A 70,715-nucleotide genomic window follows, 5' to 3' on the forward strand; every position below is an offset into this window, starting at 1 on the left:
TCGACGGGGAGATATATAATTTGTTTATATGCAGTTAGTTTATTGATTAATCGAGCAATTGATTAATCAAGTAATCAGAATTGATTAATCCAGTAACCAAAAATCTTTATTCTGATTGCTTGATTAATATCTAGAAAAGGCATTCAACGCGTAACAGAACGCGAAGCGCGTCGCGTGTCGCTTTCGTGGCTGAATAGGAGGAAAGGAGAAGGAACATAATACGTCTGTTCGTCTCTAAAGACCTGAAGCAGAGCCGAGCGCGGAGCGCACACGGACACGGCGCGGGCTGGTAGTGGTGCTCCCCCACTCCAACAGCACCGTGGTGCTGGGCTTCAAAACTGCCATCACTGCTCGGGTATAGCCGTAGCGAACGGACGTATCACACTCTATACGGGGCATACGAGTTAGGCTGAGTTTCCACTGAGCGCGTCACGCGTCGCGTCGTCCGTCCGCGTCACGAGTTAACCAATCAAAACATTCTATTTTATTACACTATTTGTGACGCGCCTTCTTGGGTGACGCGTCGGCTAGGTTGCTCTATTTTGGATAAAAGATTCTTCCGCGCATTCACCATGGCGCAGCCCACCGATAAGAGGACGATATTCGTAAGTTCAAAATTATTATCTAAATTAACAAAAGTTTCGCTCGACAAGCAATAGCTAAATAATATCAAACGGCCAATTTCGAGCTAATACCAGATGTTAGAAAAAAATATTTAATACATTCAATAATCGTATACAGACTTGTTTACGTTTCGTGCCTTACTTGGCCTTCTTCAGAACAATAAAAAAATATAAAGAAAAACGCATTACAATATATCGCATTATTCTACGAACAAAACGAATCAATTCGATCCAACGCCACAATTTACATTAATCCGGTCTCACCCAAGTAATTGGACAATTAGTCATATTGAAGTCAGAAGTATGTTGTCAATTAATCGTCAATCTACACGCAGAATCGGTCGTTTCCTTCGCTGCATGACACTTATGCGTCCATGAAACCCGTATAGATGTGAGATCCTTTATCGCCAGACCATCTTAGTGGCAACTATATCAAAGTTAGAACTTACATAGGACCAAAACGAAAATTTGATTAAAAACGAGTTTAGCCTTAAAAACGGACTCACATAAGCGGTCGATGAAACAAGGAACTAGGGTGAATTCCTTCCATCGTCTCACAAAGCGTGTGTTCGTCGCGAAGGATAACAGACGACTGAGACAATACCCGCATCGCAAGGGCACAATAACCAATGATCATTGTTATTAACAGAACGTTTAAGACAACCGATTCAAGATATCAAAATAGGCATCGTTTAGTAGTTCCGTGTCCTTATTTAAATTTATACCATTAGTTTGTTCTTTAATATGTATCATTTCTGCGGTTAATCTCTTTTTGTAATTATGCTCAATTTCTAAGATGCGTGCATTTTCCCAGTCAAATGAATGATTGAATTTTGTGGTATGTTCTGATACAACAGAATGTTTGGACTCGTCTAATCTTATATTGCTTTTATGTTCTTTTAATCTGGTTTGTAATTGCCTCTTAGTCTGACCGACGTAAGAGGCATCACAATTTTTGCACAACAGATTTTGTAAATTACGTCATTCTTGGAAAAATGGGCGTTCTTATCCTTATGGACCTTAATGATGCTACCAAGATTGTTAAGAGTGCGGTATCCCACAGAATTTTCAGATTTATCGACTGCTGAGGCGATGATTTCCGAAGTATGTTTTAAATACGGCATAACAATAAAACTTTTTGTTTGCTGTGCACATTCGGAATCATTACCCGTATTATTATTCTTTATGGACTGAAGTTTCCTCAGTCTTTTATTAATATGCAAGAATATTAGATCGATGGGATATTCATTTCCAAGCAATACATTGATGACAAAATTTAAATTTTTATTATAAAAGCTGGGATGTGATAACCTGATTGATCTGTCCACTAGGCTGTAGATTGTTCCTATTTTGTGTTGAATAGGATGATTCGAAAGGAAGGACAATAGCCTACCAGAAAAAGTTTCTTTGTGGAACCAATCTGTTATAATTGTGTCTCCCCTTACAATCAACATCAAGTCCAGAAAGCTAAGACGGCCATTATTTTCGTACTCTATTGTAAATTTAAGTCTATCATGATAACTGTTAAAGTGATCCAGAACATCCTGAACGTTATCCTTAGGAATCTTCATAATAATATCATCCACATAGCGCTTGTAAAACGATAGATGGATGTCCAATGCGCCCAAAACTCTTTCCTCCAAATCCTCCATAACAATGTCAGCCACTGTCGGGGATAAAGGGGAGCCCATTGGAGATCCAAATGTCTGCTTATAGGTGACACCGTTAAACGTGAAAAAGGTGGAAGCCAGTACAAATTTGACTGCCGTAATACCGTTGTTCTGAAGAAGGCCAAGTAAGGCACGAAACGTAAACAAGTCTGTATACGATTATTGAATGTATTAAATATTTTTTTCTAACATCTGGTATTAGCTCGAAATTGGCCGTTTGATATTATTTAGCTATTGCTTGTCGAGCGAAACTTTTGTTAATTTTAATATACGCTGGCCTTATAATGCGTGCGAATGTCTTTCCGTTTTAGGTTTCATATGTATAATTTTGAATTCATTTTCCAAAATTTTGGCAATCGGGCTTCTTATGCATTGAAGGATTGGATAGATCTAAACTACAAAATTATTAAGAACAAGGCCAAGTTGCAATTTCTATTGCTATGTAGAAACAACAATGTCTTTCCATCGCATCTCACACATATGTTTAAGAATAACTTGCGAGTATCACATTATAAATCCGTGCGAAGAATCGAAAGGTTGGTGCATTTTTTCAAGACGGATTTTTTAAAAATTGAAATTTTTGATTTACATAGATGTTTGGATGACCTTAAGAGGAAGTTGTTGTATAGTTCACGTTTCCTTTATGATTGCTTACCTTTAAATATTTGGCAACCGATTATTTCGCATCACACTAAAGCGTTTGACAACTTTAAATATAAATTAACATCTTTACATAAAAAGAAACTTGATTGGTTGTTGGAATCCAAGAAAATTAATTTCTATAAAAGAATCAAGCCCATAGAGTTTTCGTGTAAAGGTACGGAACTTGGAGGGGAGGAAATCAATAATATTAAATTTGCACATTCTGATTCTGTTTCTGACATTAATGTCTCTATTAAACCACTCCAATTTTTGAACACCAAAAATACTAATCCGCTTGATTACACTAACGACAAATGGTTCTTGAATTTTTCTAACGTTAATATTCCCACCGAAGTTTCATCCTTGTTACAACTCGGAGATAAATTTAGTTTACCGTTCTCTATTAATAAGAAAAAAGCCATACACGAGTTCATTAAAGATCTTGAAAGCAACGGTAGTAAATACACAATTGACAACCAAATCAGAATGCGTAATGTGGCGATCCCTCAATTTTCCAAGTTACTACAAAAAAGACCACTCACCACACCGATTGAACGTAGTCTCATTGCGAGGTACAATTCCGCGTGCCAATTTCAAAGAAACAAACCGGATGTTATTTTTACAAGAGCCGATAAAGGTAATGTCACGGTAGCATTAGACAAAAATGAATATATTCAAAAAATGGAAATGTTACTAAGTGACAAAGATACCTATGAAGTTGTCAAAAGAAATCCATCCGCCAAAATGGAAAGGGAACTAAATGCCTTGATTAAAAAGTGGCTACAGAAGGAATATATTTCTAAGAAACAATATTTTTTCCTACATTCCAGCGATTCTACACTTCCAAAAGCTTATGGTCTTCCAAAGATTCACAAAAAGAACGTTCCTTTTAGAATAATAGTCTCTTCTGTTAACACGGCTCTGTATAATCTTGCAGCTTTTCTGCAAGAAATTTTAGCTGATAGTTTACCAAAACCTAAGAGCCACGTCAACAACAGTTTTGAATTATGTACTGACCTATCGAAAATAAAAGTGCAGAAGTCGGAGATTCTGATCTCACTGGACGCGGTATCATTATTTACGAATGTTCCATCTGAGTTGGTCGTGGAGGGTTTAAAAAAGAGATGGAAGTTTATAAAAACAAAAACAAGGTTATCTCGTGCTGAATTTATTACGGCAGTCAAATTTGTACTGGCTTCCACCTTTTTCACGTTTAACGGTGTCACCTATAAGCAGACATTTGGATCTCCAATGGGCTCCCCTTTATCCCCGACAGTGGCTGACATTGTTATGGAGGATTTGGAGGAAAGAGTTTTGGGCGCATTGGACATCCATCTATCGTTTTACAAGCGCTATGTGGATGATATTATTATGAAGATTCCTAAGGATAACGTTCAGGATGTTCTGGATCACTTTAACAGTTATCATGATAGACTTAAATTTACAATAGAGTACGAAAATAATGGCCGTCTTAGCTTTCTGGACTTGATGTTGATTGTAAGGGGAGACACAATTATAACAGATTGGTTCCACAAAGAAACTTTTTCTGGTAGGCTATTGTCCTTCCTTTCGAATCATCCTATTCAACACAAAATAGGAACAATCTACAGCCTAGTGGACAGATCAATCAGGTTATCACATCCCAGCTTTTATAATAAAAATTTAAATTTTGTCATCAATGTATTGCTTGGAAATGAATATCCCATCGATCTAATATTCTTGCATATTAATAAAAGACTGAGGAAACTTCAGTCCATAAAGAATAATAATACGGGTAATGATTCCGAATGTGCACAGCAAACAAAAAGTTTTATTGTTATGCCGTATTTAAAACATACTTCGGAAATCATCGCCTCAGCAGTCGATAAATCTGAAAATTCTGTGGGATACCGCACTCTTAACAATCTTGGTAGCATCATTAAGGTCCATAAGGATAAGAATGCCCATTTTTCCAAGAATGACGTAATTTACAAAATCTGTTGTGCAAAAATTGTGATGCCTCTTACGTCGGTCAGACTAAGAGGCAATTACAAACCAGATTAAAAGAACATAAAAGCAATATAAGATTAGACGAGTCCAAACATTCTGTTGTATCAGAACATACCACAAAATTCAATCATTCATTTGACTGGGAAAATGCACGCATCTTAGAAATTGAGCATAATTACAAAAACAGATTAACCGCAGAAATGATACATATTAAAGAACAAACTAATGGTATAAATTTAAATAAGGACACGGAACTACTAAACGATGCCTATTTTGATATCTTGAATCGGTTGTCTTAGACGTTCTGTTAATAACAATGATCATTGGTTATTGTGCCCTTGCGATGCGGGTATTGTCTCAGTCGTCTGTTATCCTTCGCGACGAACACACGCTTTGTGAGACGATGGAAGGAATTCACCCTAGTTCCTTGTTTCATCGACCGCTTATGTGAGTCCGTTTTTAAGGCTAAACTCGTTTTTAATCAAATTTTCGTTTTGGTCCTATGTAAGTTCTAACTTTGATATAGTTGCCACTAAGATGGTCTGGCGATAAAGGATCTCACATCTATACGGGTTTCATGGACGCATAAGTGTCATGCAGCGAAGGAAACGACCGATTCTGCGTGTAGATTGACGATTAATTGACAACATACTTCTGACTTCAATATGACTAATTGTCCAATTACTTGGGTGAGACCGGATTAATGTAAATTGTGGCGTTGGATCGAATTGATTCGTTTTGTTCGTAGAATAATGCGATATATTGTAATGCGTTTTTCTTTATATTTTTTTATTGTTCTGAAGAAGGCCAAGTAAGGCACGAAACGTAAACAAGTCTGTATACGATTATTGAATGTATTAAATATTTTTTTCTAACATCTGGTATTAGCTCGAAATTGGCCGTTTGATATTATTTAGCTATTATCTAAATGATATTCCTGTTCTAATTACACAGGACCACAAAAAATTTTTTTTGAAAAGCAACTGGGATCAGAGTAGGTGTTTCTTATAGATTTTGGGTCACTGAATCCGAATTCGTAAACCGTTTTGCTCCATCACGTCTAGATTTTTAGATAATCGAGAAAAATAGCGGAAAATCTGTAAAAATTGAAATAAACATTTAAAGAAAGAGCAAAAGTATAACATCAAAAAAAGAGAAAAAGTATAACATCAAAATGCGGTCGCAGAACTGATTTAAATATATTTTGGTAAGTTAAATAAAGTGCAAAAAAGGAGGATGTTAAAAAAGGGACGAATTTCGCCCAAAAAGGTGTAAGTAAAAGAAATAGTGTTTTTTGTAGATCTTGATCTCCTGAATACGATAAAGCTAATAAAAAGTTCGTGGTGCTTGGGGAACACCTTGAAAATTGAGCATAAACGTGGTGTATTTACAGAAATTCGGATGAGATATATGCTATATCATAAAATGTACTGGTGAAAGATTTGTTGGGGAGAGGGAAAAGGGGGAAGAAAGAGTGTTTTGTGTGCGTGTGTGTGTGCATGTGTGCGTCGCGAGTGCGGGTGTGTGTGCGGGTACGGGTGTGTGCGGGTGTGTGCACACTCGCACACACGCGCGCACACACCCGTACCCGCACACGCACCCTCACCCGCACCCGAACCCGCACCCGCACCCGCACCCGCGCACGCACACACGCACACACACACGCACGCACGCACACACACGCACACACACACGCACCCGCGCACACACACGCGCACGCACACACGCACACACACACACACGCACGCACCCGCGCACATACACACACACACACGCACCCGCGCACACACGCGCACACCCGCACCCGCGCGCGCGCGCACGCACGCACGCGCACACACACACACACACACACACAACACTCTTTCTTCCCCCTTTTCTCTCCCCAACAAATCTTTCACCAGTACATTTTATGATGTAGCATATATCATCCGAATTTCTGTAAATACACCACGTTTATGCTCAATTTTCAAGGTGTTCCCCAAGCACCACGAAATTTTTATTAGCTTTATCGTATTCAGGAGATCAAGATCTACAAAAAAACACTATTTCTTTTACTTACACCTTTTTGGGCGAAATTCGTCCCTTTTTTAACATCCTCCTTTTTTGCACTTTATTTAACTTACCAAAATATATTTAAATCAGTTCTGCAACCGCATTTTGATGTTATACTTTTTCTCTTTCTTTGATGTTATACTTTTGCTCTTTCTTTAAATGTTTATTTCAATTTTCACAGATTTTCCGCTATTTTTCTCGATTATCTAAAAATCTAGACGTGATGGAGCAAAACGGTTTACGAATTCGGATTCAGTGACCCAAAATCTATAAGAAACACCTACTCTGATCCCAGTTGCTTTTCAAAAAAAAATTTTTGTGGTCCTGTGTTATTATTCAAAGACAATTAATGGTATATCCTAACAATTCAGTTCAGATTTTGTGTTATTTTTTTATTGGTTATGTCATGTTCCGTACCGCTTGACATAGAAAATAGTTGTTTTATTCACAATGTATAAAGTATCACAATCAATGCAACTGTATAATGCAAAGCAAATATTATGCAAATGTCTTTGGCAAATGTAAATTTAACTAGAACGATATATTTGGGGTCATTACGAGCAAGTATAAAAACATCGAATGTATTGTTTGTACGAAGTTTAAAGCTTGATCATCCATTATTGCAAACATTAAATGTTACATCCCTCGTTTCAGGTCTGTGATAACTGTTATGCAGTTATAGAAGACAGCGCAGCTGCCAAAACGCATTATTATATCTGTACGATGCGTGACAGCAAAACAGAAGGCTTGCATGCTTCAAGCCAATCAAGTCCTGAAATTCCTGAAAACGATAAAAAAGAACTGCTTGTCACTGAAGTTTTCTGTAGAGAGCCTTTGTGGAATACACTACTGCCGTACACTGAAAGACATTATAAAACAACGTCAGCATTGTGGCATGAAGTTGACGTAGTTTTAGGTAAGCAAAAACTCTTTACAAAGCTTGCGTTTCGATATTCACTTCCAAAAAATTCATAATTTATGTCACGTATACTACAGACTTTCAGTACTGGCAATTAATATCGGAACGCAGTTGAAATAGGCATAGTATACACGCACACACACAAATTTAAGTTTTGTTATATCACTTTCCAGGTGTACAGGATGGATATAGTCAAAAAACATTTAAAACATTAAGAGATCGTTTTGTCAGACTGCTGGGTGAAGAAAGTAAATCCAAGCGCAGTGGCAGTGCTGCAAGCAATACAGTTGAGTGGAAGTACTTCTCGCAGCTGGATTTCCTTCGCCCTAGCGTAGAATATAGACCGTAAGTTTTTTTATTAGCACATACAATACTAGGAAAAAGTACAACTTCAAGTTTGCACATTTCTCTTTCGTAATTCTTTGACTTTACAAAACCTTCATTACACTAAGAAAGTAATCTGAGAAAATTACGATGAATAAGCGATATGTAAGTTTCAACTTGTATCTTTTTGGTGTCAGCTTTTCAGCGATATAGCTGAATATATATAGCTTGACAAAAATTTTCTAGTTGTAGAGTTCTGTAGCCAATATGGAATCTTTATTTCGTCATGTCTGCTTGTCTTTTTTAGACGGTTCAACTTATAAGTAACTTTCAAAAGTGTTGTTTACAGCAGAGTTATACAGGGATGGATAAGTAAAAACGACGATAATAGTTTACATACTCTGTTTAATACGAGAATACTCAACAGCGGTTTTGCAACGACAGACTTTACATCCGATATATAGAAAGGAAACATGGCATACACAAAGACTCAAGATCGATAGATATACGCGATATATCGAATATGTCGATATCCCCAAATGTGTGGCGATTAATGAACTGACTTTATACGCAACACTCCCTCTATCGACACACAACAAAGAAAAATATATACTTTATAATCAATTAGTTAGTTTTAATATGTCCTTGCATTTTGATATTTTATTTTTCAGTAGGGACTTAGTCAACAGATCCGCTGGGTTTTCGTCGCCTGGGATGTACTTTACGATAACTTCTCCTTCCTCCTGAGCTTCTCTCGTAAAGTGGAAACGGATGTCCACATGTTTGCTCCGCTGATGATATATACTGTCTTTGCTGAATTTTATTGCGCTTTGGTTGTCGCAATTTATGCACGTTGGACCGTCCACGTAGGCTCCACCATTCATATGATCAAGGATGCGCCGTGTATATATCACCTCCTTTACTACTTCAGAAAGTGCCACGTATTCAGCCTCCATGGTTGAAAGGGCAAGTGACTTTTGTTGCTTGGACTTCCAGCTGATGGGACCCTCTGCTAGCGTTAGCACAAGGCCGGTACAGGAACGTCGATTGTCAACATTTCCTCCCCAGTCGGAATTAACATAGGCGTGAAGCGGTTTACCAGATTTGGTGTAGGTGATTCCAAGACTAGACGTGCCTATTAGATATCTTAATGCATGTTTCGCTGCTTTCCAATGAATTCTTCCTGGGTTGGCATTAAAACGGCTCAGAGCATTTGCTACAAATGCTAGATCGGGTCTTGTAGTGTTCGCTAGATAGATTAGACTCCCGACAAGTTCTCGGTATGGCATTTGTTTCATCTCATCCTTCTCTTCCTTTGATGTTGCTTCATCTTCGCGAGATAATTTTACACCAGCTTCGATGGGAGTTGAAACCGGATTAGCACATGTCATGCCAAATCTTTCGATGATTCTCCTTACATATGCCTCTTGAGAAACACGTATGCTTCCTGTGGCTCCTTCACGTTCAACGCGCATCCCCAGAACTTCGCTCACTTCTCCTAAGTCTTTCATTTTGAATTATTCACATAGTCTCGATTTTACTATATTTAGTACCTTCAAATTTCGTGATGCTATAAGTAGATCGTCCACATAAACAATCACAATTACAATCTCACCGTCTATTAGTCCTACAAACACACATGGTTCAGTTTTTGTATGATGTAAACCAATATCGTTCAAACGCGTACGTAACTTTTCATGCCATTTTCTGCCGGATTGCTTCAAACCATATAGGGGGCGTAATAACTTTAACACCTTACCCTCCTTTCCGGGAACTCCGTACATGAATTGCTGCTCCATGTAGATCTCCGATGATAGATCACCTTGGACGTAAGCTGTAACAACGTCCATTTGGTGGACATGCAGTTCCTCCTCGACGCTTAAGAGGTCATATCCGTTTCTCAACTTCAAAAAATCGATTTTTTGTTTTGTACATATTTTGGAAGGTACATCCTCTGCAAATATTTTAAGCCTAGAACAAAGTCGATATCTGAATTATTGACGAAGTTATAGCTGTTCGAACGAAACTAGTCAGGCCGCTCCGCGGGACAGATATACAGCCCGTTACCGTTACGGCGCGCGGTCGTTTTCATTGAAATCTGAGAAGGCTGACATCTGCCGCGTAAACATAGTAACAGTTTCTTTTAACCTTCAGCTATACCTGTAGAAGTTAGTTTATCTGTGGAACCATTAAATTCCAGTGTATCGCCTGTTCAGAGTGTTGCCGACTTGCGACTCGTGAACAAGCAGTGCAAAAATGTCAGAACACGTACATGTTGATCGAAAGGGATCGAGAACGGATTACAGAAGAGCTTCTCGATCCATAAAAAGACGGTTTTCGACGAAAGAAGAAATGGAATCCGAAGAAGCTACGACAAGTGCATCGGCGAAAAAGTTAAAAAGGGAGAAATATTGTGAGGTTAACGTGGATTTATCTTTCGGCTACCGAATTTTAAACTTTTTCGCAGTATTTACGGCTATTAGTGCGCGTGTGAAATGCAAAACGTGTGAAGGTGACGTAACATTTAAAGAAGCTGACATTCGAGGCCTTGGATTTAAAATTGTGGTATAGTGTGATAAGTGTGAGCCTACACGTATTCCTTCGTGTCCACAAATCGATAAGGCTTATGAAATAAATAGACGATTTGTTTTTGCAATGAGAGTTCTAGGACTGGGACAATTTGCTATGCGGAAGTTTTGCGGGATGATGGATTTGCCAAAGCCTGTACTACAATCGACGTACGACGCTATTGTACGAATAATTCACACTGCTGTTGAAGCCGTTAGTTCTGTTTTGATGAAAGAAGCTGCTGATGAGGAAAAAACAGCGACTCGAGAAGCAGGAATAATTGAGGATGAAGCAGGAATTGCTGTTTCCGGAGATGGAACCTGGAAAAAGCGAGGCTTCTCTTCTCTTTTCGGCGTCGTTACACTAATCGGAGTTTTGACAGGGAAAGTTGTGGACCTTCTTGTAAAATCATCTTTCTGCAAAGCCTGCGAATATTGGGAAAAAAGAAGTCACACTGCTGAATATGAGGATTGGATAAAAGAACACGAGTGTTCCGCAAATCACACAGGCAGCGCGGGAAAAATGGATGGTGGATGGAATGCAAGAAATGTTTCAACGATCGGTCGAATTGCACGGAGTAAAATATTTGCATTATATCGGGGACGGTGATAGTAAGACGTTTAACGGTATTTTAAAAACAGACCCGTATGATACTCCGGTTATCAAAAAAGAATGCGTAGGTCATGTGCAGAAGAGAATGGGAACGCGTCTTCGTACACTAAAAAAAATACGAAAGGTCTTGGAGGAAGAGGACATCTAACAGGCAAACTTATTGACGAATTGCAGATATATTACGGTCTAGCCATCAGGAGAAATACGAATTCAGCGGAAGAAATGAGGAAAGCAATCTGGGCGACATTTTTTCACAAAATTTCAACGGACAAAAAACCGCAACATCAAAAATGTCCTTCTGGAGAAGATTCGTGGTGCTCCTGGCAACGAGCGTATGCTACCAACACCTTAAAAGACTACAAACATAAGGCTGCTCTTCCTCAAAAAGTCCAAGATGCTATTCGACCCATATACGAAAACTTGAGCAAAGACGATTTGTTGTCAAGGTGTGTTGGCGGCTACACGCAGAACTCGAATGAAAGCCTGAACGCTCTCATCTGGAAGATTGCTCCAAAGGAGACTTATAGCGGCACTGTCATTGTTCAAATAGCCGGGTACGTTGCAGCAGCAATGTTCAATAAAGGCCACATGAGTCTGTTGACAATGCTGCAAACATTGAACGTCTCTATTGGCAATGCAGCCTACTACATGTGCCAGGAAGCTGACGCGCAACGGATTTGCACGGCTGAACTTAGGACGCAGGAAGCGACAAGAGAGGGCCGAATTCGCCGTAGACAAAGTCGATTGCTATCACAGGAAGCTCATACTGCAGAGGAAGGTCAGCTTTATGGTGCAGGCATCGCTGATTAAGGGTAAATTACAAACTTTTTAATTTTATCTGACTTTAACTCTGACAAAACTTTAAACGCGTTTTTCTCGAAACACCACTTTTCAAAACGGTGGGCATGATAACTGCCTCAGCATTCGTCCGATTAACTTCATATTTTTTATACATATGCTTAATGAGATTCTTTATCGCGCTACGAGAGCTTTTATTGATAAGTTCAATCATGTTTTAATAATAATAAAAAATGTAACGACTTTTTCAGAAAAAATCACGATAATTTTTTGAAAGTGTGACCATTTCCGTAATTTTTTGTTTTCGAAAAATCCCCCTTGATACTCGAGAATCACGATCCCAAAAAGTAATAAAAAATCCCAAAATTTTGTTTCAGACCAATCCTACGAGCTGAATCACGCCCACCGTTTGTGCTTGCGCGAAAAAAAACGTCTTACGCCAATGCACGCAGCCGCTACATTTTTTTGTATTTTTTCTTCTTTGTGTATGTTTTCTTTTCTGCAAAAGACACTCTTTACAATAAAAAAAGATTCAACTTAATCGGTCTAATAGTTTTCTGGCAATCCCTCATAATTATTGGACCACTTTTCAGAGCCGAGAAACGGATATGATCCCTTAACGCAAACAAAGTGCGTATGGTTTCCATCCTTGCGACAGGGGCGTAGACTTCATCAAAGTCTATCCCGTAGCGTTGTTCACATCCGCGAGCCACCAACCTCGCCTTGTATCTTTCCATCTTGATTTCTCTCCGTGTGAAACACCCACTTGCAACTTATTGCTTTCTTGCCTGGAGGTAGGTCGGTAAGCTCCCAGGTTCCACACTCCATTAGTGAATTGTACTCACTTTGCATCGCCTCTAGCCATTCGTTTTTGTGAACACTGGACATAGCTTCTTCTACGGTTGTCGGGTCGTTTTCCACTTCTGCGATGTTTGCCATCTGATACTCCTTTTTCGGTCTTCCTGGCTGACCGCCAGGGCCCTTCCTCAAAGCGGTTACATGAGAACCAAATGTTTTAAACTTCCTCACGTCCGGTTTCTTCCCGTTCCATAGCTCCAGCGGTGTCTTTTCTTCCGTAGCTCTCGATGGACATCTATTTCGCAGGAATACTGCTGTATTTACAGCTTCGGCCCATAACGACGTCGGCGCTCCAGATTGCAATAACATGCATCGTGCCATCTCTTCAATTGTTCTGTTTGCTCGTTCGGCCACGCCGTTCTGCTCTGGCGTGTATTCGACTGAGAACTCTCTCTTAATTCCTTCATTCTCGAGGAACTGGTTGAACTCCTTTGAAACGTATTCTTTGGCATTATCAGAGCGCACTGTTATTATTTTTCGACCATGTTCTCTTTCTACTCTTGCTACATATTTCTTAAACGCGACGAAGACATCACTTCTCTTCTTCAGCATGACTACTTCAGTATACCGTGTTCTGTCATCGATAAAAGTAAAAAAGTACCGTGCACCTCCCATCGATGTAACATTCATCGGTCCACATATATCCGTATGGATCAACTCCAGCGTGTTCTTTGCCCTTGTCTCTGAAACTCGGTGTGGCAATGCATGTATCTTCGCTCGGTTGCAAATCTCACATAGAATCTCGATCACTCTTGACGGGATGTTAAGTCCAGTTACCATATTATTTATCTTCAGTTTGCGCAAATCATTGAAGTTCAGATGACCGTATCTCTCGTGCCATAACCTCAAAGTCGCCACTGATCCGCGATCATAACGCTGTGCTGCTGCGTTTTCACAACATACATTCGATCTTTCTTCGCGGCCGTTAATACGATTGAACCGTCTTTTCGCGATACGATTGCATTTTCTTTCCCGAACGTTACCGAATAACCACGATTCGTAATAGCTGATACCGATATCAGATTATTTCGCAAGCCCGGAGCATATAACACGTTTGAAAGAACAATTCGACTCGCGGCATCTCGTGATGGTACATTGAGACTCATTCTCCCGCTTCCGTAGGCCATCACTACAGATTTCCCCGCCGTTCGAATACTACATGGCGGATCGCCGCTTAAACTTTCAAATAACTTTTTGTCTTTGCACATATGCATCGTTGCGCCGCTGTCGATGCACCATTCTTCCTTTTCCACTTCGCATGCCATTGCAGTTGTAGCTAGCAACACGTCTTCATTTTCGCTGTTGCTCTTCTCAGAAGTGTCTGCACAATTTGCTTTATTTTGTGGTAATTTTGTTTTACAGACCGATGCACGGTGGCCAACCTTGCCACACTTGAAGCATTTTCCAAGGAACTTGCCACTATTTGTGCTTTTCGCGTGGATTTCCTTCTTGTTTGTACTCGGAATACGAGAATACAATGCTGTACTATTTTCACCAGCGTTACTTCGTCTTCGAGCATCTTCCTCGATCAGCTTGGCTTTGATGACACCTACCTCAGGAATATCATCACGGGACTCGATCGCGACGCGAAAATTCTCGAACTCTTCTGGGAGACAGCTCAACAGCATAATCGATAGAAGCTCCTGCGGGACAACAACTCCAACGTCGGCAAGCATGTCAGCTCGTTGTTGAAACTCGTTAACAAACTGAGCCATTGATTGGTCAGGCTTTTTCTTCGATTGGTATAACTCTCTATAAAGTACTGCCTTTCTGACCGGTCCTTGCGACTTATGAATTTTCTCTAACTCATCCCATGCTCCCTTGGATGTTGTTTGCTTCCTAATATGGCCAATCTCCGTCTTCGAAACACCGAGCACTATCAACGCAAGCGCCTTTTCGTCTTTGGTTATCCATGCCGTCGCGGCTGCAGCATCTTCCGGTTTGACCAATGTGCCGGAGACATAACCCCACAAGTCGTTGTACACGAGGACACTTTTCATCTGCATCCTCCACACCTCGTAATTATTATCGCATAACTTATCAATATGTTGCGTGCCTGCCGCGTGCATCTTTGTACTTTTTACGTATTCACGTCGTCTCTCTCGGTAGTTACACACACAACAACCGCTCGTGACTCACTGCACGTATTCGCGTCGATACACAGCCCGTTTTTACTTTTCTCGATCTCCCTGGGCCCATAACCTGTTGTTTACAGCAGAGTTATACAGGGATGGATAAGTAAAAATGACGATAATAGTTTACATACTCTGTTTAACACGAGGATACTCAACAGCGGTTTTGCAACGACAGACTTTACATCCGATATATAGAAAGGAAACATGGCATACACAAAGACTCAAGATCGATAGATATACGCGATATATCGAATATGTCGATATCCCCAAATGTGTGGCGATTAATGAACTGACTTTATACGCAACAAAAAGGATATTTGGAATGTATTTACACAATATTTACACAATTTAAATAAACTTTTCAAAACGTACTTAGGAAAGAAGTAAAATAAAGAAGTAATGTACACACTAAATATATTTTCTAATTATAGAACAATAAACAGTCTCTCGAAAAGCAGTCTCTCGAAAAGCAGTCTCTCGAAAAGCAAACGCTCCATAGATATAGAATTGGGGTCAAACAGTTCTGCATCGAATAAAAAAAACAAAAATGTCCAACCTGCAGAATCTGTGAGGGAGGATTTTGAGTCATTTTGTAAAAAAAATATAGATCCTACTGTGCCCGACCGCATTGGGTCTTTCATACTCTACCTGGAGTCGGAAATGAGAGTACTCTCAAACCAGGCGATGAAAAAATTAATACGAAAAATAACGGAATCCTTGATGCAGGTACAGGGTGAGTCAGCTACATAAGGAAAAAAGAAAATATCCAACATTTTCTCGACCAACGACATTAAAAATTAAACCACGTAAAAATTAAACTTATTATTTTAAAATTAAACATTATTTTAAAATTAAACATTATTTTGGTTTAATATTTAAGTATTTTTTATTGCATTATTTGACTGTGTACTGTTAGAGATTTTGTTTATTTTTTTAGTCTACAGACTTAGTACAAAATAGCTTTATTTTATCTCAAAGCCAAAGAATCCTCAAAAACTGAAAAAACTTAATTTTTTAATTTTGTAACATTTGTCTAACAAGGTGTAACGGCCTCACTTTGTTGGTCAAACGCGGACTAACTCGCCGGATCAGGAGTTCGATTGCAAGGCCCAGAGACAACAGTCGGATTACAATGCACACGAAATCGTTTATTCAAGTTAGTATGTACAGAGAGTGACGGCACGCGGCGTTACAATGTGGCGTGGCGGAACACGCTATGGTACAAGCCGCAGTGACGGAGCGCGGTCTTACTTTACGGAGCGGACGCGATACGTACAGCGAGATGCGGTGCATGTGCACTCGGCGCGGTCAGGCGGGGAACGGAAACGCGGTATCCGGAGAAACGCGGTATTACTTTACGGAGCGGGCGCGATATGTACAGTCGAATTATAAGCGGACGCGATATGTACAGCGAGATGCGGTGCATGTGCACTCGGCGCGGTCGGACGGGAGGACGGAAACGCGGTATCCGTAGAAACGCGGTCTGACCTTACGGAGCGGACGCGATACGTACAGTCGGGTTATAATGTGAGTACGCGGGGAGCATCCCGGAGGAGCACGGAGTCCCGGGGCAGCGGCAGTGAGAGTCCTCGTTGCGAAGCCGAGCGTGCTCGACCCCGCGTAACCGTGCCGTCGGGAGTTCGGTGTGCAGGAGTTCGGGGGACACCTGAGAGCACTCAGTCGAGACGCGGAGCTCCGAACCTCGTTTAGGGTGTCGCCCTAGGATTTGCTGGGTAGGCTTCGTCGGGAACAGCGGAATGCTGGCGAGAAGACGAAGTGTTCGCTCTTGCCGGTTTATATACCGGCGCGGCGGGTCTGCTGGGAGGGAGGCCGACCGCCAGGCGAGCCGCGTGGGGGTTCACGCTTACGCGCGCTCGCCTTCGGGGCGAGTCGGCTCCCTCCGGCGCTCGTCGGCGCCGTGCGGGCCGGCACCGGTGCTGCGTTTAGCCCGCGCACACGGTGCTTGTGGAGTGCTTTAAAATAATGTGGGCGCACCGCGCCCTATCCTCGCCCGACGGAAGATCGATCGGGCGGCATCCGGCGGGTGGCGGCCGGGAACCATGCTTCTCAGGGGTGCATCGTTACACCACCCCCCCTCTTAAGGGTGCCTGAACCCAGAGGCACATTGCTCGGTTGGTCGGAGGTATCGGTCGTTCTGTTGGGTGGTCCCTTAGGCTGGTTTTCTCCGGGACTTGTCTTTGATCCACCTTACGGATCCGTCACCGTTGAAACGGACATGCCAGCGGCGGTCTCCAAGCGTGGGCTTGTATTGCCGGGAGACGTGGCATGCGAAATGGGGTATCTCCACTACTACCCCTGGCTCGACCTCGACCGGGATTGGTGGGGGCGGCAGTGGTCCCATGACCCGCGCGGGGTTGAGGGCCGGTCGCGGGCGTCGCGGGGCCTCGGTTAGCGGTCGGGGTCGTCGTGGCGGCGGTGGTGGCGTGGCCAGCAGCCATGCTTGCTTCGCCCGGTTGGCCGCGTCGGACCGTTGAATAACCGTGCCGACCCGCGGTATGTTCCTCGGCGGCGTTGGTCCCGTCGGCGGCGGTGGCGGGGCCGTGTCGGCCCCGGTAGAGGGTGGCCCACCCTTGGCGGATCCCGGGGTTGGCCGGGTCGTATTCCTCGTCGTCTTCGCCGAGGATCTTCGCGATCTCGGCGAGGATGTCGCGATCCTTTGCCGATGCGTCTTCTGCCATCGTTGCGATCGTTCTGAGGATCGGCTCTCGTTCGCTTCGGTACGCCGGGGTCATAGCGCGTGTTTTTGTTTCTCGGTTCCTGGCAACGTTCTTTTCGCCGGAGATCGCGTAACAATGTTTGTCGTCGTTTATGTTTCGTCGCGGGCGTCGTGGCGGTTCGAACGGCGGTGGTGATCGGTGCGAGCGCGTTTCCCCCCTCCCCCCAGGGTCTGGACCAGGTACGTCGGGCGGTGGGTCGGCAGGGGCGCGCTTAAGGTCCTGCACGTGCACGTGTCGGTACCATTTCCCTGCGCGGCTGCGGAGGTCGACAATAACGGGCGATATAAGGCGGCTGACCTCGAGCGGGCCAATAAATTTTGGCGCGAGCTTCGCGTTAAACGCCGCTTCTTTGTTGGAGAGCGGGCGGTCCCGTTTCCATACCCATTCCCCGATACGCGGTCTCCAGTCTTGGCGGCGGTGATTGTAATGTTTCTCCTGGTGCTGGAACGCGCGAGCCAACTGGATCTTGACTAGTTCGTAGGCTTCGGCTAATCGGCGGTGTATGTGGGCCGGCGGTGTCGGGTCGTCGCGCGGCGCATTCTCCCCGGGGCGGCGCAGTTCGCGGCCGTGATTCAAAAACGCGGGCGTGTAACCCGTCGCGTCGTGGGTTGCGGTATTATAGGCGAACTGGAGTTCCGGCAGATGTTCGTCCCAGGCTTTGTGGCGTTTCGCGTATTGCGCGATCATGGTTTTGACTACGCGGTTGGTGCGTTCCACGGGGTTGCAGTGGGGCGCGTATGCCGGCGTAAAGCGATGGCGGATTCCGCAGTCGGCGAGGAGTTTAGCAAGCTGCCGGGCTCTCAATTGCGTGCCATTGTCCGACAGGATCTCGTCCGGGCATCCGTGTCGGAGGATGATGGCGTCGGTTACGTGTTTTACGATGGCCGGCGCGGTGGCCCGTCGTAACGGCCGGAGCTCGACCCACTTCGTGAAGCGGTCCTGGATGTTGAGGAGCCAGATATGGCCGGCGGCGGATCGTGGAAGCGGGCCGACGAGGTCGAGGGTGACCTGTTGCCACGGGTGGCCGAGTGCGGTCGGGTGTAGCTGGCCGGCGGGCTTCTCTTGCGCGACCTTATGGGCGAGGCGGCACTTGCGGACGTAGCGGGCGATGTCGCGGAACATCCCGGGACAATAGTATCGGTGTGCGATCCTCGCGATTGTTTTTGTTATGCCGAGGTGGCCGGCGGTCGGGGCGTCGTGGTACTGTTCGAAGAGCGGTCCTCGTTGGTCCTTCGGTACGCATTCTTTCCACTGTTCGGCGGCCGGGGTGTCTTTAAAATCGAGGCTGTGGAGCACGTGCTTCCACAGCCGGCCTTGGTCGATCCTGAGATCGGGCACCTCGCGGGGCGTAGTTTCGGCCGCGTGCCACATGCGCGCATACCATGGGCACTTCGCTTTCGTGACGCCGAGGATTTCGGGTTGTCGGGATAACGCGTCGACTACCTTGTTGAGCGCCCCTTTTCGGTATTTGATCTCGAAGTCGTATTGTTGTAATTCAAACGACCATCGTCCCAACCGGCCGGACGGCGACTCTAGCTTCTGTAGCCATTTCAGTGGCTGGTGATCGGTGATCACCGTGAATCGGTACCCCTCGAGGTAGCCGCGCATCCGTCGGATTCCCCAGACTACTGCCAGGCACTCCAGCTCGGTCGCGCTATAGTTCCGCTCGGCGTTATTTAGCGTGCGGCTGGCGTAAGCGATGACGCGCTCGCCCTCGGGGAAGTATTGCGTCAGCACGGCCCCCAGGCCGGTGTGGCTGGCGTCGGTCTGCAGGTGGAACTGCCGCGAGAAATCCGGGCATGCGAGGACGGGCGCGGTCGTCAGAACGGTTTTTAGGGCCGCGAACGCGTGTTGCTCGGCTTCCCCCAATTCCACCGGGCTTGCTTCCGGGTCAGGGCGGTGAGCGGTGCGGCGAGGGTCGCGAAGCCCCTGATAAAGCGGCGGTACCACGACGCGATCCCTAGAAATTGCCGGACTTGGCGAACGTTCTGTGGTCCGGGCCAGTTCGAAATGGCATTGACTTTGTCCGGATCGGTTCGTATACCGTCGCGGTCGACGATATGGCTGAGATATTTGATTTGGTCGGTGCAGAATCGGCACTTTTCGGGGTTGATCCGGAGGTTCGCTTCGCGAAGTCGGCGGAACACTTCGCGCATGATTCTGAGGTGTTCCTCGAACGTCTCTGTGATGATGACTATATCATCCAAGTGTACGAATACGGACGGTTCCAGCTCGGGGCCGAGGACGGTGTCGAGCAGGCGTTGGAAGGTGGCCGGTGCCGAATGCAACCCGAAGGGCATGACTTTAAACTGCATCAGCCCTTTGCCGGGAACGGTAAACGCGGTCACGGGTCGGCTGGCCGGCGCGAGTGGCACCTGCCAATACCCGCTTTTCAGGTCGAGGGTGGTCAAATATCGGGCCCCCCGTAACTTGTCCAGCGTCGCGGTAATCTGGGGCAGCGGGTAGGCGTCCTTCTCGGTCACGCCGTTGACGAGGCGGAAGTCTATACAAAATCGCGGTTTGCCGTCTTTCTTCCGCACGATGACGACCGGCGAGCTCCAGGCGCTATGCGACGGTTCTATGACCCCTTCCTGGAGCATTTTCTCGACTTCGGCGTCGATAATCGCCTGCATGGCCGGGTTTCGCGGTCGGTAGCGTTGTTTGATCGGCCGGTCGGTTTTAACGCGGATGACGTGTTCGGCGCGGTCGGTGGGGCCCTGCACGTTTTCGAACTTTGCGAGCTCGTCGGCCAGAAAGCGGCGGAGACGTTCCTCTTCCGGTAGCGTGGCCCCCTCGGGCGGGGGCTCCACGGTGGCGGTCCGAGTTCCGGCGTCAGGCGGAGGCGGGGGCGGTATGGCGAAATCTAACTTCGCCCACAGGTCTACGCCGATCAGTATGTCGTAGTCGAGCATCGGCATAATTTGAAAGCGGTGCCAAAACATGCGGCCCTGCACGGTGACCGGAATCGTGATTAGGCCCGGGATGGCGGTGCTCGACCCATCGGCGAAGTGTACTTGTCCGCTGACCGGCTGGATCGGAAAGTCGCGGGCGAGCCGGTCGGCGGTGTGCGCGTTCACGAACGAGGCCTCGGATCCGGTATCCAGTAAGGCGTCGAACGGCTGCTTTGATACTATTACGGTTAGGTGCGGGCGCGGTTTATACGTTAGTCGGAGGACCGGGGGGCGGCCGCCTCTTCCCCGGTCCGTGCGGCATTTCCCGGCGGCGGGTGGCAATCTTTCGTAAAGACGCCATCCCGGCCGCATTGGGAGCAAAAACGGCGCGGTGGTCGCCGGCAATCGAAACGCGTATGGCCTCGCTGCTTGCACCGCCAGCAGCATTCGCGGCGGTCGTAGGCCGCGGCGGCGACCGTGGGTTTCGGCGCGGCGGGCTGACGGGCGCGCGTCTGTTCTTCTATCTGTTCGAACTCCTCCGCCAGGCGCAGGATATCGCGGGTACGCGTCACGGTGTCGCGGCGGACGTACAGCTGGTACCGTGGGTGCATATTGTTATACAACGCCTCGACTTGGTCGTCCTCCGCGAATCCGGTGGCCCGTCGCATCATGGTGAGCATTTCGGTCGCGAATTTCCGGTAGGGCTCGTCCGGTCCTTGCAGGCGGGTCTGTATCTCGCGTACTAGTTGGGCGCGGTACCGGCGCGGGAGGTAATAGTCGCGGAAATCGGCGCAGAAGTCCTCCCACCCCTGCCAGTTGGGTCGGTTGTTCCGGCACCAGAGGAGAGCGTCGCCTTTAAGCAGTTCCGGCAATCCCGTCAGTAATTGCGCCCCAGAGTATTGATACGCGTTTTTCAGCTCCTCGAGCCGCTCGAGGAAGGCTACAGGGTCTCTACCGTCAAAGTGGCACCCCCATTTCCGGATCTGGTCCATGACCTGGGCGGGCGTCTCGCTGGGGCGGCTACTCGCGGTTGCAGAGAAATTTGCAAACGGCGTCGTCGTTATCGGCGGCGTATGAAACGATAACGCCGGTGACGGCGGCGGACGCGTATCTAGCGCCGGTACGCGGAGGCTTTCGGTCGGGTGTATGGCAATCGTGGGTGCCGTATGCGTCTGGTTGCCCCCCGCGGCGGTGGATGGCACCGTGTCCGGGTGCTCGCCTATGTACGCGCTCAACCGTTGGCGCAGCTCGTCGATCGAGCTCTTCGCGTTCCAAACCCTATCTCCCTGCTAGAGGTTTCCAGGGAACTCGAACGCTTATACAGAAAAGAAAACTCTTCCCGGATCTCCCGACGGCGTCTCCAGGTCATTTTGGGTTACCCCGACGACCCGTCTGGGTCTATCCCATGAGCATTTAGCTCGGTAATGAGCTCGCTTTTCGACAGTTTGTATAGCCACGATTTAGGCATTTCGCGTCCTGATTGTTGTCTCTCGGATCAGTTTAAACCGGTCCCTGTTCGGGCGCCATGTAACGGCCTCACTTTGTTGGTCAAACGCGGACTAACTCGCCGGATCAGGAGTTCGATTGCAAGGCCCAGAGACAACAGTCGGATTACAATGCACACGAAATCGTTTATTCAAGTTAGTATGTACAGAGAGTGACGGCACGCGGCGTTACAATGTGGCGTGGCGGAACACGCTATGGTACAAGCCGCAGTGACGGAGCGCGGTCTTACTTTACGGAGCGGACGCGATACGTACAGCGAGATGCGGTGCATGTGCACTCGGCGCGGTCAGGCGGGGAACGGAAACGCGGTATCCGGAGAAACGCGGTATTACTTTACGGAGCGGGCGCGATATGTACAGTCGAATTATAAGCGGACGCGATATGTACAGCGAGATGCGGTGCATGTGCACTCGGCGCGGTCGGACGGGAGGACGGAAACGCGGTATCCGTAGAAACGCGGTCTGACCTTACGGAGCGGACGCGATACGTACAGTCGGGTTATAATGTGAGTACGCGGGGAGCATCCCGGAGGAGCACGGAGTCCCGGGGCAGCGGCAGTGAGAGTCCTCGTTGCGAGGCCGAGCGTGCTCGACCCCGCGTAACCGTGCCGTCGGGAGTTCGGTGTGCAGGAGTTCGGGGGACACCTGAGAGCACTCAGTCGAGACGCGGAGCTCCGAACCTCGTTTAGGGTGTCGCCCTAGGATTTGCTGGGTAGGCTTCGTCGGGAACAGCGGAATGCTGGCGAGAAGACGAAGTGTTCGCTCTTGCCGGTTTATATACCGGCGCGGCGGGTCTGCTGGGAGGAAGGCCGACCGCCAGGCGAGCCGCGTGGGGGTTCACGCTTACGCGCGCTCGCCTTCGGGGCGAGTCGGCTCCCTCCGGCGCTCGTCGGCGCCGTGCGGGCCGGCACCGGTGCTGCGTTTAGCCCGCGCACACGGTGCTTGTGGAGTGCTTTAAAATAATGTGGGCGCACCGCGCCCTATCCTCGCCCGACGGAAGATCGGTCGGGCGGCATCCGGCGGGTGGCGGCCGTGAACCATGCTTCTCAGGGGTGCATCGTTACAAAGGGAACGGTCGGGGGTGTCCGAGACCGATTTGGATGCGCTTTGAATATGTTGTTGAGCATCAAAAAACATTAGACACGTGTTTTTTTTTGCGGCGTATCTCGACGTTTAGGGGTTGAAACAACCCCTCGAAAATAACGGATTTTATAGTTTTTAGCGAATATCTTCGAAAATATAAGGCGTATGAAAAAAAGTTTGGTACAAAAGGTTTATGGCTTTTTGTGCTCTTTACAATGGCGTAATCAGATTTTTCAAATTTGTCACATTTTTTAATTTAACCCCACCCCCACCTATTATTTTTGCCAAATATAACAATTTTTCCAACGCAAATTTAAGAGCGTCAAATGCCAAATACATCCATGTGTATTTTTATTATGATACCATTATTAGATTTTTGGCAAGAAGAGATGATATGTGGTATAGGCGTCGCGCTGTAGGTAGGTGTTGCGTTATTTCTGTTCAAGTTGCGCCGTACGCTTAAAAATTTCCATTTCAACTCCGGGATGACCGAAAGCGCTGATGCGAAGGCCAGCGCAAGGCTATTTCGAGAGTCCTGGACTAGCAACGGAATGTCGACTCCGACATTATAAATACCGCCGAATTGTATCGGGCGGGCAGTCGCAAATTGGAAAGAGACGGTATCAAACCTAACAAAGACCACTCCATTAATTATAAAGTGCGTATTTATTTATATAATTAAAGTTCGAGACAAATATTTAATTTTAATATCTTTCAGAATGAAGTTTAATCCATACAATGTAATAATGCTACTTTCTGCAACTTTCACTGCTTTCAACTATTCACCAAGTCCGACAACTTCGGAGGAAGAAGAAGTAAAAGAAAACATTGAACGTATACTGCTTGACATACAAAACCAAGAATTTGACGTAGAAGAGAAAGAAACTTTAGGTTTTTATGATATATATGAGATTCCAGAACCGGAAAGAGTTGATTTATTTGAGGAAGATGATGGTAAAGTATATCTTCCGGAAGAAGTTACTTGCAGCTCTGTTGAGGCAACAATATCAAGTGACTATAAAAGGCAAGCTGTGGAATACTGGAGGAGTGGTAAAACAAGGGAAAAATCGCTTGAAGGAGTTAAACGAAGGTACAAAAAAGTTACATCAATACGACAACTAGCACGATGGGAGAGCCAAATTAGTGAAGGTGGTAGTAGAATGGAAAAATTAGAAAGAATTTCTGCATACACATTAAATTGTTTTAATGAAGCTCTTGAAAGAGGAATTATTATTCATGATATTGACATCGCACGATGGGCTTCTCGGGCACAAGAAGAGGAAAATGCGGCAGGATTCAAAGCTTCAGAAACGTGGGTGAAAAGATTTAAAATTACACATAATATTGTGTCTCGGAAAATAACTAAATTTGTAACAAGAAAATCTTTGCTATCAAAAGAAGATTTGGAAAATAAGTGCGACACATTTATTACTAACGTAAAATATTACATTGATCGATATGGAGTGGAAAATATTTACAATTCGGATCAGAGTGGATTCCAGTTAAAACAACCTTCGTTCGAAAGGCGGATCTAGCTCGCGGCTGGGCTGGGTTCGAAGGAGGTGCGGAGGAACGGACGCGCGGTGAGGTTCGGCAAAATGAAGTGTATCGTGGTTAGCAATTAACGTGACAGAGTTTATTGTATAATGGACGGTCGCGATATTTACAGCGGATTGAGTACACAGTCGCGGTATGCACAACGGTGCGGTAAGCGCAGGACGCAGAGTCGGGGCGCACGCGGTGCGCGCGGAAATGCACGCGGGTGGCGATCGTGACGGGCGACCGGCGTGTGACGGGTGGCGCGAGGCCAGGCGCGGGGCGCACGGGCGCGGATACGGCGGCGAGATCGCTGCAATTCGGTGCGTTCGGTGGCGGGCGTATCCGGTGAGAAGCGCTCGGTGGAGGCAGAGAAGCGCTCTGCTCCCGTTCGGATACTTCGTGCGCGGGGACGCCGGTCGGGTACCGAGAAGCGCTCGGTGAAGATAGAGTACGCCAGAGGCTCTCTACCTTCGTCCTGACTAGCGGGCGCGTGGTGTAGGAGCGCCGGTCGTCTGACGAGAATCACTCGGCGAAGACAGAGAATGCCGGGGGCGCTCTACCTTCGTTCGGACTAGCGGGTGCGCGGTGGAAGGAAGCCGGCCGTCGATCGAGAATCACTCGGCGAAGACAGAGAATGCCGGAGGCGCTCTACCCTCGTTCTGACGTGCGGGCGCGGTGCGGAAGAAAGCTTGTCGTCTTGCGAGAATCGCTCGGCGAAGACAGAGAATGCCGGAGGCGCTCTACCCTCGTTCTGACTTGCTAGAGAGATGCGGGAATTCAGGATCGGTGCGGTCGGTCGGATCGTTGATCGGGAAATCGCATTTAGCGTTAAAAACGCTCGTCTTTTATACCCGCGCGGCGGCGTTCCGCAGTGGCGGGGGTAGCGACGGCGATCGCGAGCGCCGGGATGGTGCGGCGGAACGGTCGGAAAATACGGCGTCCCGACGCCGCGATCGCGTTCGGCGGTCTTCGGTCGCGGTCGGCACCGCTCGGCGCGTCGAGGCGGTTGCCGCGGCAAGTCCGTTCGCGGGCTTCCTAACGCTACGATGAATGCTTTAAAATACGGTGGGCACACCGTGCCCGTTCCTCGCCCGGCGGATGGTCGGCCGGGCGGTCTCGGCGGGATGTTATGCCGGAACGATGCATATTTGGGGGTGCATCGTTACATCACCCCACCCCCCTTGAAAAAGCGCGAATTTAGCGCTCTACGGCTTCGGCTTTATCTCGCGGATGGTTCGGACGGAGCCGGTTGCATTAAAACGTATGTGCCAGCGTTTCCCCCTGGATCGCATCTTGTGCTGGCGCGATACGTGGGCGTGGAAGTGGGGTACCCAGATGGTATGTCCGGGTTCCACTTCCACCGGGAACGGAGGTGGCGGTCGAGACCCTTCTGCCCGCAGGGGTCGTATGTCGGCCGGTGCTGGTCGTGGCGGCGGAGGCGCCGGTTGGTCGGGTCGCGTTGTGGCTGGCTCTGGCAGCGGTGCCGGTGGAACGCTCGGCGAGATCGTTGGCCGCCCCGGTAAGATGGTAAGCCGGAGGTTGGTCTTCTCGACGCTGGTAATCGTGGGCGTCGCGGCCCGTGGCTTCTTCCGGGTCAGTGGTGGTGGCGGGGTAGTGAGCCACTCCAGCTTCCGTCGTTGCTGCTCGTCCGATCGTTGTACCGCGCAGCCGACCGTCGGCACGTTTTTGCGTGACGGCGGTGCGGTTGTGGGCTTGGCGACGGCGGCGATGGCGGCGGCGGCGGCGGCAGTGCCCGGGGCGAAGAGTTTCGTCCAGGTGGTGCCGAATCCTGGGCAGGCCGGGTCGTATTCCACCGGCTCTGCCAGGATCTTGTCTATCTCGGCGAGAATATCGCTCTCGATGCTCGACTTGCTCGGATCGGTCTCCATGGCTCGTCTGTGAGCTCTCTTTTTCGGTATCGGTATTCATTGCCGGTAATTGTTGCCTGTTTCGGGAGTGGGGCAATGTTTCTTATGTTTCGGTGTCGTCGTCGTCCTCCGGTTTTGTTTCGTTATTGTTGTTACCGTCGTCCTCGGTATCGCTATTTTCCTGGGGGTCGATGTCGCTGTTTTCCTCGTTGTCGGCTGGCGGGGGGGCGGCGGGCGCGGGTTTTAAATCCTGCACGTGTATGTGGCGGCTCCACTTGCCGCTTCGGTCGCGTAGGTCGACGATTACCGGCGATATTATCCGGCGCACCTCGAGGGGCCCGCGGAACTTTGGCGCGAGCTTCGCGTTAAACGCGGCGGCTTTGTTGGAGAGTGGGTATTCGCGTTTCCACACCCACTCCCCGACTTTCGGTGCCCATTGACGGCGTCGTAGGTTGTAATACTTTTCTTGCCGCTGGAAAGCGCGCGCCAAATGTATCCGTACAAGCTCGTAGGCTTCCTCGAGGTGACGTCGCGTCTCGTCTGGCGGGGCGGCTGCGGTATTCGGGGCGGCCTCCCGATTGAGTGGGGAGGTCGGTTCGCGGCCGAAGACGAGGTATGCGGGGGTATAGCCCGTGGCTTCGTGGTGGGCCGTATTATAGGCGAATTGCAATTCGGGGATGCGCTCATCCCAATTACGGTGATTTCGGTCGACATACTGCGATATCATCGTTTTTACAACCCGGTTTGTTCGCTCGACCGGATTGCAATGCGGCGCGTGGACCGGCGTGTATACATGTCGAACGTTATGGGCGGCGAGCATTTTTTCGAGTTTTCCGGACCGGAGTTGCGTGCCGTTATCCGACAATAAGCGGTCCTGCATCGTCAGGAGCCACGTGTGGCCCTGTTTCGATCGGGGCAGCGGTCCGATTAAGTCGAGCGTGACTTGCTGCCATGGGCGAGTGACGGCGGTGGCGTGCAGCGTTCCCGCCGGTCGGGTTTGCGCGACTTTGTGTCCTAGGCACCGGGGGCAATTTCGGACGTAGTTCGCGATTTCCCAGAACATGCCGGGCCAGTAGTATATTCGGGCGATGCGCGCTATTGTCTTTGCGATCCCGAGATGTCCGGCGGTGGGAGCGTCGTGGTTCTGGCGGAGGATTTCTGGGCGCTGTTCTTTGGCCACGCATGCCTTCCACTGATTTTCGGGCGGGGTTTCGTTAAAGTTTAGGTCATGCAGTACGTGTCGGTATAGTTTCCCGTCTCGGATGTCGTAATCAGGGTGGTCCCGGGGGTTGTCTTGCGCGGCCCGTAGCATGCGGCGGTACCACGAACAGCGGGGCGGTATCGTGACGGCGGCGGTGGTGGGTTGCCGAGACAAGGCGTCCGCGACCCGGTTGAGGGCTCCTTTTCGGTATTTAATCTCCAGGTCGTGCTGTTGGAGCTCGAATGCCCATCGGCCCAGCCTGCCGGTCGGGGTGTCTAACTTTTGTAGCCACCGCAGGGACTGGTGATCGGTGAGGACGGTAAAGGGGTAGCCCTCGAGGTATTCGCGCATCCGGCGAATCCCCCAGATTACCGCTAGGCATTCGAGCTCGGTTGCGCTATAGTTCCGTTCGGCCGGGTTTAACGTGCGACTCGCGTACGCGATTACTCTTTCTCCCTCTGGGAAATTCTGCGTGAGCACGGCCCCGAGGCCGGTTGTGCTGGCGTCGGTTTGCAGGACAAATCGCCGTGAAAAATCGGGGCAGGCGAGGACCGGCGCGGATGTCAGCGTGTCTTTTAGCTTCTCGAACGCGGTATCTTCCTCTTCCCCCCAGTTCCAGCGAGCGTGTTTTCTCGTGAGCGCGGTGAGCGGCGCGGCGACTGTTGCGAAATCTTGGATGAAGCGCCTGTACCACGACGCTACTCCCAGGAATTGCCGTACTTGCTTAACTGTCTGCGGCCGAGGCCACTGGGCGACTGCCCGGACCTTCTCTGGGTCGGTACGGATTCCTTCGCGGTCGACGATGTGCCCGAGATATTGTAGGCTGTCCACGCAGAATTTGCATTTGGCCGGGTTGAGCCGTAAGTTCGCGGCGCGGAGGCGGCGAAAAACTTCGCGCAGTATGCGGAGGTGTTCCTCGAACGTCTTCGTGATTACAATGATATCGTCGAGATACACGAACACGTGTGGCTCGAGTTCCGGCCCGAGCACGGTATCCAGTAGCCGTTGGAACGTCGCGGGGGCGGAATGCAAACCGAAGGGCATGACTTTGAAGTGGAAGAGCCCCTTCCCGGGTACGGTGAATGCGGTGATCGGTCGGCTTGCCGGGGTGAGGGGGACCTGCCAGTACCCGCTCTTAAGGTCGAGCGTGGTCAGGTATTTCGCTCCTCGTAATTTGTCGAGCGTCGCGGTGATTTGAGGGAGGGGGTAGGCGTCGGTCTCGGTTGCGTCGTTAACCCGGCGAAAATCGATGCAAAATCGGTGGCTCCCGTCTTTTTTTCGTACTACGACGACCGGGGAACTCCATGCGCTTTTCGAGCGCTCGATCACCCCCTCCCGTTCCATTTTTTCGACTTCGGTGTTAATGATGGCCTGCATGGCCGGGTTGCGCGGTCGGTATCGCTGCTTAATCGGTTCGATGTTCGTTTTGACGCGGATATGGTGGGCAGTTTTGTCGGTCGGCCCGGTTATCTGGTCGAAGAGGGGAAGTTCTTCTGCGAGGAACGCTCGGAGCCTCTCCTCCTCGGTCGGGGTTCGCGGGGCGATGCCCTCGGTCATCGCGGTGGCGGGTGTCTGGCTGCGGTGACTCGCGGTGTCCGGCGCGGGAATGGCGTGGCCGAGTTTGGCCCAAAAATCTACCCCGAGTAACATCGCGTTTTTCAGGTTCGGCATAATTGTGAACGAGTGCCAGACGGTCTTGCCGGCGGTCTGAATCGGCAATCGGACGCGGCCGGGCAGCGTTATTAAGTGCCCGTTGGCCAACTGGACTTGCCCTTCGTCCGGCGTTACGGGGAAACCGAGGGTTTGCGCGAGCCGGGCGGTGTGCTCGTTGACGAACGATATGTCTGAGCCAGTGTCTAGTAGGGCCTCTAACGGGCGGTCGCGGATGCGCGTTTTTAGGTGCGGCCGGGGCGTGAATCTTACGGGGAGGACCGGGGGGCGGCCGGCGTTTCCGCGGTCCCGGTTTCGTTTCCCGGCGGCGGGTGACAGTCTTTTGTCAGTACGCCGTCCTTGCCGCATTGTGAGCAAAACTTCCGGGCGGGGCGTCGGCAGTCGAAGCGCGTGTGGCCGCGTTGCTTGCAACGCCAGCAGCACTCGCTTCGACTGTACACGGCGGCGGTGACCGGGGGGTCGGTGGCGGTGCTTTTCGCGACGGTGCGTTTTTTGCGATTCTGCTGTAATCGTTCGAACTCGCCTGCTCGTTGCTGCAGTTCCCGGGGGCTGCGGACGTCGCTCCGCCAGATACGGTTTTGATAATCGGGGTGCATGTTCTCGTAGAGCTGCTCGACCTGCTCCTCGGTCGAGTAGCCCCCTGCCCTACGCATGAGGGTCAGCATTTGTGTCGCGTATTTCACATATGGCTCCCCGTCTTTCTGTACGCGGTCGCGGATTTCATTTACTAATTGCAGTCGGTATCGTCGCGGCAGGAATGTCTCTCTAAAATCGGCGATGAAATCCCCCCAGGTCAACCATCCGTCGCGGTTATTACGGTACCACAGGAGGGCGTCCCCTTTTAGGAGTTCGGGCAGCCCGCGGAGCCAGTGGTCATCGTAGAATCCGTACGCGGCGCGGAGCTCGTCGATCCGTTCCAAGAATGCCCATGGGTCCTTCCCGTCGAAGTGGAGGCCCCATTTTCGCATTTGGTTCATTATCTGGGTGGTGGGGGGGGGGCGGGGTCCGTCGGACGGTCGGCTGGAATTATCGTTACGGGGGATGCCGGTACTCCGGTGGGTACGGTCAGCGTTCTTGGGGGGGCGTCGGATGCGTTCGGCGGTATTCCGGTGGGCACGGTCAGAGTTAGCGGGGGAGCGTCGGACGCGTTCGCCTGGAACTGCTCGGGATGGGCGTCGATAAATCGATTCAATCGGCGGCGTAGATCGTCGAGATTGCCCTCGGTGTCGAGTCCGAGTGAGTTTAGTTCGGTTATCAAGTCGGGTTTGCTTAGCCTATAGAAATACTCCTTCATTTTGCCGGTTTCCTGGGTCTGCTCCTTACGGTCAGGTCCCTGTTCGGGCGCCATAAAACAACCTTCGTTCGAAACGCGGATCTAGCTCGCGGCTAGGCTGGGTTCGAAGGAGGTGCGGAGGAACGGACGCGCGGTGAGGTTCGGCAAAATGAAGTGTATCGTGGTTAGCAATTAACGTGACAGAGTTTATTGTATAATGGACGGTCGCGATATTTACAGCGGATTGAGTACACAGTGTGACAGTCGCGGTATGCACAACGGTGCGGTAAGCGCAGGACGCAGAGTCGGGGCGCACGCTGTGCGCGCGGAAATGCACGCGGGTGGCGATCGTGACGGGCGACCGGCGTGTGACGGGTGGCGCGAGGCCAGGCGCGGGGCGCACGGGCGCGGATACGGCGGCGAGATCGCTGCAATTCGGTGCGTTCGGTGGCGGGCGTATCCGGTGAGAAGCGCTCGGTGGAGGCAGAGAAGCGCTCTGCTCCCGTTCGGATACTTCGTGCGCGGGGACGCCGGTCGGGTACCGAGAAGCGCTCGGTGAAGATAGAGTACGCCAGAGGCTCTCTACCTTCGTCCTGACTAGCGGGCGCGTGGTGTAGGAGCGCCGGTCGTCTGACGAGAATCACTCGGCGAAGACAGAGAATGCCGGGGGCGCTCTACCTTCGTTCGGACTAGCGGGTGCGCGGTGGAAGGAAGCCGGCCGTCGATCGAGAATCACTCGGCGAAGACAGAGAATGCCGGAGGCGCTCTACCCTCGTTCTGACGTGCGGGCGCGGTGCGGAAGAAAGCTTGTCGTCTTGCGAGAATCGCTCGGCGAAGACAGAGAATGCCGGAGGCGCTCTACCCTCGTTCTGACTTGCTAGAGAGATGCGGGAATTCAGGATCGGTGCGGTCGGTCGGAGCGTTGATCGGGAAATCGCATTTAGCGTTAAAAACGCTCGTCTTTTATACCCGCGCGGCGGCGTTCCGCAGTGGCGGGTGTAGCGACGGCGATCGCGAGCGCCGGGATGGTGCGGCGGAACGGTCGGAAAATACGGCGTCCCGACGCCGCGATCGCGTTTGGCGGTCTTCGGTCGCGGTCGGCACCGCTCGGCGCGTCGAGGCGGTTGCCGCGGCAAGTCCGTTCGCGGGCTTCCTAACGCTACGATGAATGCTTTAAAATACGGTGGGCACACCGTGCCCGTTCCTCGCCCGGCGGATGGTCGGCCGGGCGGTCTCGGCGGGATGTTATGCCGGAACGATGCATATTTGGGGGTGCATCGTTACACAGTTAGAATTACACTCCGGTCGTACTTTATCACATAAAGGTGTAAAAAAGGTAGAATCTGTAGTACAATCTATATCAGCAACCACACATAGTTACACTATACAGCCAACTATTTCCGCTGATGGTAGATTATTGTCGCCTCTTTTTATTACATTGAAAGAAGTTACAGGAACGTTTGGTCCGAGAGTGCAAGAAACATTATTCAACGCGCCTAATATTTTTATTACGGCTTCAAAATCAGGCAAATTAACATCAAATCATGTAAAAACTTGGTTAAATGATGTATTTTTTCCGAATGTCGGACCAAAATCTGTATTATTATTAGATTCATGGAGTGGGCATTGTCCTAATATAATTTCAGAAACTAAACCAGATAGTGTAACTGACTTTGTTTCATTAACTATTCCGGCCGGTACAACGGGAAGAATACAACCATTAGATGTATATTTTTTCCGAATGTGGAAAAATTTTATTAGATATTTTTCTGATATGGTTATGATGTTAGACCTTGCAATAGATCTTCATGTTCGAAATAATATCTTGAAATTGCAGTCATTAACGCACAATCAATTTTCATCGCCTAGGTTTCAAAATTTATTGAAATATGCATTGTTTAAAAGTGGATATATACAGAATATCGCAAAAAATCGCTTTGCATAACACATTTCTTTCATGATCATCATCTTTGCGACGAATATGTGCCGTAAATGTAATTTACATATATGTTTATGTATTGATTACTGATTAATTACTGATGGATTGTTTACTGATTAATTTAAAAATTCTGCTCTGATTTATTAATACATAAGTCGTCTTAAAATCTACAATTTTATCAATCATTTACTGGCGACGTTTAAAAAAGTTTATTAATATTTTATTGTGACTCGATATTATTCGTCTACACATAATATTATTACCCAATATTGTAAAAATAAACACATGAAGAAATGTAATTTGTATTTTTAATTTATTACTATTACTATTTTTATTAATTTTTCTACCATATTTCCTCTATATATGTCCGCATATCGAATAAAATTTGCAGATTGTAAATATCTTCAGTGCCTCCCCAAACATGCTCGTTCGCTTTATTCATTCTTGGATTCAGCCTTGGATAATACCGAACCCATCGTCTATGTTCAATAAATCCTCGAATTCTAGTATCTCACCGCAATGACCCCCGCTAAAAAAAGATCAACAAATAACATTATTTCTTTAAATGTATATTAAAAGTATATGTATATGTCAATGTAGTTCCTTTCCGGAATTATGACACGAGCAAATGATATTCAAATGCGTGAATTTGGTTGTTGTTTTTGTTGTGCCGTAAAGGTGCCTTTTCACGTTAACGCTCGACGCTCATTTTCAGCAAGTAAAAATCTTCAGAAATAATATCTTTTATTTATATATGTATCCATAAAATATTATTACTTGAAGATATTGCTTGAAAATAATTAATATTTTACGTATTTCGAAGTCTATGTTTGATTGTACTGGGACGATTAACGTCGATTCAGTGACGACGCTGAATATTAAACAAATTCAACTTCATTTCTTTGACGCTAGCGTCAAAGCGAAACCACCCACGTTCACCTTGTTGACGCTCATTTTCAGCGTCTCATGAATTGGCACCTTTACCGGGATAGTATATTATTGTAGCGGTTAATGTGACGTTCAGATTATGTTTTGTGATCTTACAATTCGGCGGTATTTATAACTTGGCGCGAGACACTACCGTGTCTCTTGATGTCGGAGTCGACATTGATCTCTGGCTCAGCCTTTGCAGTCAGTTGAGCCGGTAGTTACGTGACAAAGAATAAAGCAGCATGGAAGAATGGACAGAATTTAAGAAAGAATGTACAGAATTGAGGATTACATAGAAATCCTTTATCCCGCCACAGGAGTACGTATAATACACATAATTGTATATTAAAAATATTTTTAAATTAACCATTCTTTTATTATAACAGTGGATATGGGTGGACAATGTGCCCGTGCACGAGATACGAATCAGAAATATGGTGAGGGTTTGGATTCCTCACAATCAGGTATGTATGAATATTTTCATAGATTTAACATTTTTTTAATTTTTGTCTAATCTGTTTTCAGCGCTATATATATATGCACGAAATAGAAATCCGTGGGTTTATAAATTTGGCGCAGCAGCGTTGGGTCCGCTGGTTCCGGACTATGGACCAAGAGAATAATGACGAAATTTGGGAAACTTCCGGCGACGTAGATATCTTCGGCTTACGTCGACTATTTGAAATGGAGGACGATTTTGAAGAAGAAGAAGAAGAATATTGGTAAGTTATTCGTTTTTCCAATAAAAAAATATTGAATCTTTATATTAATCATCTTATTGCATTTGTGTGTTTCAGGTAAAGAAAAGCAACGCGGACGCGGCACTCCGATATTCACAGTTGCAATCGATCATCGAGGAACTCCATGACACCTTGATATTCCATAAGAAATGGCACTCGATATATAGATGTGTACGATCTTGTGATTCAATATAACGACAGTCCTTTATTTTAATAAATATACATATAGTCCGAAAACATTCCCTCGTTACTTTACCGCAAGGCTTTTCGACCGATCTATCTCTCTATATCTATATATCTCGCACGCACCTATGATTCTCTCTCTCTCTCCAAATTATGTTATGTACTTCTCGCTCAGCGACTCAAATCTATCTGCCGTCCGTCCGTGCCTTCCTTCAGAACGCGCGAAGGCTTTCCCCTACTCCATATAACCTTCCGGACTTCCTGCTTATTTATTTTCGTGCTAACGCTATCGAAATAGCGTAAACTCCTCGCTGTCAGCGCCTAGTGCTGACCTTCGCATCAGCGCTTTCGGTTGTCCCGGAGTTATAATTGGGATAGTGTATTATTGTAGCGGTTAATGTGACGCACGTTCAAATTTGCGACTGCCCGCTCGATCTTACAATTCGGCGGTGGTATTTATAATATCGGAGTCTACATTCCGTTGCTAGTCCAGGACTCTCGAAATAGCCTTGCGCTGGCCTTCGCATCAGCGCTTTCGGTCATCCCGGAGTTGAAATGGAAATTTTTAAGCGTACGGCGCAACTTGAACAGAAATAACGCAACACCTACCTACAGCGCGACGCCTATACCACATATCATCTCGTCTTGCCAAAATCTAATAATGGTATCATAATAAAAATACACATGGATGTATTTGGCATTTGACGCTCTTAAATTTGCGTTGGAAAAATTGTTATATTTGGCAAAAATAATAGGTGGGGGTGGGGTTAAATTAAAAAATGTGACAAATTTGAAAAATCTGATTACGCCATTGTAAAGAGCACAAAAAGCCATAAACCTTTTGTACCAAACTTTTTTTCATACGCCTTATATTTTCGAAGATATTCGCTAAAAACTATAAAATCCGTTATTTTCGAGGGGTTGTTTCAACCCCTAAACGTCGAGATAAGCCGCAAAAAAAAAATACGAGTCTAATATTTTTTGATGCTCAACAACATATCCAAAGCGCATCCAAATCGGTCTCGGAAACCCCCGACCGTTCCCTTGTAAGTACTGCAATATTTTTTTTTTTATAGAATAGTCTAAAATGATATTATTTTAAGAGATTGCAGGCTGTGCATAGAGTAATATGTTAGCATTGATACATTTATTTTAATAAATATATTTGGAGATTATATGTTTAATACTCGTTTTATTTTTGTAACATTTCCCATTGCCAGGGTACAGCTCCTTCGGTCATATAATACTTTGTAAATCTGTCTCGGATCTCAGCTGCTTGTCTCAAACACTTGTTTGAACCGGCATCTCGATAATTTTGAATTGCACCTATTACTAGTATATTCTCTCGCCACGCACCGTTCGCCACGATATTATTATGATTCACACGATCAGCAAAGCTGTCGTCACAATAATGATCTCTCGTCATCATAAAATTGTGAAGGCAAATGGTAGCTTGCACAATTCCTTCGGTAGCCAGCGATGTGTTCATGGGCTTCTGGTAGATTCTCCATCGTGCTACCATGATACCAAAAGCATTCTCAACAACTCTTCGTGCTCTGGACAATCTATAGTTGAATATTCGTCTTTCTGCAGTTATATTTCGCCCTGGGTAAGGTCTCATAGTAAATGAGTTTAATTGAAAAGTTTCGTCTGCTACTATTACGAATGGAAGTGATTGAGTGTGTGCTCAATAATAGATAGAGGAGGTAAATTCATTAGCCCTTCATTGAATCGATGGCCAATCTCAGAGTTTTTAAAAATACCACCGTCACTATGGCGACCTTGAGCTCCTATATCTACCATTAAAAACTTATAATCTGCCGATACCAAGGCCATTAGCACAAGACTGTGTTGTCCTTTGTAGTTGTAAAATGATGATCCAGAATGCGCTGGAGCCTTCAAAAAAATAAAAATACGAAGCATTTTTTGAAAAATGTCCGTAAACACTAAAGGCCATTGCACGTAACAAAATTTTAGTTGTAATTGTAAGACCATAAGAAGATAGACCAATCACACTCGATTATTCTTCGAGCGCGAGGAGAATAATCGACTGTGATTGGTTTATTTTCTTACGGCCTTACGATTATGGCTAAATCTTTGTTACGTGCAATGGCCTTAAGCATCGTCTACAATGACCGTAGCAGTAAGGTTGTAAGGCTGTAATATTTAGTCGTAGGTCACAAAGATTTTAGTCTTGAAACCATACTGTCTACAATGGCAGTAAGACATAAACCATAAGATGGACCAATGGAGAAAGAGAATATGGAGTCTGCCACAAAAGTGTGCTTACAGGATCTGTTTCATGTTTCTGCCAGAAGCAGCAAGTTTTGTGTTATCTTTATTTTTTGATGCATTCTATACACACAGAAGCAATATGTAACAAGAATAGAGACTTTTTAATTATTATCACAAATAATTGTCATTGGTAAATACGGCTGCACGTGTCACAGGTGTAGTTGGTAGGGCAGAAACTTTGTCCTCCTTATTTTACCTGACAGCTTTAATCACATGTACTAAATGTTGCAAAAGCAAAAGATCTACAGGGTGTATGAAAATTTTATTGTACAGAAGGTAAAACTCATTCGATGTACTACATTCATTCTGTGGAACGTGTTCTATATGATAAGATTATGCTAATGGTTGCAATTTTATTCAGGTTAGGGCGTGGGATATTTTCTTAGCACTAAAGTCAGTTTTTGGTGGCAATAAAATTTAACCTGCATGGTCAGGCGAGTGTACAAAAGGTTTGACTGCTCTTACACTTGTTACAGTTAGCCTGCTTATCCTACGATTACTTATAATGGGCTCAAAGTTACCTATATTTATCAGGTATGATTGTATATGTTAGATTTATATGTAATTTTAATCCACGTATAGTATATAACTATAATGATGATGCGTATACTTTCTAGATTCGACAATCCTGCATTGATTGCAACAACACCAACAAGACAGTGTACATAATCGTTCAAATATGCCTGCGTGCGTGTCAAAAATGGATTTACAGAAATTAAACCTTATAATACATTTTATGTTATATTGGCATCAAAGCATTGTACTTCAAATATTAACGTATCGGATACAAAAAGTCAAAAGCAGACGTTGGTGGGTGAGACCAATCAATAGAAGGAAACGTCAAGGTTTTGTGTCTAACCTATTTCGCGAAATAAAATTAACTGATCACGAAGAATTTTTTATGTACACGCGACTTTGCCCAGAACAGTATAAAATTTTACTGGAGTTAACAACTCCATATCTTACTAAGTACAGCAATCGAAAACCTTTGTCACCTGAAATAAAACTGGTCATAACTTTAACGTAAGTAGTTAAATTAAATCAATGATAGTACTACTCTTGTTTTAATTCACTCTTGATAGTTTTTTTTTCTTTTGCAGATATCTTGCTCAAGGGGATAGCGTTGTAACTAAACATCTAGAATATTGTGTGGGAAGATCAACAGTACACAAAATTTTACCAGAAGTGTGCCATGCTATATGGCTAGCTCTTCAACCTATTGTTTTGCCTATTTTGAATTCTGAGGAATGGAAGAAGAAAAGTGAGGAGTTCTTACTTAAGTGGCAATTTCCAAATTGCATAGGAGCGCTTGACGGTCGTCATATGGAAATACAAGCACCGCCATGCTCAGGATCGGAATTCTATAACTATAAAAAATATTTTAGCATAGTTCTTATGGCTTTGTGTGATGCCAATTACAAATTCACTTGGGTTGACATTGGTCAATTTGGTAAATATATCTTTTATTTATATATACATACACAGCTTATATATATGTGTGTATATTTATATTTATATATATATTTATATCTAAAAATTATGTGTATGATGTCCTGCTTAACAAAAAATATAATTCCTTTTAGGATCCATAAGTGATGGTGGTGTATGGAGCAAGACAAACTTTGCTGCTGATTTAGAAAACAATGCAGCAGACTTACCAGAACCTACACCTTTACCAGGAAGAGATATTCCATTTCCTTATATTATAGTTGCTGACGAAGCATTTCCTTTGAAACCATACCTAATGCGTCCTTAGCCAAAAAAGGTAAACAGGTTAACGAATGAAGAGCGAATATTTAATTACCGATTAAGTCGAGCACGATTGTGTATAGAGAACGCTTTTGGTATTCTTACTTCTCGTTGGAGGATTCTACATAGAAGAATTAGTTGCTCAGTACAAAATGCAGAAAAGATTTGTAAAGCACTTGTATGCTTGCACAATTTTGCCATGAGTGGTAATAACAGTGACCAATATTCTTGGTGTGAATGGCTTCATTCAGAGGATCATGAGGAAGGACGTCTTGAAGATCGATGGCATAATATAGGGGCTGAACAATATTTCAAACAGTTATCAAGAGTAGGACCTAACAGAGCTGGATCTTATTCTTTGGGCTTACGTAATTATTTAAAAGAGTACTTTATATCACGTACTGGCCATACTCAAGCACCACGGCAATTTCAAAGAGCATTTAGAGGTCTAAATATCAACCCACCTGTTTAACGTACTATTGTGGTATACTTACTATTTTTCATTTACTGACATACGATATTATAATAAACGCTATTAAAACGATATTATAATAACACTGGTGTACGTAGTGTTTATGTAACCTCTTATGTCAGTATATAGTTAAAACTATGAATGTTATACAAAATAATCAGTTAAAAATTAATAATTTTACACAGTCGTATTATTACTTAATAATGTTCTTATTTCTAAAAGTATTAAAAGTTACACTTGCAAATATAATTTTCTATGTATAAGATAGAACAAAGTTTTTTGTTAAAACTTATTAAGAATATGTTTTTTATATGTTATTGGATAGGTTACAAAAACTTATTTAAAACGGCAAAATAAGGTTATTTTATTTTGATAAAAATAATTTATAATTATAAAGTACAAAGACTTAAAAGAACATTGTATATATAATGTTACCCATAATTTATAGCAATTATTACGAGATACATTTAAAAAAGCTGTAATTTTTTGTAGCTTTAAAAATAAAATGAATACTTATGTATATTATAATGTCTTTGAATAATAAAATAATATCTTTAAAAATAATGCGCAACAAAAATTACTGATTTTGTTTCTTTCCTTTAGTTTTAAATATTTAGCATAAAATAAAAGTTTTTATTTGAACAGTTAATAATTATTATAGTTAATACAAGTAATTTAAATCCTTATAATGTAAGTTAAACACAATTGTGTATAGTTGTGAAAATTGATAAGGTTTTCTTCTCGTTAAAGGATTTTACATAAAAAAGTGACTAAAGAATTGCCAAAAATAGGACCTAATAAAGCTAGATCTTTTTCTTTAGACTTACGGAATGATTTGAAAGAGTATATTCTTGTATCATCTACTGGCCATGCTCAAGCAGCAATTCCAAAAAGCCTTCAGAGATTTTAATATCAACATTTTGTTGTATATTATTTAGAAAAAAAGAGCAACACAATGGCTTTGTTATAAAAAGCATTTTTGTTAATAAAAAATATTTTGCATTAAATAAAAATCTTTAGACATTTAATAATTATTGTAGTTTATAAAAGTAACTTGAATATTTATATGTTAACTTTGAAAATAATGTGCAACAAAAATAAATGACTGTTAATAATTTTCTTTCAATGTAATTTTTTTTAAAAGTAATGTGCAACAAAAATTAATGATTTTGTTGTAAATAAATTATTTTAAATAAAGAAATATTTTACGTAAAATAAAAGTTTTTGAGAATTTTTTATCCATCTTGCGTTGTTGCATCACCATCAGTATGTTGTTTTAATAATTGTATGATGGTAATTAGAAAATCCAATTGTTTTGACTCAGAAAGTTTTTGCAAAGAAAATGCTATGACACTCAACATAGCTCTTATATCAGGTCGAAGTGAATTTAAAGAGTCTGTAACTTGAGGTTCAGATGGTGTAGTATGAACTGAAATTGCACTCTCCACTTTTTGTGCCAAAGCAGTTAAAGATTGTGATTGTTTACTTATTGATTGATTGAATTTATCCATATCCTGCTTTTTTCGTTTGGCAAAGGAATCTAACTCTGGAACACGCTTTTCACGAGTAATAGCTATTTTTTTTAAGGAAGCTATTCTACTACTATCAGAGACTGCAAACGAAGAACGTCCAACAGATTGCGATGAGCCTTGAGGTGTTTGCAAAGCTGATAAAGACTCATTGTCAGACATATTTGAAGAGACTGCAAACGAAGAACGTCCAACAGATTGCGATGAGCTTTGAGGTGTTTGCAAAGCTGATAAAGACGACTCATTGTCAGACATATTTGAACATTCGAGAACATCATCTGAAATATTAAATAAGACTTGTGTAAAGAACAAAAAAATGCCAAAGTCCTTAATTAGATTTTTTTTTCAAAATTAAAAATTACAAAATTTTGAAAACATTTACCAGGTGAATTAATACTCAATTCTTCATTCCACAAGCTTGATGAAGAATTTGATTTAGAAGCTAAATTTAGAGATGCAGGCAAGTTCACCTGTTGTATTGCTTGAGACTTTGGCACTTGTTGTATTGTTTGAGACTTTGGATGTTTCTTTTTATAATTAGTAGTAGTTCTAAATATAAAAAAAGTTACAAAAGATTAGTGTATTTTTATAAAATCTAGAGTAATACGAAAAGAAAGAAATTATAAGGATTTAATTCTGATAAAATAAATCGTAAGTATCGTAATAAGGCATATTTACTTTCGATGTTTTATCACATCTGCCAGAAACATCAAGTCATTGTAAAGAATCCATTTAGATGAATATGTTGGCTGGCTAGTTCCAGCACCTGATCGAGGCTGAGATTGAACAACTTTTTTTCTTTCTCTTCCGAACCGTTGTCGCAATTGAAAAAATCTATGCTCAGCCTCAGGACCTATTTACATACATAACCTCATTTAACATTTAACATTAATAATTTATTAAGTCATTGATTAATTATTTTGCAAGTAGTTTATTTTAATACCTGTTTTTTTGTTCGTCAAGTTATTACCAATAGCATCCCAAGCTGAGTTCTTCACTTCATTATTACTATAAAGTTTTTCCGATTTATTATACAAAAAAGAATTGACTTTAACCCATGTAATGAGTTCTCTATCATCCTGTTCATCTTCATATTGTTCAGAATCTTCAAATTGTTCGTCTTCTGACATCGCTAATAGATAGAAAACCTTCTTCTCTAGCACTAGTAGCACCCAAAAATAAGTACATACAATGTGATTCGAATAGAACCGCCAGTACTTAATAAATTTTATTTATTGGGTGTACAAAATCGTAGTATAGGCGAATGAGACGCTTCTAATTTTATATAATTCACTCTGATTGGTTCAACGTAGGATGTAGAACGCAAGAAATGAAAATTTTTCATTTCACTATCCTAACCTTATTACGATACTTACAACCTACTTTATTAAAAACAAATTCTTATAATTGCGTCTTAAGTCTTACAAATCTACTGTTACGTCTGTATAAAATAAATCCTCTTACTTACAACCTTGTTTACAACCCACTTTCATGGAAATATAACCTAATGATTACGTCTTACAACCTGTTACAACCTTTACGCCTTACTGTTACGGCCATTGTAGACGAGGCTTTAACGCGTGTAAATTTTAAGTTTTGGAGCTGAAAATTTGTGCACACATAGCGTAGGAAATTAGGACGTTTGACATTACTTGTGTATTTGTTATTACTGCGATTTAGTTGTCAAATTAGTACTAAATTTTTAGAATTTAGTACTAATTTTAGTTTAAACTGTCGTGCATTAACTGACAGTAATTAAAGATAAATAGTACTTTAATGTTTAGCAACATAAAGACATTTGCACAACTACGTGTAAGAACTGTATAAGCCGCAATATTGCACGATTTTTTTTTACTAAAAAATGTATGTAAAGTTAAGAGATCTATTTTTTGCATTTAAAGACAATTTAATTTACAAGTCACCGGGGGATCGTGTTAATTTCACCTAATTAAACTCAGGATTTACACAAATGTTTTTACTCCTAAAGAAATAGATTTAAGGGATAGGGTAAAAATAGAATTTAAATAAATAACACGTATTTATTCAAACAGTAATTACTTTAAATGTTTACGTATTTGTTCAAACAGAAATTACTAAACCTTAATATCAAATAGTAGTCATATTGTCTATGATAAAATTTTAACTTACTGTGATGACAACATGCTTCCCGTCCAATGCGCCAATACAGTGTGGAAAGTTCCAACGTAGTGCAAATTCGTTATGAACGTGTAACCAATTTTCTTGAGAGGGCGTGAAGAATTCTTGCTGCATGCTATCCCATATCGTTCTGCACGTCTCTCGAATTATTTTAGATGCAGTAGCTGCCCCAATTCTGAAGGCCAAAGCTATTGATTTCAGGGAATCTCCAGTAGCCAAGTATCTAAAAGATTCCCAGGGAATTTATTTAAATATATTTTATTAACTTGAAAACCTTTTTACAAAATTTTCGGTAATATCGATAAGGTTAGTATATGCCATAATTTGTTCACGTAATTTTATTATATAAAAAATCTGAATTAATTTCTAATAAAATGAACAAAACATCAATTTTATTGATTTAAAGAATGAGGTTAAAGCTAGCAACTTAAGGTAATTACCTGGGAGCTTTATATTTAAAAAGGAATTGTATCTAAAACGCTAATCTAAAATCGAAGAATATATCAGAGTATAAAACGTTTTTGCATAAGTGGAATTACTTTTTATTTGGAATGGATCTTAACCAAGTTGATATGAATTTTAACAAGTTCTCTTTAAAATTATATGAAGATGATGCATATAAAATATCTGACTATATCCACCATCATAAGGTAGTTATAATAGTACTGTATTATTATCTGTGCCACTCAATTCTAAACTGCAGTGCTTATCCTTGAATTTTGAGAGAATGCTGCTGCAAAGTGATTGGACTTAATATCGCTTTGCAGGATGGCCTTCAAGAAGAATTTGGTGCCCTTGAGAGGGCCATCCACTAATTTATATAAATATGTAATAATAATAATTAAAAATAATAATTGGAAATACGATATTACTTTGCTGGATGGCCTTTGAGGTGATGTCGAAACCCTTGAAGGCCATCCAGCAACATATTTTAATGATTAAAAAAAATATTAATAAAAGAATCCAGGAAATCGTAACCAAAAAGTTAAGTATTTCATAACTTACCGAATTGTTAACGATAATCGAGCTTCTGCACATATTGGCTCTCGAAAATTTGTAGTTTGTCGTATAAGTTGTGATCCAACCAAAGAAAGAATCTCCTCAAAAGTTTGTGGTGTCATTCTCATAAAATTGAAGTAGGTTTCATGATCATATAAGCGAAGCTCCTGTATCAAATGTTCCCAGTTTCCATGAGTTCGTTTAGTTTGAAGTATGAGACGTTCCCAGAATCGGTGAATCCTTCGATGGGCTTCATCACGGGCTTCATCGACAAGTTTGATTCGTCTATGTAGTAGCATCATGGCAATAATTTTCATTCGCCAACGCTGTCGGTAGGCCTCCATAATTCCACAAACAATTGTTCTTATTTATACTGAACGCGTCGCGCCAAATAACGCAACGCATGAACAGGCACAATGTAACCTAATATCAATAACCCTCTCAGAAGTCTATCAAGCTTTGCACTGCTCTATTCGGCTCGACGAAGCGTACGGAGACGACACATTACATTGACGAGAACACTTTGGCTCAATAATTCGACTATTCCGGCTTGCGAGCTGGCGAATTCAACAAGCCTGATCCACTCTGGTCGAATCAGTAATTCGATTCTCCTCGATACAGCTACAGCCGGTATCTCTTTGACTTGACTCAACTTTCAGCAGTTCGAGCACTTGGGGCGTCAACGACAAATATTAGGTTATGTTGGGGCTGCTCATGCGTCGCGTTGATTTGTCGCGACGCGTTCAGTGTGAATTAAGAACGACGCTGCTTCAAACTTTCGTCGCGTCGCATCGTGACGCGACGGACGACGCGACGCGTGACGCGCTCAGTGGAAACTCAGCCTTATACTTAACAACCGGGAACTCCCGCGTACTATCGCGTAAAATAACTCGTTTAACAATAGCGAGGGGCACCGAGTTGCCAAATGCAATCGAGTGTTAGCCGAAAACGTCGAGTTGAAATTCGGATACATTGTTAACAATCGGAAGTGCATATCAAGTATATGACAACCGCGAACATTGGGTTACGCGGATACGGAATATTGTACGGACAGCGTTATTCTTTGTATAAAACAACCGGATACTCCCGCGTTAATTGTGCGCACGAACATTGGAGGATAGAGTGATAATCACGCATGTATCGCGTGATCTTGGAGTGAGAGTCACGAGGCATCGAGCACTCTGACGAAATTAATTATCTTGAAGAAAAGCATTGTATCGACAAAGCTAATAAGCCGAGACACGCAAATTAACTGATTGTGCAACTTTTACCGAAAAAGCGCGATCCACACCGAGGCGCAATACCATCATTGTGAAGCACCTTTATGATAATTGTGAAACGGCCTGTAGCGTTAAAATGATGATCTGCAATTAAAAAGTGATTAATTCTGAAACAAAGTCTCAATATTAATTATAAAATTAATTATACTTACCTTCTACTTACCTTGTCCTTTGGCGATGATCCCGCGTTGTCCAGCGGCGATCCGGTATGCGATATGAAGCGAGGATCCGGAGACGTTTAGCAGCAGCGACGATCCATCCTGGGCGGGAACCTGAAACAGAAGAAGAGTATTAGTACATAATTAAAATAAATTATCGAGACTTACCTTCATCCGGTATGCGATAGTGCGAGGATCCGGAGACGGGTAGCAGCAACGGTGATCCATCCTGGAGGCCAATCTGAAACAGAGAAAAGGAGTTAGTGGCTAAGTTATTAGCGATACTTACCATTATCCAGTATGCGAATAGGCGAGGATCTGGAGACGGGCAGCAGCAACGGTGATCCATCGAGGACATCGATCTGAAAGAAAGAAAAAATATTAGCGTCTTGTTAAGAATCGGGGCGTTGAAGCGAACTTACCTTCTCGGTAGTCGAAGGTCAAACCGAGTGGCAACCGTTCGATAGGAACATTATCCGCTGGAATCGGGCTCAACCCGTACCGTCCGGTTACAACCTAACTTAACCTTTATAGCGGAAAGCTGTAAGAAACGATAGGAACGATTACGGCAATATTATTCCAAAGAACGACAAAAACAGGATTTTGAGACTAGAAGCGGAAGCCAAAAAGTACAAAGAAAAAAATGAAAATTATATGACTCAATGACTTTTTTGAGCGAACATATGCGTAGAAGAAAGTAAGCAAAGTTAAAATTTTTAATTATTATTGTTAGATTACTTTAAATTATATTAGAACATTTTTACAAAATAGCGTTTTTAAGTTGTATGTATGTGTTTGATTACAATTACTTATCGCAATTAAATTAAATTTGTGTTTTATGTAATATTTCAGCACATTTTCGAACTTTTCTCTGAATAATATCATCAATTTAGAAGAATCAACCACAGATGAACAGAAAAAAGATGAAGAAAGCATGGTTTTCGATTTTAATGAATATGTAAGTATTGATAACTTGATTGATAATTTATAAGTATAAGTTTTATTATTTTTATTGGAGTACAAATACATTTGTTATAATTTATGCAGACTGAAGCAGAAAAAACATCAGAATGGGATACAAATAAGACTACATTTGGAGACAAAACTAATGTAATATATGTATTAAAATATTAATGTAATATATAGTATTTATTTTAATATTATTTTTTTATATAAGAAAAAATTCTTTGCAGGATTCATCATTATTAGAAGCAAATACATTCTCAAACACCTCAGAACAATCATTATGCAGTTCGACGATACAAGATGTTTCACGATCAAAAAATTTGATTCAACCTTCTCCATCGCCCTTCACTAAAGTTGATACGACCTTCTCCATCGCCTTCTCCAAACTTAATACGACCTTCTCCATCGCCTTCACCAAAGTTGATACAACCTTCTCCATCGCTATCACCTTCATCAAAATCAACTTGGTTGCATAAACCTAATACACAAAAAGATGATAAATTGGTGCAAGTTTTTCATACAGCATCTTCTTCTCTTGTAACGATGCGCCCTTTAATAAGGCATCGTTCCCGGCCACCACCCGCCGGATGCCGTCCGACCGTCCTCCGTCGGGCGAGGACAGGGCGCGGTGCGCCCAATTTTTTAAATCTTTCAAAACGCACCGTGTGCGCGGGAAACCCGCCGCACCGGTGCCTTCCCGCACGGCGCCGACGAGCGCCGGCGGGGGCCGAAGACAAACGCGCGGGATCGCGCCGCTCCCACCACCACGCGGCGCGCCTGACGATCGGCCTCCCTCCTGCCGGACTCGCCGCGCCGAGCGGTATATAAGCCGGCACGCGCGGCGAGACGGCACTTCGTCTATACCACGGCAATCCGCCTGTTCCTGACGAAGCCTACCCACCATATCCTAGGGCGACGCGCTAAACGAGGTCCAGAGTGTGGGCCTCGAGTGAGTGTTCTCAAGCGTCCCCGAGCTCCAGCCCACTTGCCCCCGACGGCCACGGCCCAACGAGGTCGAGCGTGCTCGGCCTCGTCGCGAGGGTTCTCACCGCCGTGACCCCGGGACTCCGCACTCCTGCGTCATCGCGCTCCGTACTCCGGCACCGCACCGAGGGCATATGCACGCCCGCCCGCGGTAACCTACCGCGCTCCGCACTTATATACCGCGTTTCCTACCGACCCTTGTCGTGTACCGCGTCCCGCGCTTATATGTAATATACCGCGTTCCGCCACTCATGTAACATACCGCGTTTCCTACCGACCGTTGTCTTGTACCGCGTCCCGCGATTATATGTAATATACCGCGTTCCGTCACTTATGTAATTGTAAGCCGCGTCCCGCCGAAATCCGCCGTGCGATATACCGCGTTTCCTACCGACCGTTGTCGGGTATCGCGTCCCGCGATTATATGTAATATACCGCGTTCCGCCACTCATGTAATCTCTGGAATAAATCTTCCGTGTAAACTACCACTTGCTTATTGTCTCTGGGCCTGTCATCGAACTCCCGATCCAACGCACCAGTCCGCGTTCGATTAAAGTCAGGCCGTTACACTCTTACAAAACTAACAGATAAATATATAGGCAAAGAAGGTGAAACGAGAGATCACGCAATGGCTAATATGGTATTAACAGAATTACAAGCTGCCAAAGAACCAAAGAAATCACAATTACGCACGAAACTTATGTCTGTTGTAATAGAACACATGACTTCTAATGATTAAAAATAAAGATAAGACTGTAACGATGCACCCCGAAAACTGCATCGTTCCGGCATAATATCCCGCCGAGACCGCCCGGCCGACCACCCGCAGGGCGAAGACCGGGCACGTTGTGCCCACATCATTTTTAACGCTTAGCATGTAATGTTAGGAAATCCGCGAACGGACTTACCGCGGCAACCGGCGCAAGGCACCGAGCGGTGCCGACGGCGACCGAAGACCGCCGAACGCAATCGCGGCGTCGGGACGCCGTAACTACCGACCATCCCGCCGCACCGTCCCGACGCTCGCGATTGCCGCCGCTACCCCCGCCACTGCGTAACGCCGCCGCGACGTGTATATGTCGCAGGCTTTTTGCGAAATCAGCCAGTTTGCAAAAAGGCTAGCCTGTTTGCAAAAAGCCGCCTTTTTGCGAAAGCATTCATTAGTTCTCAATAAGACTGACACACTTTAGACTTTTTGCAAAAAGCCTAACTAGCACCAGCCTCATTGGTTAATGATGCACGTTCTGCAATGTGGCTAACAAGACGTCTAGCCTTTTTGCATACAGCCTAAAATCCCTAGTCTGATTGACGAAGGCGCTGCTACGTTTGCTATACTAGTTTGACAAAGCCCTCCCGCTCACGTGCGCTCACGCATGTAAGCCCCCCTGCACCCCTCCATGCATGTGCTTTATAATTTTGCTTTACAATTTAGCATGTACTTTAAGTTATAAAGCGAGTTCCACGCTGCCTACCGGCTGAGGTGGGTGCGGGAGGGGAGGCCGAAGGCCCCCCCTTGCACCCCCCCCCCCGCGCGTGTGTGTGTGTGTGTGTGTGTGTGTGTGTGTGTGTGTGAGTGAGAGTGACGCGCTTTAAAAGTATTTAGTATGTGTGCCCTGCTTTAACGGAAATCACAACTTCTATAAAGCAGGGCATACACACGTGTGTGTGTGCCCTGCTTTAACGAAAATCACAACTTCTATAAAGCAGGGCATACACACGTGTGTATGTGCCCTGCTTTAACGAAAATCACAACTTCTATAAAGCAGGGCATACACACGTGTGTGTATGTGTGTGCCCAGTACATGCGTGGGCGGGGAAATTTTGCTCCCCTGCACCCCCCTCCCCATGCATGTACTTTATAATTTCGCTTTACAACTTAGCATGTACTTTAAGTTGTAAAGCGAGTTCCACGCTTTCAACCACGGGGGGGGGCGGGGGGGGCCGAAGGCCCCCCCTCGCACCGCCTCGTCTCTGTGTGTGTGTGTGTCCACGCGAAACGAGGTGCCACATGGGTTCATGACGCGCTTTACAACTTAGCATGTACTTTAAGTTGTAAAGCGCGTCATGAACCCATGTGGCACCTCGTTTCGCGTGGACACACACACACACACAGAGACGAGGCGGTGCAAGGGGGGGCCTTCGGCCCCCCCCGCACCCCCCCGTGGTTGAAAGCGTGGAACTCGCTTTACAACTTAAAGTACATGCTAAGTTGTAAAGCGAAATTATAAAGTACATGCATGGGGAGGGGGGTGCAGGGGAGCAAAATTTCCCCGCCCACGCATGTACTGGGCACACACATACACACACGTGTGTATGCCCTGCTTTATAGAAGTTGTGATTTTAAACACTTAAATACTTTTAAAGCGCGTCACTACCCACCTCCGCCGGTAGGCAGCGTGGACCTCGCTTTATAACTTAAAGTACATGCAAGTTATGCAGAACGCGTCGTGTACGTTTCTGAAATGCACACATCGCGTTGTGAATAATAAAAACGTCCACACACCGAAAAAATATCTCATTTCGGTATTTGGATGATCAGCACCGTCCACAACGCGTTGTGGATGTTTTTTTCGCTCACTGAGCGATTTCGGTGTTTGGGCGTAACACACACACACACACACACACACACACACACACACACACACACACACACAACCTGATTCCTGTCAACTTTAATGTTTAATATCTCGCGTCGCGGGGCAGAGCGACACTTTTTTCTGCCAGATTCTTTCGTTTCGTGCAAAAACGCGTCGATTGAGCATAATTTCATCGATATTTGAGGTGAGGCCCCTAAACTGTATAATTACCAAAACAATATTTCGTCAATCGGACGAGATTTTAGGCTGTATGCAAAAAGGCTAGACGTCTTGTTAGCCACATTGCAGAACGTGCATCATTAACCAATGAGGCTGGTGCTAGTTAGGCTTTTTGCAAAAAGTCTAAAGTGTGTCAGTCTTATTGAGAACTAATGAATGCTTTCGCAAAAAGGCGGCTTTTTGCAAACAGGCAAGCCTTTTTGCAAAAAGGCTGATTTCGCAAAAGGGCTGCGACATATATAAGGCGAGCATTTGCTAGGCGATGTGCGATTTCCTGATCAACGTTCCGACCGACCGCACCGATCCTGAATTCCCGCATCTCTCTAGCAAGTCAGAACGAGGGTAAAGCGCCTCCGGCACACTCTGTCTTCGCCGAGCGATTCTCGATAAACGACCAGCTTCCACTCAAGGCTATCCGAACGGGGGTACAGCGCTTCTCTGCCTCCGCCGAGCGCTTCTCGCCGGATACCGCTCCGTCTCTAGACGCTTGTAGCCTTCCGTCAGGGGTAGAGACCCCGCACTCTGCCTCCACCGAGCGCTTCTCGGTGGTTGGACTCGCGCCTTTCCCCTCGATCTCACCGCTTGTAGCCTGCCTCGGGGGTAGAGCCTCCGTACTCTGCCTGCACCGAGCGCTTCTCGGTGGCCGGACTCGCGCCAGATCTATCCTGCCGCCTAACGCCGAATTACCGCGATCTCGCCGCCGTATCCGCGCCCCGTGCGCACCGCGCTTTACTTCGCGCCGCCCGCGGCACACCGATCGTTGTATCTCGCGCATCTCGAACCATTGTAAATATCGCGAGCATTTGTTATCGAACCCATATCAATCCGTTGTAAATACCGTGAATATTTGTTTTCGAATAAAACCGTGTTATTTTGTTACACCTGGGAATACGCTTCATTTTGCCAACCTCGCCCCGCGTCTGTTCCTCCGCGCCTCCTTCGAACCCAGCCCAGCCGCGAGCTAGATCCGCGCTTCGAAGACAGGTTGTTTTAAGACTTATAACATAAATAAAACTTACATTTTACTTTTGCAAGTAGTATGAGGATATTATTCGTGAATTCCATGTAGTCCTCTAAAGATATATTCAAGCTGCCATGATACTTGTCCTTCATTCATCATCCAAGTACTTATGTTGTTACGTTGGTTGTATGCTTCAGCAGTAGATCTATGATAATGTGTTGCTAATGGTCTCAATCCACTTTCAATATTCTGACATTGATGTACTTCAAAAACTTCATTATTTTCTGCATCAATAAATTGTCTGCGTAAATATTGTCCTCCATTTCTTTCCTCATTTTTTTCCTTTACCATTATAAAATTATGAAGAGCTACACATGCTGCAATTATTTTGTCAACGTTATTAAGATTCTTATTTATTCCTTTTTTAAATATTCGCCAGCGCGAAACTAAAATGCCGAAAGCATTTTCTATTACTCGTCTAGCTCGCGATAATCTATAATTAAATATTCTTTGTTGAACTGTAAGATTTTTGCCAGGATAAGGTCTCATCATACGACAAGATATTTTAAATGCTTCATCTCCTACGAAAAAATAATGACTTTTTATGTTTGATTTAGGAAAGCAAACTTTATCTTTAGGTAAACTTAATGCTTCTTTCTCTATTGCTTGTCCAAAAGATGATCTTGAGAAGATTCCCCCATCACTCTCGCTTCCATATGCGCCAATGTCAACTAATGTGAATTTATATTCATGATCACAGGCTGCCATTAAAACTGTACTAAAAGTTTTTTTATAGTTAAAACACATGGAACCACTGTTTGGCGGAGCCTGTATTTGAACATGTTTGCCGTCAACGGCTCCCACGCAGTTAGGCATATTCCAATCTTCATAGAAGCCTTTACTTATTTCTTTCCATTGTGCTTCATTTGGTGGCTTTACATATTCAGGTATTAATATGTGTGCTATTACAGTTGTAGTTTCGTGAATTATGTTATGAACGGTTGATTTACCTACACGAAACTGTAAAGCAATCGATGAAATCTCATCTCCTGTACTCAGATATCTAAAGAAGAAATATATTATTATTTTAACATATTAATAGAATAAATTTTTAATAAATTCTTCATTTTTACCTTAATGTTATGATTAAACGATGTTCAGGCGAAATTGTTTCTCGTTTGCTAGTTTTTTCTAAAAGTGACGTTACTTTATTTAATAATTTATTAAATACTACCAATGACATTCTTGTATAGTTAAAGAACTTATCAGGATGATTTTTTAATTCTTGAACCAAAGTACAGTAATAACCTAACGTATTACGACGAGCATTAATCGGATGCACCCACCATCGTCGATTTGCCCATTTCTTATGATATATTTTTCTTTTCTTCCTAATTATTAGTATTAATGCTAATAGCATAACATGCACATTTATAGCAATTAACGGAATTAATTGATTATCGAGTTGATTATCCATTTTATAACCTCTTATTTTTTATAAGAAACGCACATCTCGTAAACTCGTAACAACACTCTTATATCTTATTCTTATATCTTATTCTCTATTGTGAATTGTCTTATAGCTAATTTGTAATATTTTATTCTTAATTCCTTATGTTTAATTCCTTGTTCCTTATTCCTTTATCCTATTCCTTATTCCTCTCATTGTGACTGAGCCTTAAATAAACTCAATGAAAAATTTACCAATCACTGGATTGGACATAGGGGTCGTATAGTGTGGCCAGCTTGTTTGCCAGACTTGACACCACTGAATTTCTTTTTATGGTGAACCCTAAAGGACATGGTCTACAAAGAAGAATCAACTACACTTCAAGACATGCAACAACGGATTATTACAGCCTGTGCATCAATAACTCCCGACGTTATTAAAAGAAAGAGCAAGCCAATCAGTGATCGAAAGAATCCAGTGTTGCATGTATAATGATGGCCATCACTTCATCACTTCAAACATCTTCTTTAAACGTAAATTGCATTCAATACAAAAATGTATTTTTTAATCGTTTTTTCTTTACTTTATCTTGTTCAATGATCTTGTGTCATGAGTTCTGAACTTGTTTTCAGCTCCTCTATCATATTATGGAAAAAAATGTACCAAATCAATTTAAAATAATAAAGATGACCTTGATATCTCCGAAGTGTCTCCATCTGGACAAAAATTATTGTCGCTATAGATATCCCCCTTCGTACTGTACAATTTTAGTTACACTAATTTTTCTCTGGGCCTTATAGATTAGAATATATTTAAGGTCGTAATAGTTATTGCCTCACCCTGTATACTACTGATATAAGAGTAAAGTATCAGTTAAAATAGAGATAGCGAATTGGTTTTAGTCTTAAAATGTTCCTCAATTTATGTGCTCCCGAAATATGCATAATGAGATTTCCGTGTTTATCCCCTTCGGCCGACCCAAACGTGAACACCCTGTACGTACAAGAGTAAAGTACCAGTTAAAATAGAGATAGCAAATTGGTTTTAGTCTTAAAATGTTCCTCAATTTATGTGCTCCCAAAATATGCACAATGAGATTTCCGTGTTTATCCCCTTCGGCCGACCCAAACGTAAACACCCCATACGTACAAGAATAAAGTACCAGTTAAAATACAGATAGCAAATTGGTTTTAGTCTTAAAATGTTCCTCAATTTATGTGCTCCCAAAATATGCACAATGAGATTTCCGTGTTTATCCCCTTTGGCCGACCCAAACGTGAACACCCTGTACGTACAAGAGTAAAGTACCAGTTAAAATAGAGATAGCAAATTGGTTTTAGTCTTAAAATGTTCCTCAATTTATGTGCTCCCAAAATATGCACAATGAGATTTCCGTGTTTATCCCCTTCGGCCGACCCAAACGTACAAGAATAAAGTACTAGTTAAAATACAGATAGCAAATTGGTTTTAGTCTTAAAATGTTCCTTAATTTATGTGCTCCCAAAATATGCACAATGAGATTTTCATGTTTATCCCTTTTGGCCGACCCAAACGTGAACACCCCGTACATACAAGAGTAAAGTACCAGTTAAAATAGAGATAGCGAATTGGTTTTAGTCTTAAAATGTTCCTTAATTTATGTGCTTCCAAAATATGCACAATGAGATTTTCATGTTTATCCCCTTCGGCCTATCTGCTTTGTTATAGTGTTTTGAATCTTCACGAGATGTACAACTTTTATCTCAAGGTTATTTCTATTTGTTTTAGATTGCCTTTTTATTTTTTACAGAGGTAAGTCTCTCTCTCTCTCTCTCTCTCTCTCTCTCTCTCTCTCTCTCTCTCTCTCTCTCTCTTTTTCTCTCATTTTCGTGTGGCACAGTTCAGCGCCAACTTCCTTCGCGGTCACATTGACCTAGTCAGACTGCAATTCAATACAAACTCCTATCACATTATCTCCGTGTCTGAGACGGCTTAATGCTGACATCTCTGATGACCTAGTGGCGTTGGATGGATACTTTTTGGTTCGTCATGATCGTGAGGGTAGGAGAGGTGGAGGAGTTGCCTGCTATGTTTACAACACACTTAAAGCCAAGGTTATTGCCGTTTCTGCAGGAGTGAAAAATGCTCCTGAGTACCTTATTATTGACACTCGCTTGCCTAATGACGAGGCTGTATTGTTTGCGTCGGTCTATAGAAGACCAAAGGGTCTTCTCTTACATGATTTTGAAGAGGCTCTTACGGGAGTTTTGCACTTATACAAGAATGTTATCATTGGCGGTGATTTAAATTGTAACCTTCTTTCGACTAATTATGAAGCAAGCTACCTCCGTGAACTAATGTCAAGCATGTCAATGAGTATTGTGCGCTCGGGTGCTACACACCATACGGCTACTTCCGACTCGTGGCTTGACGTCCTGGCGGTGGATGACAGCGATAAGGTCCAGGCTTTTGTCAAATCTGAATGCCCATTTATAGCCGGACATGACCTTATTGAATTGTCGCTCTCATTGAGGACGGGCATGGATTTTGAGCGTACCGTCTCAAGGCGAAGCTATAGGGGTATCGATGGAGATGAGTTTCGAGACTGTCTGCGGTCGATCGAGGGTGGTTCTGCGTTCCAGATGCGCATTCGGGCCATTGCAGAGGGTGACCGGACTAGTTCTGGTGTTGATGATCTCTGTGCGGTGTTGTCGGAGACCTTGCTTGAAGCACTGGATGTACACGCTCCGATACGAGAATTTGTGATCAGGAAGCCCCCTGTGTGGTGGCTCACCGAGGATCTCGTGACCCGGCTCCGTGAACGAAACCGATTGTATAAGCGTGCGAGGTGTTCTAATAGTTTGCTAGGCTATGCCACCTATAGACTTTTTCGAAATCAGCTCAATGCGGATATTAAGCGTGCGAAAAGTGAGTTTGTGACCGAACTTGTGGTCTAATATTATTAAATCTTACTTTGAGATGAAATAACGGTCGCCACTACGTTTGACGCTAGAACGTAGAACGTATCTGAGCCAACGATATTATCGAAAGCTGCTTATCTTCCTTCCTTCCCGTCTGTCACCAAGATGTGAAATGTCCGCTGCTCAGCTTCGTGCGACGTATTATGACAATGTCCTCGGCCAAGGTCAAGCACTATTACTCGGTTCGCGAACGATTTCGTCAAGGATTAGGATGAGGAATATTTAAATAAATGTTTCGTATTCCGTTTTGAATTAACAAAAACAAGAATGTATATTTGCACTTAGCACACGAATACAATTATTATGTAAGGACGATCGAATTACAAACTGGTCACGGGCGTTACCCGGGTACAATCTCGAACTACATTTGTCGTTAATATCGTGTTATATTACCCGTAAAACGAACGTTTCGTCAAGACTTTATAAAAGTAATCGCGTTTCACGATACTAGTCTTTCCAATTATAGGGGAGACCGGGGCTAGACCGCTAACGGGGTAAATCCGCCAAATCAAATATCTCGGAACCTGTATATTGTGCGAACTCGCTATCAACATTGTAAACGCTGCTTATGGTACCCATGTGACCAACGGAGTTTCGGCAGGTTACCTGCCGTGTTATGATTTTTACGAGGGCAAACGTGTTTTCGGAAGGTGAAAGTGAAATTTTCTGCGCGTAGAAATATTGTAATATCTGCAATAATATTTGCTCTCCAAATCTCGAGGTACGTGATTATAAAGAGTAATGCATGCTGAACACGAATCCAGTGTAGTTTTTTCATTATCGTTAATGTCTAATATTTCGTGGGCGATCAAACCTGAAACTTATGTTTGGGGCTTATCCGCTAGTAAGCACCCGGAGCTGGTCCGCTAGTCTCGTCACTGTGGCGCGCCGGGCGCACGACTTCAGCTCACTGCGATTTCAGGTTAGGTTTCCCTCGAGCGTGATTCTGTCTTCCCTTGCACGTGCGTCAGTTTGTGTAGGAGGGAAATGGTACGCACGTATCGTTGCAAAACGGGTGTTTTGGCCGACCGAAAAGATGGCGGACCGTTGTTTTCGAGATCGCTCGCGCTCACGGCACGTCGGCGAGGTACGGCGAGACACGGCACGGCTCTGAGATCCCGCGATTTCCGCGCGAGAGTTGACATGCCGCGCGCGCGGTAGATCGTCATTGTTGGTCGTTGTGTCAGTGACAGTCGCGCGTGCGACCGCATCGTCCAGCGTTCGCCGCATCGTCTCGGCGTCATTGTCGCCGCCGTTGTAGTGGTGGTGGTGTCGGTGGTGGTCATCGTCATCGTCGTCGTCGTCGTCGTGGTGGTGGTGGTCGTGGTCGTCGTCGTCGTGGTGGTAGTGGCCGTCGTCGTCGTCGTCGTCGGCGCGTCGAGGAATCGGCGCGAGGACGCCGTCGAGTCGGTAAAATGGTCGCGCTCCACCGCGAGCTTTTCTAACCCCCCTGTCGCTATTTATCGCTCATTCGCGAGAAACGCGGCTTGGTTAGGTTGCTCGAGGGTCCTATGGCACCGGAACGCCGTCACGCGTGTTCTCCGTGGTTGTCCGCGTTGACAATGTGACGTGCCGTTGGGGAGTTTACGATTTGGTTAACAGTAGACCAATAACAGTACCCTCGGCTGCTGCCGGGTGCAACCGAGGGGAAGCGGGGGGGGACGCGCGCACGCGGGGGAAACGCCATAAGAGATGGGCGAGGGGGACGAGGGGGGGCATAAGGTGGGGATGGGCGAGGGGGGGTGAAGGGCGGACAGGTGCAAGGGGAAACAGGGGGGGTGAGGTGGACAGGTGTGAGGGGAAATTTCCCCTGTAACCGGACAAACATTCCCCTGTAACTGGACAAAGGTGTATCGCTGTCCAATCAGATCGCGGTACGAAGACTCGAGGCTGTCCAATCAGATGCGAGTATTTTGTGGGAACACCTGTCCCTAGGTGGGTGATAGGGAAGTTCGCACCGCAGTGTTGCCACCTTGCGGTAACCTGAAGACGTAAATTCCCTAGGCGGGTGATGGGGAATTTCGCGCCGCAGGGGTGCCACGGGGGGTGGGGGGGATCGTCGTTCCCGGGCGCTCCGAGAGGGCGCTCGGATCGGCGTTATCGACCGCGTTATCGGCCGCGAGCGGAAATCCGCCCCGATTCGCGCGTCATCGCGAATAATTTTTTTTTCATCGCGCGCGTTCGAACGCGTCCAAACTCGTTCCAACTTGTTCAAGGTCGCTCTTCTCGACGTCCCCGCGCGGTGGGATTGGTGAGCGCGCGAAAACACGTTCGAACGTGTTCAAGGCCGTTCTTTTTCGCGGGTCCCGATAACCGTTCTGCGTTCTTGTTCGTCTCGGTGCGAAAGTTGTTTCGATCCTTCCCTACGCATCGTAGATGACGCAATCGCGACGATCGTGGAGTAAGCGGAGTCGGGGGACTTAGGGAGCGCGGGATCGTATCGAGATAGGTACGGAAAAGAAAGAGAGAGAACACATATATGAGATATCCGCGTACGAGCGGTAGTTTTTTATTTTGAAAAATAAAATATGTACTTACATACGTTGATACTCGTTTACATTGTTTCTGTGTGTATAAATATATATATATATAAATTTGTAAACGTGTGTCGTGACGTTTAGGATTTGAAACAAAGCGCGGTAATCTCACAGTCGACGATCTTGTTAGGATCGAAAAACTCGCTTTTCAGTATCGCAGTCTTGGCCGAAGTTCCCGTCTTAATCGCGTTGGCGGCTATCTCCTGATAGCGCGAATACTTCGCGTCGACTTCCTCGGTGACCGCGCTCAGTGCCGAGACGATGCGATCGACGCAAAATTGTAAATCGTACAGCGAGAGCAGGGTGGCGAGCGACATTGCCAGACGAGCCGCGTTGGGTAGTTCCATACGCAAGATCGACAGGTTGTTGATCAATCCGAATCGCAGCGTCAGGTCTCCGATCGATATCGGCGAGGAGGGGCGGGTTCCATCGACGAGGTTGGATCGCAGACACGCCAATATGTCGTGTTTGCGCTCGAGTAGTCCTTTCCACATATCGAGCGTCAGAGAGATCTCCTTGCCTTGCTTATCTCCCAGGGCGATATCCACGTACGAAGGTGCGGGTATACCGTACCACGGTGACTTAACCGTGACACCGATGGCTAAGTATTTGTAGCCAGTCGTCGTCAGCGGATAACGGGTCGCCAGGATGCGCACCGCAGGCGCGACGACGGGGTGGCGAACGTCGTTGGGGGGGGGGGGTGAGAGCTGGAACGCGACTCCCGATGATGATGATGCTGATGATGATCATCCGTCGATTCGATCCTTCGTCTTTTGCCGTTGTCGTTCACCTCCGAATCCGTCTCGCGAGGGGAAAGATCCCTCAGCGCGGGTCGATCGGCCAACGTCGAGAACATTTCGCACGCGCGTTGCAGTATCGTTCGTTTCTGATTTCTGTTTCGACGCGTCGTATTCAGCTGACGATGCGATACTGATGCTTTGGCGGGAACACATCGGTATAAGTAGAAAAGTTCTCACTTATATCGCGCGATGTGCGGTGTGGTGTGGGGATTTGCGCAGTCCTCTACTTCCTTCGGCGGATACGGCGATCGTAAAGCTAAACGCCGCCGCCGCCGTCGTCGTCGTCGTCCGAATCGCTCGCCGGTGACGTTAAATCGCCGACGCGTACGATTCGATCAAGAAGATCGCGCAACTGCTGCAACAGTTCGGTCTTAGGGCAGACGATATTCAGCATCCGTAGATCGAATTTACCGGCGGCCGTGACGGTTTTCGTAAATTCGTTGAATCTGTAGAACTGCGTCCGAGTGGTGAAGTACAGATTGCCGTCGACGTATCGGAAGATCGACGTCACGCCGGTCGGTATTCCGGGAAACGTCGCCTCGAGAGGCGTACGTCTGACGACTTTCTTCGTACATTCGTCTATCTCGCCCACCGAGTTACCGTTGTACATGACGAAGGAACGGCCTCTATGGGTGTTTACCGCTCCGTTGAGTTTCGCATCTGCGGGAAATCCGAGTTCTCGCAAGGTCTTCGGCCAATTTGGCCTCAGAAAAAATTCCGGATATTGAACCATGTATACCAAATTATCTACGAACACCATGAGATCACCGGACGGAGATTGATAGGCAGCAGCTATGCGCGTGTAATTGTCGTGAAGAAAGCTCATGTGATTCGACAGGGCTAACGGTCCATTGTACGTCCTACCGTCCAGATCGATCGACCAAACGTAACGCCCGTACGAGATGTACATTCGATTTTCCAAAATCAATATCGCGTTTACGCGACCAAGGGCGCACACGTCCGGCGATGGTTGCGGCGGCCGTGACCGCGGTGGCGGTGGTGGCGGCGGCGGCGGCGGCGGCGGCGGCGGCGTCTGTGAGGGCGCGTTCGTCCGTTTTTCACCGTACAAACGTTGAATGTCGAGAATGTCGAATCTGTCGCGAGCCTAACCGGATACTGCTTGTCGGGCGAGTACGCGAACATCACCGAGGTCTTGCGCTCATTGTGCGGCAATCCGAGAGAGTGACCGATCTCGTGCGTCAGCGTGAAATGCAGGGAAAACGTATTCGGGGGATTGTTACCGACGTGAATATGCCACGGCTCGTCACCGTCGACGTGCACCTCGGAGACGAATCCCGCTTCGTTCGTCGGGAGATACGCGTGGGCCAGCACGTTACCGGGACCGTTGAATTTGGCCGAGCAATTTGGGCCGTTTACGTTGATATTTGTGTTACCGTGACGTCGGGTTCGCCAAGATATTATAATGTCAGGATTCGTTTCGGAGCGTTTGAACGTCAACGCCGAATGTTGCGACCACAGGTCGAACGCGGCCCGCGCGGTATTCAGCTCCTCTTTGGCGGCTACGTAAAAATCCCACGTCAGGTGAGTCCTCGGCCATTTCGATAGACTCGCCGCCGTTCCGTGCTTCAGGATATCCTGAAAACCACATCGCGGTTTACGCATAAATTGCAGCGTTTCGTCGTCGAGCGTTCCATCGCCGGGCAGACCGTAGTATCGTTGAAATTCCTCGATGGCGTTACGAAGAACGTCGTTTCGTCTCTGAGCCGGAAACGCGTCCACATCTTCGGTCAGATATCCGTATTTCCGCAGGTAATCGATCGTATGTGCGTAATTCTCATCCGTGGGATTGACGCACCTCGCGGCGATAAAACACGCGGTTAACGCGATTACGCGCGAGAGCCACATCGTCGAGGGCGAGAGAGAGCGAGAGAAACGGCGGAACTGCGATAACGGCGTTTTGCGATATGAGCGCGATCGCGACGCGCGGTTCACGCGGTGACGCTCGTTGCCGATAGCGCGGACAGGTGGCGGCGGGGTCTCGCGGTGGAAAAAATGCGTCGATTCCGGCGGATGAGTCAGTTTTGATAAAAAAAAATGCATTTTTTCCTCTGTGCAAAGTTTCTAAAAATAGTTTTCATTGCACAATATCCTGCTTCTTTTATGGACGATGACGATGCGTCGCGATACGAGCGACTTACACGGGCATGCTCGCTACCGATAGCGCGGACAGGTGGCGGCGGGGGTCTCGGGGTGGAAGAAATGCGTCGACGATTACGGCGGATGAGTCGGTTTGATTAGAAAAATGCATCTCTTCCTGTGTGCAAAGGTCAATTTTTTACATAGTTTTAATTACACACGCAATATCCTTTATGATTGCACATCCCTTCTTTGATTCCGCATCCTTCTTCGATTGCACATCCTCGATATATATAAGGACTCGAGGCTAGACTCGGGTGTAGTTCGTTTACAGTTTTTCGAGCTAGTGACGTGAATTATTCCTAAGAACACGTAATGGACAAAATATCCAAACTGAAAGGAGTGTGTGATTTGGCGCAAATCCAGGCAACGTCCGTAGCTAGGGCTACGGACGACTTACACGAGGCGGTGCTGCAGCTGCAGCATCGCCTCAGAAATATCGTCGATGGAGCGCCGCCCTGTCTGCAAGTCACGATCCGCGTCGACGAGGACGCACGGATGTTCGATCGAATGTAAGTTTGCAAATGTAAAATTATATTGTTATATATTCATTTATATATTTATTTATTTATTTATTTATAAATTCACTTATATATTCAGTTATATATTTATTTATAAATTCACTTATATATTCATTTATATATTTAGTAATAATATGTATTTTTTGCGAAGAGGACTCATCGGAGCGGTGTTAAAAAAATCCAGGAACCACATGCGTTTGTACGCTGCGAGGATTCGCAGCATGTATCGGGACGCCGCGCGACTCGATTCATCGGCGAAGCGTCCCGATACGTGCTGCGACGGCAACGATGACAACGACGACGAAGACAACAACGACGACGACGACGAGGAGGATGAGAGCGGTCGCGGCAATATTGATATCAACTTGATTGACGTCGACTTTGAGGACGACGTCGTCGAGGGCTGGCCCTCCGTTTCTAACAAGAAATAATATGTAAAAAAATAAAAATAGTAAATAAGTAGTATATAATATAACATAATATAATATGATATGATATAATATAATATGATATGATATGATATGATATGATATGATATGATATGATATGATATGATATGATATGATATGATATGATATGATATGATATGATATGATATGATATGATATGATATGATATGATATGATATGATATGATATGATATGATATGATATGATATGATATGATATGATATGATATGATATGATATGATATGATATGATATGATATGATATGATATGATATGATATGATATGATATGATATGATATGATATGATATGATATGATATGATATGATATGATATGATATGATATGATATGATATGATATGATATGATATGATATGATATGATATGATATGATATGATATGATATGATATGATATGATATGATATGATATGATATGATATGATATGATATGATATGATATGATATGATATGATATGATATGATATGATATGATATGATATGATATGATATGATATGATATGATATGATATGATATGATATGATATGATATGATATGATATGATATGATATGATATGATATGATATGATATGATATGATATGATATGATATGATATGATATGATATGATATGATATGATATGATATGATATGATATGATATGATATGATATGATATGATATGATATGATATGATATGATATGATATGATATGATATGATATGATATGATATGATATGATATGATATGATATGATATGATATGATATGATATGATATGATATGATATGATATGATATGATATGATATGATATGATATGATATGATATGATATGATATGATATGATATGATATGATATGATATGATATGATATGATATGATATGATATGATATGATATGATATGATATGATATGATATGATATGATATGATATGATATGATATGATATGATATGATATGATATGATATGATATGATATGATATGATATGATATGATATGATATGATATGATATGATATGATATGATATGATATGATATGATATGATATGATATGATATGATATGATATGATATGATATGATATGATATGATATGATATGATATGATATGATATGATATGATATGATATGATATGATATGATATGATATGATATGATATGATATGATATGATATGATATGATATGATATGATATGATATGATATGATATGATATGATATGATATGATATGATATGATATGATATGATATGATATGATATGATATGATATGATATGATATGATATGATATGATATGATATGATATGATATGATATGATATGATATGATATGATATGATATGATATGATATGATATGATATGATATGATATGATATGATATGATATGATATGATATGATATGATATGATATGATATGATATGATATGATATGATATGATATGATATGATATGATATGATATGATATGATATGATATGATATGATATGATATGATATGATATGATATGATATGATATGATATGATATGATATGATATGATATGATATGATATGATATGATATGATATGATATGATATGATATGATATGATATGATATGATATGATATGATATGATATGATATGATATGATATGATATGATATGATATGATATGATATGATATGATATGATATGATATGATATGATATGATATGATATGATATGATATGATATGATATGATATGATATGATATGATATGATATGATATGATATGATATGATATGATATGATATGATATGATATGATATGATATGATATGATATGATATGATATGATATGATATGATATGATATGATATGATATGATATGATATGATATGATATGATATGATATGATATGATATGATATGATATGATATGATATGATATGATATGATATGATATGATATGATATGATATGATATGATTGATATGATATGATATGATATGATATGATATGATATGATATGATATGATATGATATGATATGATATGATATGATATGATATGATATGATATGATATGATATGATATGATATGATATGATATGATATGATATGATATGATATGATATGATATGATATGATATGATATGATATGATATGATATGATATGATATGATATGATATGATATGATATGATATGATATGATATGATATGATATGATATGATATGATATGATATGATATGATATGATATGATATGATATGATATGATATGATATGATATGATATGATATGATATGATATGATATGATATGATATGATATGATATGATATGATATGATATGATATGATATGATATGATATGATATGATATGATATGATATGATATGATATGATATGATATGATATGATATGATATGATATGATATGATATGAATATGATATGATATGATATGATATGATATGATATGATATGATATGATATGATATGATATGATATGATATGATATGATATGATATGATATGATATGATATGATATGATATGATATGATATGATATGATATGATATGATATGATATGATATGATATGATATGATATGATATGATATGATATGATATGATATGATATGATATGATATGATATGATATGATATGATATGATATGATATGATATGATATGATATGATATGATATGATATGATATGATATGATATGATATGATATGATATGATATGATATGATATGATATGATATGATATGATATGATATGATATGATATGATATGATATGATATGATATGATATGATATGATATGATATGATATGATATGATATGATATGATATGATATGATATGATATGATATGATATGATATGATATGATATGATATGATATGATATGATATGATATGATATGATATGATATGATATGATATGATATGATATGATATGATATGATATGATATGATATGATATGATATGATATGATATGATATGATATGATATGATATGATATGATATGATATGATATGATATGATATGATATGATATGATATGATATGATATGATATGATATGATATGATATGATATGATATGATATGATATGATATGATATGATATGATATGATATGATATGATATGATATGATATGATATGATATGATATGATATGATATGATATGATATGATATGATATGATATGATATGATATGATATGATATGATATGATATGATATGATATGATATGATATGATATGATATGATATGATATGATATGATATGATATGATATGATATGATATGATATGATATGATATGATATGATATGATATGATATGATATGATATGATATGATATGATATGATATGATATGATATGATATGATATGATATGATATGATATGATATGATATGATATGATATGATATGATATGATATGATATGATATGATATGATATGATATGATATGATATGATATGATATGATATGATATGATATGATATGATATGATATGATATGATATGATATGATATGATATGATATGATATGATATGATATGATATGATATGATATGATATGATATGATATGATATGATATGATATGATATGATATGATATGATATGATATGATATGATATGATATGATATGATATGATATGATATGATATGATATGATATGATATGATATGATATGATATGATATGATATGATATGATATGATATGATATGATATGATATGATATGATATGATATGATATGATATGATATGATATGATATGATATGATATGATATGATATGATATGATATGATATGATATGATATGATATGATATGATATGATATGATATGATATGATATGATATGATATGATATGATATGATATGATATGATATGATATATGATATGATATGATATGATATGATATGATATGATATGATATGATATGATATGATATGATATGATATGATATGATATGATATGATATGATATGATATGATATGATATGATATGATATGATATGATATGATATGATATGATATGATATGATATGATATGATATGATATGATATGATATGATATGATATGATATGATATGATATGATATGATATGATATGATATGATATGATATGATATGATATGATATGATATGATATGATATGATATGATATGATATGATATGATATGATATGATATGATATGATATGATATGATATGATATGATATGATATGATATGATATGATATGATATGATATGATATGATATGATATGATATGATATGATATGATATGATATGATATGATATGATATGATATGATATGATATGATATGATATGATATGATATGATATGATATGATATGATATGATATGATATGATATGATATGATATGATATGATATGATATGATATGATATGATATGATATGATATGATATGATATGATATGATATGATATGATATGATATGATATGATATGATATGATATGATATGATATGATATGATATGATATGATATGATATGATATGATATGATATGATATGATATGATATGATATGATATGATATGATATGATATGATATGATATGATATGATATGATATGATATGATATGATATGATATGATATGATATGATATGATATGATATGATATGATATGATATGATATGATATGATATGATATGATATGATATGATATGATATGATATGATATGATATGATATGATATGATATGATATGATATGATATGATATGATATGATATGATATGATATGATATGATATGATATGATATGATATGATATGATATGATATGATATGATATGATATGATATGATATGATATGATATGATATGATATGATATGATATGATATGATATGATATGATATGATATGATATGATATGATATGATATGATATGATATGATATGATATGATATGATATGATATGATATGATATGATATGATATGATATGATATGATATGATATGATATGATATGATATGATATGATATGATATGATATGATATGATATGATATGATATGATATGATATGATATGATATGATATGATATGATATGATATGATATGATATGATATGATATGATATGATATGATATGATATGATATGATATGATATGATATGATATGATATGATATGATATGATATGATATGATATGATATGATATGATATGATATGATATGATATGATATGATATGATATGATATGATATGATATGATATGATATGATATGATATGATATGATATGATATGATATGATATGATATGATATGATATGATATGATATGATATGATATGATATGATATGATATGATATGATATGATATGATATGATATGATATGATATGATATGATATGATATGATATGATATGATATGATATGATATGATATGATATGATATGATATGATATGATATGATATGATGATATGATATGAATGATATGATATGATATGATATGATATGATATGATATGATATGATATGATATGATATGATATGATATGATATGATATGATATGATATGATATGATATGATATGATATGATATGATATGATATGATATGATATGATATGATATGATTGATATGATATGATATGATATGATAGATATGATATGATATGATATGATATGATATGATATGATATGATATGATAGATATGATATGATATGATATGATATGATATGATATGATATGATATGATATGATATGATATGATATGATATGATATGATATGATATGATATGATATGATATGATATGATATGATATGATATGATATGATATGATATGATATGATATGATATAATATAATATAATATAAAGGGGTTAGCTCTCTTCATAATAAATTGGATAAAATTATATTGTTATGTATATAATTATATCAAACAATAAAGATTTTAATGTCATTTATATTATTATAGATAGAAAAAGATTATGTTACAACACCATATGTCAAATATCCTTTCTTTGGTTTCTTCTACTCCTATTTTATATATATATAATTCTTTTTAATTCGGTTGAATAGAGCAAACTTTATACGCAATCAAAGATTCATATACGAATTTACGAAAACAAAACTTCCTCTATGAGGAAGCAATAAGTATAAAGTAGTAAATAAGTAGTATATAATATACAAGAATAAATATAATATTGGATAAATATAATATTAAATAACTATTATATAAAGATAAATACGCGTGAACAACAACGAGATTAGACGCTCCCGCCGCCGATATCGCGCTTCCGCTCGACGCTCCCGACTCCGCTCATTGACAGTTTCGCGCGCTCGGCGTTATCGTTGCCGTTCTTCTTCGGAGTTCGACGCTCTCGTTCGCTTACGCATCACGCTCGTCGCTCGCGCGCTCGTCGCTCGCGCGCTCGACGCTATCGCGCTCGGCGTTATCGAGTACGATTATACGTACGGTGTAGGTATGCGAATAATGAATAACTTTCCTCGTTGATTTTGCATCAGTTTTTTTTATTGAATAAAATATAGATAGATAGATCTTTTTGTTATTGATTAAAATATATACATATATAGATGGATGGATACACATTTATATTTGATCCGTGGAGCCGATGCTGGAGAGACACTCGCGTCGCTCGTTCCACCAGTCGCGCAACTTCATCACGTTCTCCATCGCGCAGCACCGTTGATGGCGTCCGCAGCGAAACGTGCGATCGGCGCGAAGAAACTCCAGCCGATCGATGTCGTCGTACTCGGCGTCGATGGTCTCGATCGTCGCGTCGACGTCGCCGAGAATCTCCTCCAGCCACCTCTTCTTCTCGAGGCCTTTCACGTATATTTGCGCGCCGGGCGTCTCTTCTCCCTCGCCCAGGTCGTCGCACACCGCGCGTCGAATAATCGACCTGGCTAGGCGATAGTCCACGTCCCCGTCTTTCAGACGGAGGCCGTGATGGTTCGCCATCAGCCAGTTGGCCCTTGCTTTTTCGGCGTTCGTGAGCAGGTCCCACTTCATCGGCGCGCGAAACACGTGATGCGCGAGTTCGCGCGTCTCGCTTCGGAGCACGGCCACCTCCTTCGCGACGAATCTGTCGCTCACCACGAATCCCTGCAGGTCGACGAAGATCGTCGTTGCCGCTGCGGCCATCGAGTCGGTGCGCGTCGAACAATTCACGCTCAAACTGCTCGTTCTTAACGGGATCTGAGGAACGATCGAAGGATCCCCGTCTTTATATATATCTCCCGTTTCCGGGGTGTGGTATCCTACAATCGCCATTTCCGCTAGATGATTTTGCGCACCACATTGGTCAGCGGACCGTACTCGATGACGCGATCGTGAACGATGAGACAAAAGGCGGTGGTCTTCGGCGGAACGTTTTCTTTGCATTCGAATTCGATGCGCACGTCCACGGTGGCGCTCTTCACCGCTTCGTTTTGGCGGGAACAATCGATCACCACGAGCGGCGCTACTCGCGCGAATTCGCGCGGGGAAAAGAGCGCGTCGTCGCGACTGTCCCCGTAGTACGCTCCTCGAAATTTCGCGTACATCTCGTACAGCACGGCGAACTTGTCGCTTTCGAAATCCGCGTTCACGTCGTCGTAGGGATAGAATTCCGAGTTGAGATACAATTTCACGTTGGCGAGCGCGCAATGATCGAACCTCGAGGAGTCCTCCGTGAATTCGTTTCGCCGTCCGGTCTGCAGCGCGAATATGACGTATCGCGGCTTCTCCAACTGCGGCGCGGCTTTCACGGCCCACGAATGCTTGGTCGTGCTCTGCAGCAGAGGAAATTCGCACAGGTCCCAAGAGCGAAAGCCCACGCTCAGAAATCGTCCGCTCTCCAACGTTCGCAAAAGCGACAATTTAGTCACGTCGTTTAACGCCACGTGCGGCATACGCCATTGCACCTTCAGTAGCGTAATTTTAGGATCCTTGGCGGGATCTCTCGGCACGGTTTTTTTCGGATCTACGACGCAGTTGACGTCGTTCCGAGCGCGTATCAGGATAAGTTCGTGTCGCGCGTTTATCACCACGCGTCTGTAGTCCTCGCAGAAACCCAAAAGAATATTCAAAGGTACGCAAAAGTTGAATTGATGGAACGCGTCGTTCAGATTCGATTCGTTCGTCGGATAACTCAATCCGGCGTTCTGCAGTCTCCTGGCTCGTTCGGCGGTCAGCGACGCGTAGTTCTTTATCGTGCTGGTTATGCCGACGTTTCTACACCGGTCGATCTCCACGCCGTCGAGTTCGTATCGAATCTCGTCGAACATAAACGCCACGCAGTTGTTGACCAATTTCGCGTATTGCCTTTGAGCATCCGTCGCTTCCGACGTCGTCGCGCCCGCCCCGTCGTCATAGAGTCGTCCCTCAACGTACAGAAAACTGTCGCACGGCAGCGTATACAGATCCTGTTGCTGTATGGGTATTCGTATCTCGTCGTTGTGCCCGAACGTCGTGTTCACGTACGGGTTATACGTGTGAGTCTCGATTCCGACGATGCGCTCGTCGAAGATCGGCTCACCGCCGATACTCAGGATGTCGGCCATGGTCTTTCCTTTCGAAGTAGAAACGACGCGTTTCTCACGGCGAGACCCAGCGATCGTAGGAACCTGACGTTGGCGTTGCTGAGAACGGCTCTCTTTCCTCTTCGACCACCACCGCCACCACCTCTTCTCTTCCTTACGCTTTCGATTACGTCGTAGAACGGGCTAGCTCGCTCGTTCGTACAATCCGCGCTCGATCCGTTCAGAACGAGCATCCCTCTCTCTCTCTCTCTCTCTCTCTCTC

General features: G+C 43.5%; 5 protein-coding genes and 3 pseudogenes across 5 annotated transcripts; 5 read left to right on the forward strand and 3 right to left on the reverse strand.

The window, feature by feature from the left end:
- The first annotated feature begins 3,616 nt into the window (after positions 1–3,616).
- Positions 3,617–4,978, forward strand: LOC139782167 (uncharacterized). The gene has a single exon (XM_071721138.1). It carries the CDS (start codon positions 3,617–3,619, stop codon positions 4,976–4,978), a length of 1,362 nt encoding a protein of 453 aa, XP_071577239.1.
- Positions 4,979–10,475: 5,497 nt separating this feature from the next.
- Positions 10,476–12,209, forward strand: LOC139782168 (uncharacterized; annotated as a pseudogene).
- Positions 12,210–23,813: 11,604 nt separating this feature from the next.
- Positions 23,814–24,942, forward strand: LOC139782169 (uncharacterized). Its single transcript, XM_071721140.1, has one exon. It carries the CDS (start codon positions 24,127–24,129, stop codon positions 24,940–24,942), a length of 816 nt encoding a protein of 271 aa, XP_071577241.1. The 5' UTR covers positions 23,814–24,126.
- Positions 24,943–32,217: 7,275 nt separating this feature from the next.
- On the forward strand, positions 32,218–32,904 carry LOC139782170 (uncharacterized). Its single transcript, XM_071721141.1, has one exon. The coding sequence runs from the start codon at positions 32,218–32,220 to the stop codon at positions 32,902–32,904; it is 687 nt and encodes a 228-aa protein (XP_071577242.1).
- Positions 32,905–35,904: 3,000 nt separating this feature from the next.
- On the reverse strand, positions 35,905–44,251 carry LOC139782171 (uncharacterized; annotated as a pseudogene).
- On the forward strand, positions 38,370–39,267 carry LOC139782175 (uncharacterized; annotated as a pseudogene).
- A 14,869-nt stretch (positions 44,252–59,120) lies between the features above and the next one.
- LOC139782172 (matrix metalloproteinase-27-like) lies at positions 59,121–60,730 on the reverse strand. The gene is made up of 2 exons (XM_071721143.1): positions 59,932–60,730; positions 59,121–59,656 (listed from the first exon to the last, which is right to left on the reverse strand). Exons 1-2 carry the CDS (start codon positions 60,728–60,730, stop codon positions 59,121–59,123), a joined length of 1,335 nt encoding a protein of 444 aa, XP_071577244.1.
- An 8,478-nt stretch (positions 60,731–69,208) lies between these two features.
- On the reverse strand, positions 69,209–70,474 carry LOC139782173 (uncharacterized). The gene has a single exon (XM_071721144.1). It carries the CDS (start codon positions 70,472–70,474, stop codon positions 69,209–69,211), a length of 1,266 nt encoding a protein of 421 aa, XP_071577245.1.
- Positions 70,475–70,715: the final 241 nt, after the last annotated feature.

Source organism: Temnothorax nylanderi, unplaced genomic scaffold (assembly GCF_030848795.1).
Source record: "Temnothorax nylanderi isolate EJ_2023f unplaced genomic scaffold, tnyl_v1.0 TNYL_tig0393_pilon, whole genome shotgun sequence".
NCBI classification, from domain to species: domain Eukaryota; kingdom Metazoa; phylum Arthropoda; class Insecta; order Hymenoptera; family Formicidae; genus Temnothorax; species Temnothorax nylanderi.

Bases quoted from the DNA above. Each gene is read 5' to 3' on its own strand.
- LOC139782167 (XM_071721138.1), top strand. From the start codon at position 3,617: ATGGAAATGTTACTAAGTGACAAAGATACCTATGAAGTTGTCAAAAGA.
- LOC139782169 (XM_071721140.1), top strand. From the start codon at position 24,127: ATGAAGTTTAATCCATACAATGTAATAATGCTACTTTCTGCAACTTTC.
- LOC139782170 (XM_071721141.1), top strand. From the start codon at position 32,218: ATGCATATTTGGGGGTGCATCGTTACACAGTTAGAATTACACTCCGGT.
- LOC139782172 (XM_071721143.1), bottom strand. From the start codon at position 60,730: ATGTGGCTCTCGCGCGTAATCGCGTTAACCGCGTGTTTTATCGCCGCG. The intron at 59,657-59,931 runs GTACGGTGAAAA...ACACGCGCATAG, and splicing joins ATTCTCGACATTCAACGTTT to CTGCTGCCTATCAATCTCCG.
- LOC139782173 (XM_071721144.1), bottom strand. From the start codon at position 70,474: ATGGCCGACATCCTGAGTATCGGCGGTGAGCCGATCTTCGACGAGCGC.